The 72089-nt window shown below is 38.7% G+C and overlaps 3 protein-coding genes and 2 non-coding genes across 5 annotated transcripts in view; 1 reads left to right on the top strand and 4 right to left on the bottom strand.

The window, feature by feature from the left end:
- Positions 1-28250: 28250 nt before the first annotated feature.
- Positions 28251-33491, bottom strand: LOC104216818 (mitogen-activated protein kinase kinase kinase 3-like). Its single transcript, XM_009766950.2, has 11 exons — positions 32971-33491; positions 31910-32227; positions 31678-31765; positions 31415-31477; positions 31093-31253; positions 30920-30995; positions 30438-30497; positions 30252-30359; positions 29910-30146; positions 28919-29022; positions 28251-28806 (listed from the first exon to the last, which is right to left on the bottom strand). Exons 1-11 carry the CDS (start codon positions 33330-33332, stop codon positions 28542-28544), a joined length of 1842 nt encoding a protein of 613 aa, XP_009765252.1. The 5' UTR covers positions 33333-33491; the 3' UTR covers positions 28251-28541.
- Positions 33492-46478: 12987 nt separating this feature from the next.
- LOC138869884 (small nucleolar RNA snoR31) lies at positions 46479-46565 on the bottom strand. The gene has a single exon (XR_011400134.1). It is a non-coding gene; the product is annotated as a small nucleolar RNA snoR31 (small nucleolar RNA).
- A 44-nt stretch (positions 46566-46609) lies between these two features.
- Positions 46610-46709, bottom strand: LOC138869929 (small nucleolar RNA R30/Z108). Its single transcript, XR_011400164.1, has one exon. It is a non-coding gene; the product is annotated as a small nucleolar RNA R30/Z108 (small nucleolar RNA).
- Positions 46710-62309: 15600 nt separating this feature from the next.
- Positions 62310-65611, bottom strand: LOC104218332 (uncharacterized). The gene is made up of 4 exons (XM_070147135.1): positions 65277-65611; positions 63813-64747; positions 63430-63576; positions 62310-62866 (listed from the first exon to the last, which is right to left on the bottom strand). Exons 1-4 carry the CDS (start codon positions 65609-65611, stop codon positions 62310-62312), a joined length of 1974 nt encoding a protein of 657 aa, XP_070003236.1.
- Positions 65612-68329: 2718 nt separating this feature from the next.
- The window catches only part of LOC104218330 (transcriptional corepressor SEUSS-like), a 6931-nt gene continuing 3171 nt past the window's right edge, over positions 68330-72089 (top strand). The window contains exons 1-5 of the mRNA XM_009768798.2: positions 68330-68378; positions 70196-70740; positions 70837-70956; positions 71287-71335; positions 72007-72089. The exon at positions 72007-72089 is cut by the window's right edge and continues 132 nt beyond it. Coding sequence (XP_009767100.1) covers positions 70204-70740; positions 70837-70956; positions 71287-71335; positions 72007-72089 — 789 coding nt within the window. The 5' untranslated portion in view covers positions 68330-68378; positions 70196-70203. The remainder of the gene's footprint in view (positions 68379-70195; positions 70741-70836; positions 70957-71286; positions 71336-72006) is intronic.

The raw sequence follows: 72089 nt of genomic DNA, 5'->3' as shown, positions 1-72089 counted from the left end.
GGAACACACTGTGCATCAAATGCATAAAGGTTGTTGGGACATTGGATATCCCAAATGACATGACAAGGAACTCGTAATGACTATATCGAGTTCTGAAAGCAGTCTTCGGGATATCTATCTCCCGAATCTTCAACTGATGGTAACCTGAGCGCAAATCAATCTTAGAAAACACCCGTGCGCCCTGAAGCTGGTCAAACAGATCATCAATACAAGGAAAAAGATAACGGTTCTTCACTGTAACCTTGTTCAACTGGCGATAATCAATACACATACACACAAAACCATCTTTTTTCTTCACGAACAAGACATGAGCACCCCAAAGTGATACACTGGGCCTAATAAAACCTTTATCAAGCAATTCCTGTAACTGATCCTTCAACTCCTTTAACTCAGGAGTACCATACGATACGGAGGCATAGAAATGGTGTGAGTGCCCGGCAACATATCAATGACAAAATCAATATCTCTATCAGGCGGCATGCTTGGAAGATCAGCTGGAAACACATCGGGAAAATCCTGTACTACTGGGACTGAATCAACTGAAGGGGTATCAACACTGACATCTCTCACATAAGCTAAATACGCGTCACACCCTTTCTCAACCATACGCTGAGCTTTAAGAAAATGAATAACTCTACTGGGAGTATGATCTATAGTATAATGGGGCGACAACCAGTCCATGCCCAAGATAATGTCAAAATCTACCATGCTGAGCAATAATAAATCGGCTCTGGTCTCAAAACCACTAAGAGCAACCAAACACGACCGATAAATGCGGTCCACAACGAGGGAATCTCCCACAGGAGTAGAAACATAAACATAGGAACTCAAAGAATCCCGAGATCCACCCAAATGCGGAGCAAAATAAGAAGACACATAAGAGTAAGTGGATCCTGGATCGAATAGAACCGATGCATCTCTGTGACAAACTAGTATAATACCTGTGATGACAGAATCAGAGGCAACGACCTCGGTACGGGCAGGAAGGACATAATATCTGGCCTGGGCTCCCCTTCTAGGGCGACCTCTACCTCCCCGACCTCCACCACTAGCTATCTGAGTAGGTGGGGTAGCAACTGGAGCTGTAACGATAGCTTGAGAACTTTGCGGGGCACGCTGTGGCTGAGAAGTCTACGGAGGTGCACCCCTCCCAATTTTGGGGCAATACCTCACCATATGGCACATGTTACCACACTCAAAACAAGCTCTGGGAGGTTGTGGTGGATGTGACTAGCTAGGGCGTGGTCTGCTGGACTGAGCTCTGAAAACACCCCACGCAGGAGGCGCGCTAGAAACCGGAGGTGCATAATAAGGCTCCTGAGGCCTAGGAGGAGCTGGAGCACTACTGGCTGCTGGAAGAGCTAAATGAACAGGGAGACTCATATAACCCCTGTCACACCTCCTTTTTCACCGCGCCTGCAGGGGGCACAAAGGGAGTTTTTCCAATTAAAGGACAATCGAAACGAGATTTATTATTTAATTCAGAGTCGCCACTTGGGAGATTTATGGTGTCCCAAGTCACCGGTTGAATCCCGAATCGAGGAAAAGATTGACTCTGTATTGCAGTCCGCGAACCAAAAATCCGGATAAGAAATTCTGTTAATCCGGGAGAAGGTGTTAGGAATTCCCGAGTTCCGTGGTTCTAGCACGGTCGCTCAACTGTTATATTCGGCTTATTTGTCTGATTTTAATACATGTTGAACCTATGCACAAATTTTAACTTCAACCGCTTTTTATTTATTATTTTTTTCAAGGAAACTTGCAACGTCACTAAAACAAATCTTGAACCACGTCACATAAATGCACCCGTGGTTTTTGACATATTTTAACTTCATTGAGATTTGGATTTGGGTCACATAAATACGCACCCGAGTTTAGGAAGGTAACCTCATTAAAATACGTGCCTAAAGATACTAGCGCGTTATTATTTTTTGGGGAAGGCCGTGAAATCCGCTAAAGGTCCCATCCTGAGTTCTAAGTATTTTATTGTAACCATTTATTGAGGACCCCACAATTTGTGCATTTTATTTGGCGAGGCCCATCTCGTTTATTTTAGAAAGGTAAACCTAAAGCGATTGTGATTTTCTACTCCGTTTATCTCTAATAACAAAATAAAAATCCTAATTAATGAGCATTATTTAGGATCTATTACTTTGAACCTATGACTTCCAACTAAGTCAAACTCTCAACGGTTTTGGGGCCTCAAGGTCTGCCCAGGAACGAAATAACCAACCTACCTTGACAAGTTGCTACGTGTATGAAGTCCGGGCTGTCTGTGAAGGACATTGAAGCCCAAACCGTCCGCAAGTGGACTGTTAAGCCTTTAATTGCTAAATCAGACCAAGTTTTAACTCGAGTTAAATACACATACACTGAGATGCTACAAATTATTCAACATGCACTCGATGATTATGAAGATTACCTTACTTTCTTATCTATTAGTGAGTTCCTAATTATCACTATAAAGGGAAATCAGACGGGAAGCATGATTGGATTTGAGCAACAGTAATTACTAACTCAAACTAACAATATTAAACCAACACTCAATACTTAAAGGAATCATGAATTTAGAAATGGATTATTGAAGACTATTAGAACTGCTTATCGCCCTAGCGTCTGTTGATTATCAATTCAATGTCCAATTGCAAAACTATTCCTCATACAGATCAAATTGCCTTACATTGATAACAATAGCTAGACCAAAATAAACTACTAACTCCGGATTCAATATACTTCTCTAATTAGTTTAACAATCCTTAAGCTAACAGTCCTATTTTTACCATTCAAAATAGTCCCATTTTTATTACAATAAACACTCAATCACTATACAGAGAACTACCTAACATAACAAAATTATCAAAATAGAACTGCGACAGATATTCAACTTCAGTTTCATTTCACGTTTCCAACAGATGGAGCTACATCGATATAGGCTCGAAATATGTACCTGGAAGTTGAAGTATAAACCAAAAAATGAGGGGGGTCAATCAAACAGCAACAACAATCAGCAGCAATTTTAACAGGTATCAGCAGCCAGAACTCAAATAGCAACAATAAACTAGTCTCAACCCAGCAGATACCCAAACAGACCTGACTATACTACACTACCCTCAAAACTAAACCAGGAAAAAAACTTTCTGAAGCTTTGGCCACACTAAACCAGACTGCCTTTCAAACGAACTCCCAAAAGTGATCTCTGAAACTTGAAGCAGAGAATTTTAAAACTGTTTATGATTCTCAGGGGGCTCGGGTTATCGGCTGAGATTTTGACAGGTTAGTTAAGGTAATGAAACAGTAAAAGCTCTCTCAACTCTCTTCAGATTTTTTTCTCTTCTCAGGTCTGCCCAAAAAGAAAAACCAGCCTCTCCAAAAAAAAGCCCCCCCATTTAACTCTGTCCAAACCCCTATTTATACCCAAACAACCGACCTTGCCAGCCCCCCAAGAGCACTTAGGCAGAATTCCCCACTAATTCTGCCCATGATCTTCTTTAGTACCCCACTAGTGTATGTTTACCTCCCTTTATCCCTTGTCCCTTTTTTTAAAGTCTAAATAGGTATGGGCTCCTATTTCTTAATCCATTTCCTTTAAATCCTCCCCTACCATTATGTTTTGCTCCCCATTAGCACTTAAACAATTCATTAGTTTAATGGTACTTTAGTACCCTACTGTCAGACCATTCAACTCAAACCAATTTCAAACCTTTTAAATCCTAAAATACCCTCCTAGAGTCCCTGAAATTACTGTCCTACCCCATCCCTTTCACTCTGTACCAAACCCTTCAGCTATAACCAGTTCAAACTATCAAATTCCTAACAACTGACTCCTAACTCAAACTGGACAGATTGCAAGACTTCAGATTTGAAAGACCAGTAGACCTCCTGACGACCAACTAGGCAGGTAATCGACAACATGAATTGCAAGCAAAGGGAATCACACACTATAGAACAAGTTTTAATTCACAACAGTTTTGACTAAACCCAACTACTCTCAACATGAGCCTGCAATTAGAGATGAGGCAAAGCAAGTGTCATGAAAAGAAACCTGATTAATAGCACAAGTCTAGATTCAAACAATCATGAACCATTTCCTAAGCATTAGGTCTATTGTACAGGCCAACATCACTGATTAAGGAATCACAATGACAAAGTAATTGGTAGCCTGAACTTAAACCAAACTAAACAGACACAAATTAGACCAGTTCTTGACAAATTCAACTTGCAAACTGGCCCAGATTTGGACCTTAGACTATTGACGATAATTCAAATGGGAAATTCATGCCAATTTATAGAAGAGGAAGGGACAGAGTAAACAAACGGAACTGCAAGAGTGAACAATCAAAACTGGACGTAAAAGACTTATCCGAATCACAACTCGATAAAAAAACTCGAGGCTCTTCCCACTTTCAAGCCGAGACGGACTTTAACCATGTGTTTTCGAAGGAAAACAGCATGGCTAAAGTCAGTCTCTGGCCCAAAATTCATGGAATCTGGCCTGCCTAACTTCGATCTGGAATCCGAGCTACCCCACGATGATTTGAAAAGAGTCGATCAAGGATTCATGGTGAGGGGGTCCAGGAGATCACAAGGTGTGAGTTTGGTGGCATTTGAACGGATTAGGGTTTGGTTCGATTCCTTTGATCTAAGATTCGAGGGGCTCGGGGGTGATTCGAAGAAAAATGAGCATGGATTCGGAGAGGGGATGGTTTGGTGGTTCGCGGGTGTGATTTTCACGGCCATCGGAGCCGGAGCCGGCGCCGGCAGGTTTTTCAGGCGAAGGGAACGAGGGCGGCTAGGGTTTTGGTTGGGTCATTTGGTTTGTCTCTGAAAGAGACGAAGGATGAAAATGAGGCGGGTGAAGGGGTTTGGGGGGTGTTTTGATATATTGAAAATAAGTTGATTAATCTGGGCCGTTGGATGATGGGAACCAACGGTCCAGATTAATTTACTTAAGCCAAACGGGGTCGTTTAGTAGTGACGGGGTCGGGGCGGGTATAGGAACGGGTATGGGGAATGGGTCAACATGGGTTATGGGAGGGGTGACTTGGACCGTTAATTTAACCCTAAAAATTATAAAATTGAATCCTAGACGTATTTTTTGTATTTTTCATTTATATAAACCAATGATTAATTAATTCTAAAAAATGCAAGATTAATTCCTAAATGCACATGCAACACATATTTTTGTATTTTTCTTAATTAAAGTAGAAATAAACATGCACAGACCAAATACAAATAAATCACAAACAACACAAAACCATTTTATTTTGAATTTTTGGGAGTAGTTCTCATAGGGCAAAAATCACGTGCTCACAGCTGCCCCTCTTTGTCCGGAAACACGAAGAGTTTCCGTGCAAAGATAAAGTGAGCGGATACGAGCGATTTTTTCCCGTTCGGCTACTCCGTGTTAAGCATTTTTTGAAAGATTTGACCGAACTTCTGCTTCAAAGGTTTCCTACATATCCCTGGCTAAAGGGGAATCAGGTCAATGTAGTTCGGGAAGTTTCGGTAGCTGGGACTACCGTGAAGCTGTAATTTTGTTGTTACTGTTGTTGCATGCTGTTACTACTGCTTTTCGACCTCCTTATTACACCGTGCTAAAAGAAGACAAGAAGCTAGACTAAACTAGGGATTAAAATTTTTTATCTATCTTCAAACTTGCTCTTGTAGCATTCCTTCTGATTTCTGCAGCGGAATTTATGCTGGGGATATTTTGTTGTAACCCTACGCTTTACTAACTCTTGACTTGAAATTGAGTGTAGTCCTCTGTTCTACAGGCGGACTCCTGACTTCAAACTTGAAATTTATTCCTCTGTTCTACAGGCGGGCTCCTGACTTCGCTTTGAAATGTACTCCTCTATTCCACAAGCGGGCTCCTGACTCCAACTTGACTTTAAAAGATAATACGGCCTCCATTCTCCAGGCGGGCTCCTGACTTCAACATTAATTTAAAGATAATGCAGCCTCCATTCTCCAGGCGGGCTCCTGACTTCAACAACAACTATTTCTCCAGAATATAACACTTTCATTCTCCGGGTGGGCTCCTGACCTCAATAATTTCTTAAAAACATAACACCTCCATTCTCCAGGCGGGCTCCTGACTTCAACAACTTCTTAAAAATATAACACGACTATTCTCCAGGTGGGCTCCTGACTTCAACAACTTCCTAAAAATATAACACCTCCATTCTCCAGGCGGGCTCCTGACTTCAACAACTTCCTAAAAATATAACACCTCTATTCTCCAGGAGGGCTCTTGACTTCGACTACAACTCAAAAAATATAACACCTCCATTTTTCAGGCGGGCTCCTGACTTCGACTACAACTCAAAAATATAACACCTCCATTCTCCAGGCGGGTTCCTGACCTCAACAATTTCTTAAAAACATAACACCTCCATTCTCCAGGCGGGCTCCTGACTTCAGCTACAACTCAAAATGTAATACCTTCATTCTCCAGGCGGGCTCCTGACTTCACTACTTCCCAAAACATAATACCTCCATTCTCCAGGCGGGCTCCTGACTTCAACTACTTCTTAAAAAAAATATAGCACCTCCATTCTCCAGGCGGGCTCCTGCCTTCAATGACTTCTAAGAAATGCGTTTTATTGCTGTTGCTCCTTCCTGCCTCCTAAACCATTTTCCTTCTAACTTGAAATTATCTTCTTGCAGAACTGCTTCCCTCAAAACTGGTGTTTCATTCCTATGAAAACTGCTGGGGATAACACTGGTGTTTTATTCAAAAATATGTTATTTTCCTTCTTCAAAGACTACTTCCCTTAAAGTTGGTGCTTTCCTTCTACTGGAACTACTTCCCTTAAGACTTGTGTTATCTTCCTTCCGAAATTGCTTCCTTTAAAACTTGTTTGGCCTTCTTCCGAAAACTGCTGGGGATACCATTTTTCCCCAAACTTGTGTTATCTTGCTTCTTCCCCAAGTGGGTACTGGACTTCCAGAAAATTTTCAAAATGAAAGAAAATTTTCTGGCCCAGTTTGACAGTCTTTCTTGTATCATGATGTCTTTTCATCATCTATAACATTTCCTGTCCCTGCTTCAAATCAAAGACAAAAATTTTGTTAGTTCAAAATGTGGTGAATGGTCGTGCCACTCCTACTGGGGATGGTTTTCTCTTTCTCCTTTCCCAGCTTTGTGTTCCATTACATTACCAAAGCTTGTTGGGGATGGGATTATTTGTTGGGGATGATATTCCTGCTGGCGATCATATTCCTACTAGGGATGGTTTTCCCCCTCTTCTTTCCCTGCTCTGTGTTGTCCGACCCTCTTGGAACTTGGTCGATAATCTGCCAGGGATGCTCTTGTTTCTTGACGATTCTTTATTCACCAATTGTTGCTTCCCACTTTTCTCCATACTCTCCCCGAAATCCTAGACCAATCCATTATTTGGTCTTGCAACGAACGTCTTTCTCGTTCCATTGCATTATCTTTGGCCCGTCCTATCCATATTGTGTTTTTGCACCATCTTGGCAACTAGTAATAAGCTCTGAAAATCCTTTTCAAAAACAAACTGCTGGGGAGATAAAGTCTTTAAAAATAAAAAATGATGAATTCAAGAAAATAAGAGAAGAATAGTTTTCTGAAAAATGTTGGGGAGAAGAAAAAAAGAACTTATCTGAATGGTACAACCGATCCTAATGATCACGTCGTGCATTTTGGATTAACCAACCCAGTCTATTTATATCAATCAATCTTTCTGATGGCCTTACTTTGTTGGGGATATGCAAGCACCCAATTCTTTTGTCGACTCAACATCTTTGCACTGCTTGATGCCTCGACGGATCCTTTCCGTCAATCTTATCTTGTTTGCCTCTTTCGACCCCTTGTCGCCTCATAGTGCCCTTCGAGGGGTTTTCACTAATAAGACTCTCTCATTTCCCTCAACTCCCGTCGCCTTATGGTGCATGTGAAGGTTTTCACCGATAAAACTCTCTCGTTTTATTCCCGACTTCCATTTGCATGACTTGGCACTTCTCGGATACTGATCGGGAGGTCTTTTTGGACATCAATATGGGTTTTTGTGTATGGCTAAAAGAAAAGGGGTATCAAAAGGTTCAAAATAATTTTGATGGGTAAAACATTACAACTCTTGGAATCAAACTTCCTTCCCAAAATTACAAACACAACTTCTGCCCCAGTTTCTTGCTTGGGGATTTTTATTTTTGTTACACTATGACCGAGCCGTGAGGCGCCTACGTATCCTTTTGAGGAATAAGGTCAAACATAGTTCCCAATTCCTTTGTTTTTCTTGTGACTTTTCTTTTGTCTTTATTATCATTATTTTCTCTTCTCTTTTTCTTTCATTTTCATTACTGATTCCAAAAGAGGGGTATGAAAGAATAAATAAGGCTCAAAAGGGGAAGCAAATGTTGAAGTGTTTGGATGGAAGAACAAATTGTCTCCGTCATTTCATTCTCCGATACCATGCCAAATGCAAACAAACAACAACTACAATTAAAAGAAATCATACATAATATCTCTTAACTGCGTCAGAATTGATAGGCATGTCGACGCATTTCCCTTCGATATTTGTTAAACATAAAGCGCCATTGGACAACACTCTGGTTACAATGAATGGCCCTTGACAATTCGGGGCGAACTTGCCCTTTGCCTCAGCCTGATGTGGGAGGATGCGTTTCAGCACTTGCTGGCCCACTTCAAACTTCCGGGGACGCACTTTTTTGTTGTATACTCTTGCCATTCTCTTTTGATATAACTGACCATGACACACAGCTGCCAATCTCTTTTCATCAATCAAGTTCAACTGCTCCAAACGGGTTTTGACCCACTCGTCATCATCAATCTCAGCCTCAACGACAATCCGAAGGGATGGAATTTCAACTTCTGCCGGTATCACTGCTTCAGTTCCGTATACCAACAAATAAGGAGTTGCACCTACTGAAGTACGAACAGTAGTGCGATAACCCAACAATGCCAATGGTAACTTCTCATGCCATTGTCTGGACCCTTCTACCATCTTCCTTAGTATCTTTTTTATGTTCTTGTTGGCCGCCTCGATCGCTCCATTCACCTTCGGATGATATGGTATGGAATTACGATGTGTAATCTTGAACTGTTGACATACTTCTTTCATCAAACCGCTGTTAAGATTAGCACCATTATCCATGATGATCACTTTTGGGATCTCAAATCTACAGATGATATGGGAATGAACAAAATCTACCACTGCCTTGTTGGTTACCGACTTGAAAGTTTTAGCTTCAACCCACTTAGTGAAATAATCGATGGTCACCAGAATGAACCTATGACCGTTGGTAGCTGCCGACTCAATAGGTCCAATGACATGCATGCCCCAGGCAACAAATGGCCATGGTGCTGACATTATATGCAATTCTGTCGGCGGAGAATGAATCAGATCTCCGTGTATCTGACACTGATGGTATTTCCGCACGAAACTGATACAATCACACTCCATAGTGAGCCAATAGTACCCTGCTCGAAGAATCTTCTTCGCCAATACATATCCGCTCATATGTGGCCCACAAACTCCAGCATGTACCTCTGTCATAACTGTCGTGGCTTGACTAGCATCTATACATCTCAGCACTCCCAAATCTGGTGTTCTTTTGTACAACACTCCTCCACTGAGGAAAAATCCATTTGTCAGTCGCCAAATGGCTCTCTTTTGATCTCCGGTGGCCTGCTCCGGGTATATCCCCATCCTAAGGTATTCCTTGACATCATAGAACCATGGTTTGCCATCCAGTTCTTCCTCTAACATGTTTCAATAAGCATGTTGATCACGAACCTGAATATGCAACGGGTCAACATGAATTTTGTCTGGGTGGTGAAACATTGATGCTAAGGTGGCCAAAGCATCGGCAATCTCATTATGAACTCTTGGGATGTGTCTGAACTCCACTGATCGAAATCGCTTGCTCAGATAGTGCAAACATTGTCGATATGGTATGAGCTTCAAATCCCTTATTTCTCATTCACCCTGAATCTGATGCACCAGGAGGTCCGAGTCTCCCAAGACCAAGAAGTCCTGGACATCCATGTCTGCAGCTAGCCGTAGACCCAAAATGCATGCCTCATACTCAGCCATGTTGTTGGTACAATAGAAACGCAACTGAGCCGTAACAGGATAATGATGCCCTGTTTCAGAAATAAGTACCGCTCCTATTCCAACTCCCTTCGCATTTGCGGCTCCATCGAAAAAAGCTTCCATCCTGGTTCCTTGGTCATTTCCAACTCATCTATATGCATCACTTCTTCATCAGGAAAATACGTCTTCAAGGGCTCGTATTCTTCATCAACAGGATTCTCGGCAAAGTGATCAGCCAATGCTTGGGCCTTCATGGCCGTCCTCATCACATAGACGATGTCGAATTTTGTGAGTAATATCTGCCATTTTGCCAATCTCCCTGTGGGCATAGGCTTCTGGAAAATATACTTCAGTGGATCCAAGCGTGAAATGAGATAAGTAGTATATGATGACAGATAATGCTTCAATTTCTGGGCCACCCAAGTTAGGGCGCAACATGTCTTCTCGAGTTGAGTGTACTTAACCTTATAGCCTGTAAACTTCTTGCTGAGATAATAGATGGCTTGCTCTTTCCTTCCTGTAATGTCGTGTTGCCCCAGTACGCAGCCAAACGAATTCTCCAGGACCGTTAGATAAAGAATTAACGGTCTTCCCGGCTCAGGTGGAACCAACACAGGTGGATTTGATAAATATCCTTTGATTCGGTCAAATGCTTCCTGATATTCTACCGTCCATTGTACCGCAGCATCTTTCTTCAGTAGCCAAAAAATGGGTTCACAAGTTGCTGTGAGTTGAGCAATAAACCTGCTGATATAATTCAACCTTCCCAACAGACTCATTACTTCTGTCTTGTTCTTCGGCGGTGACAAATCTTGGATGGATTTGATCTTTGATGGGTCCAACTCAATGCCTTACCGACTGACGATGAATCCCAACAACTTTCCAGATGGAACACCAAATGCACATTTGGCTGGGTTGAGCTTAATATCGTACCTTCGAAGTCTTTGGAAAAACTTCCTTAGGTCTGCTACGTGGTCTTTCTGATGCTTGGATTTTATGATCACATCGTCCACGTATACCTCAATCTCTTTGTGTATCATGTCATGAAACACAATAGTCATAGCTCTCATGTACGTTGCCCCAGCATTCTTCAAACCAAATGGCATTACCCGGTAGCAATAAGTCCCCCACGGCGTAATGAAAGCCGTCTTTTCCGCATCTTCTTCATCCATCAGAATCTGATGATACCCAGCATAGCAATCCACAAAAGACCCGATCTCACGTCCGGCACAATTATCGATCAAGATATGGATGTTGGGTAATGGAAAGTTATCCTTTGGGCTTGCCCTGTTCAGATTGCGGTAATCGACACACACCCTGATCTTCCCATCTTTCTTCGGCACTGGCACCACATTAGCCAACCAATCAGGATATCGAGTGACCCGAATAACCTTTGCTTGCAGCTGCTTGGTTACTTCCTCTTTAATCTTCACACTCATGTCTGTTTTGAACTTCCTCAATTTCTGCTTGACGGGAGGGCATGCCGGGTTAATGGGCAATTTGTGAACCACTAAATTCGTGCTTAACCCCGGCATGTCATCATACGACCATGCTAAAACGTCTTTGAACTCAATAAGTGCTTTGATTAGTTCTTCTCTGATATTCGGTGCAATGTGGATGCTTATTTTAGTTTCCCTGATATCATCTGCATCCCCTAAATTGATGGATTCTGTGTCATTTATGTTGGGCTTGGATTTCTCTTCAAACTGGCTTAACTCTCTGTTTATCTCTTCGAAGGCTTCATCCTCATCGTATTCCGATTCATCATCATAATCGACCTCTTGTACAATTAGTTCGGAATCAAATTGATTTTTTAGACTAGGTTGAAGATCCATTGTGCATGCCATGTCATTAGAACCAATATAAAGAGAACTGTTCAGAAAGAGAAAAGAAGAAAACAAAATTAAAACAAAATAAGAAGAGAAAAGCTTTCACTTTATTAAAATAAGGGATAACAGAGTTTCACACTTTGCCGAATACAAAACAAAACTGGATTACAACCCTGGAATAATCCAAAAAAAAAAGAAGAAAAATTAGAGCCCACTACCAAGACTCCCTCTGGGTAGGAAGGGGAGTAGCCATCCAATTGTTGATATTTGCCCTAGGCCCCATAAACTGTACATCTAACCTACTGGACCCTTCTCCAGCTTCTATCATGTTGACATCGGCGAACAGCCTTTCAAAGCCCTCATTCAAACCTCCATCTGGCCCAATCAGTGGTCCGAGAACTTTCGGGACCAACAACTTTCTGATACCTGCTCTAACAAATGATCTGGATAGGCGCGGGATTGGCTTGGGAAGGACCCAGACTCTTTTCTTCAACTTGCGGGCCCGTCTCATATCTGCCGCTGTAGGCTTGAACCCCAACCCAAAGGTATCTAGATTTTTGGGCAAAGAAACCAGCTGAACAATACCCTGAAGATTAGCCCCTAAACCTTTGCCTGGCACAAACCCGTTCTTCAACATCTTCGAGGCTACCATGACAGTTGCAGCTACTATTTTAGGAAGTGGGATGCTTTCACCTTCGGGAACTTTGTCCACTAAAAACATATCGAAAACTTGGTAAACCCACGGTCCCTTATCATCATCAGTCTATATGAAGGGTACGATGACATCACTTACGGCGCTTGCATTGTCTTCCCCATGTACTACGATCTCTTGCCTATCCCACTCGAATTTGACCATCTGATGTAATGTAGAAGGCACTGCTTTGGAGGTGTGGATCCAGGGTCGCCCCAACAGAAGATTATATGACACAGCCACGTCTAACACTTGAAACTCCATGATGAACTCGACTGGACCAATTGTTAATTCAAGTATGATGTCACCCACTATGTCTGTACCACCACCATCAAACCCTCGAACATAGATGTTGTTCTTGTGAATACTGTCACCATCGACCTTCAGTTTGTTCAATGTGGTCAAAGGACAGATATTGGCACTGGACCCATTATCAATCATTACTCGAGTGACTACCGAGTCTTCGCAGTTCACGGTCAAATAAAGGGCTCTATTATGTTCTGTACCCTCCACGGGCAACTCATCGTCTGAAAAAGTGACCCTGTTGACCTCAAAAATCTTGTTTGCTATTTTCTCCAGATGGTTCACCGACATCTTATCCGGAACATGGGCTTCGTTCAGAATTTTCATCAATATCCGGCGGTGCTCGTCTGAATGGATCAACAACGATAACAATGAGATCTGTGTCGGGGTCTTCCTCAACTGCTCCACAATGGAGTAATCTTGCGCCTTCATTTTCTTTAAAAATTCTTCCGCCTCTTCCTCGGTAACTAGATTCTTTGTCGCTACTGGATTGGCCCTTCTTAACTCTGTGGGAGAAAAACACCTTCCCGAACGAGTTAACCCCTATGCCTCACATATTTCCTCCACAACTTCCTTTCCCTTATGCATTACCATTACTTGACTGTAGCTCCATGGCATAGCTTTCTCGCTGATTATCGGCAACTGCATTACTGGCCTGATAACAACTGGTCCTATGCATGCCCCCTTCATGGCTACTGGCTTGCTTGATATCCCTTGCACCGTTACTTTGACCGGCTTTGGATTCTTGGCAACATCAGACGAACTCTTCCCCATCACCACCACTGGCTTGCCTTCTACCCTTTCCGACTGCGCTACTACTTTTCCATTAATCGCCTTTTCTTTCTAACTGGCACGGATCATCATTACCGTTTGTGAGGGATTCTTGAGCTTTCCTCCTTCGTGCACTAGTTCGATCATGTGGGCTTCATGGTGTGCCAGCAACGGGTTCTGATTGATGTTAGGTGCCTCTGGCTCCTGGACCTCGATCCTATTTGTGTCAATAAGATCTTGTACGACAGTATTCAACTTCCAACACTTCTCAGTATCATGCCCGGGAGCCCCCGAACAATATTCATAGCTTACCGAGTGGTCCAGATTTTTGGGAAGGGGATTTGGAAATTTGGGCTCCACAGGACTCAATAGGCCTAACTGCCTCAATTTGTGGAACAGAGTAGTATAGGTTTCTCCCATCGGAGTGAATGTTCTCTGCCTCTGCACCCTTTCATTCCTGAAAGTCTAATTCCCAAGGAAACCTGGTCCCGAAGGATTCTTGTAGGCCTTTGGTGGTGGATATGTGTTTTGTGGAGATGGATATGTGTTTTATGGAGGTGGATATATATTTTGTGGAGGTGGATATGTATTCTGGGGAGCCAGCGCACGCCATTGCGGGCGAGCCGGAGGCTGGGTGTAAGTTTGGGCGTGATGGACAGAGAAATGTGGCTCTTGTGGTAGGTAGTAGGGCTGTGGAAGACCGTATGGAATGTGTGGGTAATATGAGTGATGGGGTCTAGGTTGGTAGTGAGGGGGGAACCTCTAGATCTGGACCAAGTACCTGCTTCGACTGTTGCGACATCTTTCCTTTTCTTCTTTCCGAGCGCCCCTCCCGTGCCGCTCTGGATGGCCTGAGTGGTCGCTTTAATTGCCGAATAGCTCAAGATTTTGTTGGATAAGTCCCTCTTCAATCATACCGCCCATTTTTACTACTTCGTTGAAAGATTTGCCAACTGACGCCACCAGGTGACCGAAGTAAGTTGGCTCCAGAGTCTGCAGAAAGTAGTCCACCATTTCCCCCTCTCTCATCGAAGGATCAACTCTTGCCGCCTGCTCTCTCCAGTGGAACCCAAATTCTCGGAAGCTTTCCCCGGGCTTCTTCTCAAGTTTCAGCAATGTGAGATGGTCAGGGACGATCTCAAGGTTGTATTGGAAGTGGCCTGCAAAGGCTTGTGCCAGATCGTCCCAGGTGTACCACCTGCTAGGATCCTGTCTTGTGCACCATTCCAGTGCAGACCCGCTTAGACTTTAACCAAAATGAGCTATCAATAGCTCGTCTTTTTCCCCGGCCCCTCTCATCTTACTGCAAAAACCTCGCAGATGTGCCATTGGATTACCGTGCCCCTTGTATAGATCAAACTTTGGCATCTTGAACCCTGCCGGCAATTGAATGTCGGGAAATGGGCACAGATCTTTGTAGGCCACACTGACTTGGTTGCCTAACCCATGGATATTCCTGAAGGACTGCTCCAGGCTTTTAAACTTTCGAAGCACTTTGTCTTGCTCTGGGCTCTTAGCCGGCTTTTCAGTCTCTACCGGGATCTCGAAGTGAGTATTATAAGTATGAGGCTCGGGTGCTTTGAAGGTTGGTTCATGGGGTAATATTGGTTATCGTGAGCCTGAAACAACGGCTCGCTGGATGATCTTTGCAGCGTGGCTGGTGGGGGTGCCACAAAAATAGGAACATTTGGTGGAGGAGGGTTCTGATTGGGTTGTGAATCTTGGGGATCATAGGCATTTCTTCCCTGATAGCATTGGTGACTGGGGAAGCTTGTCGAAGGGCTGGGGGGAGGGTATTCTGGCATGTGTTCTGGTGGGAGAGTGGGAGTAACGGGAGGGTTAGGCACTTTTTGTACCCTAGCTAAGGCCAGCTGCATTTCTTTCATCTCCTGTCTCATCTTATCCATTTCCTCCTTCAGCATTTGATTCTCCGTCCTTTCATCCTCGACACTTTGGTCTGAACTAGTCATGTTTTTTAGTATGGGCCCTTTGGATCTTGTTTGGTAATGGTAATCTGCCAGAACGTTCTAACAAACTAACTGGTTCGAAATCTCTAGAAGGACAACAAACTTGTTAGCGTTAGAGTTTAACACATATTGCAATTTCACGTTGGGGGATGCAATGTTCCTAGGCAGTTTAACCATTTCTAACATGTCTTTGCTTCGACCGCATGCGTCATTCCGGCTTACTTTGTTTGTGCCTCGTTTAAGTGTTTCTGAAACTTTCTTTATCTCTCTTTTTATTTCTTTCTTTTCCTTTCTTTTATTCACTTTGCCTTTTCTCTTTTTCTTTTTAGTGGTGGTCGAGTCTTATGTGGATTGCCTACGTATCATGTCCCCGCATGAATCAGACCGCGCGTAGTTCTGCCACAAGTGCGGAAAATAAAGACACCATTTTTGGATTTTTCAACCTTTACTAGCAAAACGTTTTATTACAAGGCAAAACATTTTTGAAAGGAAATTGACAGACTTGATACAGACTACAGACTTTATGCCAAAAAGGGAAATACAAACTCCAATGGACAACAGATTCTGAAGACAAGAAAAATACAGACTCAAACTATGAATGTTTCAGAGTTTTGAATTTTTGGTGCCCGCAGGGCGTCGTTCGGCCTCGCCGCGGGCTTTGGTGCAAGGCCCCTTTGCAGACCTTTCAAATCTTCCATGATCTGGTGGACATAACTCATTATTGAAGCAAAGAAGGTGGTACGGGACATATCCTCACAAGCTAGGCACTTTATGGTGATGTAGTGCCCGATATCATTGATTCTTCCCTCGAAAAACTTCAGCATTTCCGATGTACCCGGCTATTTCCTCCAAAATCGGGGTGAGTTAAAAATCGGAGAAGTGGAAGACATTGTGTGTCGGCTCCCAGCAGGTGACCAAAGCTCTTATGATATCCCCCCGAGGCTGGATTTTCAATAAACCCGTAAGACCTTTTAGATATTTCTTGACCTCATCTTGCCCTTCACCACCTAAATCATCCCACCATAGCCGCAACTTGAAAGGGATTTTAGTCATTATTGAAAAGGGTTCATTTTGCATCGTGCTCATCCTGCACATTTATTAAGGTGATTAAGCGAAAAATAAAATTTATTTGACTCAACCAATTGGCTATTTTTAATTTTTCACAGATTAAAAGAAAGACCCGGTTCTGAACATGGCCTTTCAGCACTTCGGGAACGAAGATTTTGAGGCTGGGTGAGTCAACCGGTCAAAAATCCAAAAAATGACTACAAGTGGCCGTTTATGCAAAGTCAGCCTTCCGGCGTCCCTTTTGGGAACATTCGGCTATTTTGACAAAAACGGCGTCACCCGACTTATTTATGACGAAAATTAAAATTTTGACATTTTTGTAAAGGGGAGGTTGGACCCGATGAGGGTTGCCTACGTATCCCGCACCCTGTGAGAATCAAACCGGCGTAGTTCGGGTAGATAAAACAAACTTCTTTTGAAAACAAGCCTCTTTTTAATGGCAAATAAAACCATTTTTCATAAACAAGACCCCTTTTTTCATTTTCTCAAAAATTCGACAGAGTTTCGACGCTATTTGGACATTGATTTTTTTCAAAACAGGCGATTAACTACCTCTATCTCTCTTTCCTCAAAGTATTCAAAAGCCGGTCAGCATGCAAGTTCGAAGCAAACAAATGCACCGGTAGCAAGTTGGATGCATCAGGATGGTCTTTTGTCGTTTTGGTACACCTGTCCTAGACAGACCCAACCCTTGTGTTGAGCCTCCAAAGTCAAATGCACATGATGCAAACAAACGTTCCTACTAGGGATCCGACATGAAGCTGAGTTATTCTAGGTTCGTAACCTGGGTATTTGTTCTAGACTGTGTACCCGAGCGGACAACTCGAGTCGAGGAGGGGGCTACGTACCGGGGACCCGCGAGATCGTCCGGCTTTGTAACTTGTCCGGCCTCTTTCTTATTTCAGGGTATGACACTAACAGAATAGGGAGTCTCAACCAGTAAGCACATCCCCGGAGGTGAGAAGAGAAGGGTTTCGTAGCAGTTTATATACAGTTCAGATAATATCAAAGCGATAAAAGCAACATTTTGCACATTTAGGCCAAAACATGTAATAAGATCAAATAATAAATGAATCCAAATAATAACAATTATTCCAGGCTCGAATTCTTGAACCCTGAACCAGAGATTCTGGGTTCACTCCCCAGCAGAGTCGCCAGAGCTGTCACACCTCCTTTTTCACCGCGCCCGCAAGGGGCGAAGAGGAGTTTTTCCAATTAAAGGACAATCGAAACGGGATTTATTATTTAATTCAGAGTCGCCACTTGGGAGATTTATGGTGTCCCAAATCACCGGTTGAATCCCAAATCGAGGAAAACATTGACTCTGTATTGCAGTCCGCGAACCATAAATCCGGATAAGGAATTCTGTTAATCCGGGAGAAGGTGTTAGGCATTCCCGAGTTCCGTGGTTCTAGCACGGTCGCTCAACTGTTATATTCGGTTTATTTATCTGATTTTAATACATGTTGAACCTATGCACAAATTTTAACTTCAACCGCTTTTTATTTATTATTTTTTTTCAAGGAAAATTGCAACTTCACTAAAACAAATCGTGAACCACGTCACATAAATGCACCCATAGTTTTTGACATATTTTAACTTCGTTGAGATTTGGATTTGGGTTACATAAATGCGCACCCGAGTTTAGGAAGGTAACCTCATTAAAATATGCGCCTAAAGAGACTAGCGCGTTATTATTTTTTGGGGAAGGCCGTGAAATCCGCTAAACGCCCCATCCCGAATTCTAAGTATTTTATTGTAACCATTTATTGAGGACCCCACAATTTGTGCATTTTATTTGGCGAGGCCCGTCTCGTTTATTTTAGAAAGGTAAACCTAAAGCGATTGTGATTTTCTACTCCGTTTATCTCTAATAACAAAATAAAAATCCTAATTAATGAGCATTATTTAGGAGCTATTACTTTGAACCTATGACTTCCAACTAAGTCAAACTCTCAACGGTTTTGGGGCCTCAAGGTCTGCCCAGGAACGAAATAACCAACCTACCTTGACAAGTTGCTACGTGTATGAAGTCCGGGCTGTCTGTGAAGGACATTGAAGCCCAAACCGTCCGCTAGTGGACTGTTAAGCCTTTAATTGCTAAATCAGACCAAGTTTTAACTCGAGTTAAATACACATACACTGAGATGCTACAAATTTTTCAACATGCACTCGATGATTATGAAGATTACCTTACAGGCTTATCTATTAGTGAGTTGCTAATTATCACTATAAAGGGAAATCAGACGGGAAGCATGATTGGATTTGAGCAACAGTAATTACTAACTCAAACTAATAATATTAAACCAACACTCAATACTTAAAGGAATCATGAATTTAGAAAGGATTACTGAAGACTATTAGAACTACTTATCGCCCTAGCGTCTGTTGATTATCAATTCAATGTCCAATTGCAAAACTATTCCTCATACAGATCCAAATTGCCCTACATTGATAACAATAGCTAGACCAAAATAAACTGCTAACTCCGGATTCAATATACTTCTCTAATTAGTTTAACAATCCTTAAGCTAACAGTCCTAGATTTACCATTCAAAATAGTCCCATTTTTATTACAATAAACACTCAATCACTATACAGAGAACTACCTAACGTAACAAAATTATCAAAATAGAATTGCGACAGATATTCAACTTCAGTTTCATTTCACGTTTCCAACAGATGGAGCTACATCGATATAGGCTCGAAATATGTATCTGGAAGTTGAAGTATAAACAAAAAAAGAGGGGGGGGTCAATCAAACAGCAACAGTAACAGGAATCAGCAACAATTTTCAACAGGTATCAGCAGCTAGAACTCAAATAGCAACAACAAACTAGTATCAACCCAGAAATGAACTCAACACACTCAAATTTTACCCCGGAATGAATTGTAGAACAACAACAGCAGCAGATACCCAAACAGACCTGACTGTACCACACTACCCTCAAAACTAAACCAGAAAAAAAACTTTCTGAAGCTTTGACCACACTAAACCAGACTGTCTTTCAAAAGAACTCTCAAAAGTGATCTCTGAAACTTGAAGCAGAGAATTTTAAAACTGTTTATGATTCTCAGAGGGCTCGGGTTATCGGCTGAGATTTTGACAGGTTAGTTAAGGTAATGAAACAGTAAAAGCTCTCTCAACTCTCTTCAGATTTTTTTCTCTCTTCTCAGGTCTGCCCAAAAAAGAAAAACCAGCCTCTCCAAAAAAAAGCCCCCCCATTTAACTCTGTCCAGACCCCTATTTATACCCAAACAACTGACCTTGCCAGCCCCCCAAGAGCACTTAGGCAGAATTTCCCACTAATTCTTCCCATGATCTTCTTTTGTACTCCACTAGTGTATGTTTTCCTCCCATTATCCCTTGTCCTTTTTTTAATTTTAAATAGGTATGGGCTCCTATTTCTTAATCCATTTCCTTTAAATCCTCCCCTACCATGATGTTTTGCTCCCCATTAGCACTTAAACAATTCATTAGTTTAATGGTACTTTAGTACCCTACTGTCAGACCATTCAACTCAAACCAATTTCAAACCTTTTAAATCCTAAAATACCCTCCTAGAGTCCCTGAAATTACTGTCCTACCCCATCCCTTTCACTCTGTACCAAACCCTTCAGCTATAACCAGTTCAAACTATCAAATTCCTAACAACTGACTCCTAACTCAAACTGGACAGATTGCAAGACTTCAGATTTGAAAGACCAGTAGACCTCTTGACGACCAACTAGGCAGGTAATCGACAACATGAATTGCAAGCAAAGGGAATCACACACTATAGAACAAGTTTTAATTCACAACAGTTTTGACTAAACCCAACTACTCTCAACATGAGCCTGCAATTAGAGATGAGGCAAAGCAAGTGTCATGAAAAGAAACCTGATTAATAGCACAAGTCTAGATTCAAACAATCATGAACCATTTCCTAAGCATTAGGTCTATTGTACAGGCCAACATCACTGATTAAGGAATCACAATTACAAAGTAATTGGTAGCCTGAACTTAAACCAAACTAAACAGACACAAATTAGACCAGTTCTTGACAAATTCAACTTGCAAACTGGCCCAGATTTGGACCTTAGACTACTGACCCTAATTCAAATGGGAAATTCATGCCAATTTATAGAAGAGGAAGGGACATAGTAAACAAACGGAACTGCAAGAGTGAACAATCAAAACTGGACGTAAAAGACTTACCCGAATCGCAACTCGATATAAAAACTCGAGGCTCTTCCCACTTTCAAGCCGAGACGGACTTTAACCATGTGTTTTCGAAGGAAAACAGAATGGCTAAATTCAGTCTCTGGCCCAAAATTCATGGAACCTGGCCTGCCTAACTTCGATCTGGAATCCGAGCTACCCCACGATGATTTGAAAAGAGTCGATCAAGGATTCATGGTGAGGGGGTCCAGGAGATCACAGGGTGTGAGTTTGGTGGCATTTGAACGGATTAGGGTTTGGTTCAATTCCTTTGATCTAAGATTCGAGGGGCTCGGGGGTGATTCGAAGAAAAATGAGCGTGGATTCGGAGAGGGGATGGTTTGGTGGTTCGTGGGTGTGATTTTCACGGCCATCGGAGCCGGCACCGCCGAGTTTTCAGGCGAAGGGAACGAGGGCGGCTAGGGTTTTGGTTGGGTCGTTTGGTTTGTCTCTAAAAGAGACAAAAGATGAAAATGAGGCGGGTGAAGGGGTTTGGGGGTGTTTTGATATATTGAAAATAAGTTGATTAATCTGGGCCGTTGGATGATGGGAACCAACGGTCTAGATTAATTTACTTAAGCCAAACGGGGTTGTTTAGTAGTGACGGGGTCGAGGCGGGTATAGGAATGGGTATGGGGAATGGGTCAACATGGGTTATGGGTGGGGTGACCTGGACCGTTGATCATGTGAGATCAACGACCCAGATTGAGCGTGACAAAAATGACGTCGTTTGGACGGTCGTATTGCCAGCCTAATTGGACCGGGTAAAAGGGCATCGATTTGGGCCTGTGAAACTTGGCCTGGTCCGAGTTTCTTCTCATCATTTTTTTCATTTTGTTTCTTTACCTTTTAGACCATTTTTTCCAAAACCTAAAAAATCCTAATTTAAATTCTAAAAACCAAATTAACTTAAATAACATTAGATTAAGTACAAAATCACACAGTTAAACATAAAATACAAAAATGCATATTTTGTATGATTTTCCAATTATTGCCGAATAATTTATGATTTAACCCTAAAAATTATAAAATTGAATCCTAGACGTATTTTTGTATTTTTTATTTTATATAAACCAATGATTAATTAATTCTAAAAAATGCAAGATTAATTCCTAAATGCACATGCAACACATATTTTTGTATTTTTCTTAATTAAAGTAGAAATAAACATGCACAGACAAAATACAAATAAATCACAAACAACACAACCATTTTATTTTGAATTTTTGGGAGTAGTTCTCATAGGGCAAAAATCACGTGCTCACAACCCCTACCATGACGACCTGTAGCTGGGGTACGGGCACCAGAATAATGGCCCGACTCTCGAGACCTCCTGGCCTCCCTCTCCTCTCTCTCCCTAGCATGCATACCCTCAATCCTCCTAGCAATGCTCACCACCTACTGATAAGAAATATCCATCTCCAACTCACGAGCCATGCTAGATCTGATGCTGGGAATAAGGCCCTCAATAAACCGGCGAACCCTCTCGCGGACAGTAGAAACCAAGGCTGGCGCATGCCTAGCCAAACTGGTGTAACGGACAGCATATTCTGAAACAGTCATAGCACCCTGATGCAAATGCTCAAACTCTGCGCGCCATGCGTCCCTGAGGCTATGAGGAACGTACTCAGGAACTGATCTGAAAACTGAGTCCAAGTCAGTGAAGCAGCCTTATCTGGACTGTCTAACTCATAGGTGCGCCAACACTCATAGGCGGCTCCTCGAACCTGCGGTCCCCAAATCCGCAAGTGCAGAAACACCAGAAGCAGCAAATCTGAAGCTTCTTCAAAAATTCCAAACTCTCCGTCAACCATCTGAAATCACCCTGAGGCCCCCGGGACCTCAACCAAAAGCACAAACATCACCTAATACCTTATTCAAACTTGTACCAATCTTCAAAACACTTCAAACAACATCAAATCAACCAAAACACATCGGATTCAAGCCTAAGTTTCAAAAATCTTTTAAATCACATTTTTGATCAAAAACCCAACCAAACCACGTCCGAATGATCTGAAATTTTGCACGCACATCCCAAATGACACAACGGAACTACTGCAGCTCTCGGAATTTCATTCCGACCCTCGTATCAAAATCTCGCTATCGAACCAAAAAGTTCAAAAATTCAACCTTCGGCATTTCAAGCCTAAATTAGCTACGGACCTCCAAAACACAATCCAAACACGCTCCTCACCCCGAAATCACCCAACGAAGCTAAGGAACCATCGAATTTCCATTCCAAGGTTGTCTTCACACTATTCTGACTATGGTCAACTTTCCAATCCTTAAGCTCTCGTTTAGGGACTAAGTGTCCCAAAACTCTCTGAAACTCAAAACCGAACATCCCGGCAAATCAAAATAGCAGAAATAAACTTGGAGAAGCAGTTAATAGGGGATCAGGGTGTTAATTCTTAAGACGACCGGCCGGGTCGTCACAGGGTCGTTCTCACATCAGGAGTCCTCATGTCCTGGGCATCTCGGAATTGCCCTTCAGAGAATACCAGGCCCTGCGAAGAGTCATATATGTTGATTACCACAAGTGATTCACTTGGGATATTATCCTGTCTTTGAAGAGCCTCGGAGTTAGGCTCTTCGAGCTCATCTACCAAGCGTCTCCCGGGACAAGGTGCACTTATTCTACCCGATGGCTCGGGGACTTTGCTCGAGCTCCCCTCTGAAATTTCTTCGGTTCGAGATCGAACTGCCTCTGTCACTGTCGGTTCAGCGACCTTCGGAACGTCAGTGCTTCCTCTTTCCCAAGCTACTAGTCATCTTCTTCCTCTTTATCCTGATCCCGAAGGTGTTGGGCCATTTCTGGAGACAGCACCACAGTATCGGCCTTAGGCTTTCGAGCCTTGATTTTCTTTGGCTTCGAGGAATTTGCAGGTGACCCCCTCTTTCTTTTCGTTTCCTTGTAAGGCTTTGGGGTCTCTTATTCACCGGGCGGGGGCGTCCACATAGCAACAGCGTCTCCGAGGCATGCATAAAAATAAAGTAGTATTTCGCTAGGAAGCGTAAGTGTGCAAACAAGAAGACTCACCATGGTTTTTAGCCTCCCATCGACCTTTGGCCAGGTCACGCCAATTGCATTCCACGTATGAAGAAGTAGAAGCCAGTTTTCGAACCGAACCTTCGAGTTTTGGGACTGCACCGGGAAGCCAAGCAACAACTACACCATCAAAAAAGGATTAGGTCGAGAAAGAATAGGGACAACGGAATATAGTGTCACTATCGATGATCCTGTACTTATGTTTCATGTTCCATTCCTCGAGGAATGGCATCCTCTCAGCAGGAATCAAGTCGGAGGTCCTAATTTGGACAAACCGACTCATCTATCCTCAGTCCTTGTCCTCATCGATGCTGGAGAAGAAAGATTTCGTGGATCGGCATTGCAGCTTTATCAAGCCGCCTCGATAAAGACGGGGGGCTGTATAGTCTGATTAGATGGTCGAGGGTAAAAGGCATCCCCTCGACCTGGCCCAAGAAATATCTGATCAGATTGACGATGCGCCAGAATGAAGGATAGATCTGGCCAAGCGTCACCTAGTATTGTTGGCAAAAATCAAGAATAACTGGATCTATGGGATCCAGAGATGGATCTGCAGGACCCAGCGTGAATGGGTAGGTATACACGCTTAAGTACCCTACCTTATGAGTGGTGATATCCTCTTCAGGGGAAGGGATCACCACATCTTTATTATCTCAGTTGCAGTCCTTTTTTACCTGCTCGAGCTTACTTTCGGTTATCAAGTAGATGTATCGGGACATGGGCTCACATCGACCTGGTGTCGACGCACGTTTATCAATCTTGAAATCAGATGTTATTTTGCATGGGGGGAATACACTCCTCGATACGAGGTGGCACCACCGTTTTACTTCTGGCCGGCTGTAATGACGAAGAGGCTTTTTCTTTTTGGGAACAATTTTAGATGTTTTAGCCATTATGGTTTAGATATTCAAGAGAAGAGAAAAGGTTGATGATGAGGTAAGAACAAATTGAGAGAAGGGTGAACTCAAGGAAGTTGAAGGAGATAATGAGATTTTGAGAACGAATTGAAAAGTAAAGTTTGCAAAATTGTGAAGTTGGCATAGTTATAGAGGTCACTTAAGCGTATTGGGGAAGCCAAATAGCTGACCGTCAGCCGCCTCCAATTAATGACCTAGGGAACTGTGCAGACGCGACTTTTTAATCACTTCGGATGCTGACATCAAGATCGAGATATCGAAGGGCTGTTAATCAAATCGTTTCTTATCATTTTATTCTAAGAAACGCAGGTATTATCTATATACGGTCGAAATCAGGTATGCCCGATTTTCCGGGCTCGAGGTGTCGCTTTAATACCGAGTTCGGGTAAGGTCGAGTTCGAGCTCGACGGATCAGACTCGAGCTCGAAGATAGAATATAATGCCCGAGGATCGAAGTACGCGAGGAACATCAGAGCCAAGCGCGTCCCGCTCCGAGACTATGCCGTTGTGAGTTTGTTACAGAAGGACAAGATTCTCGACATGTCCCCAAGATCATGGCGTAAATTCCGGAATAGATTTGTACGAATTAGTACAAATCCGTATCAGACGGTTATACAGTTGTCCCAATAAGATTCTTTACTATAAATGGAAATGTACCTTATTTAGGGCTCCCCTTCTATAGAAAGGAGATCCCAATCATTTGTAAAGATCATCTAATCATTGGAAAAGAATATACTATCTTACTTTTTCGCTCATTGTTCATCAGAATTGTCCTTTATCTTTATTATTCTTGCTTTATTGTTCTTGGTTCATCTCAAGGTCACTAAGCTCGAAGTAGGTACCGCTTGAGAAACACTGGTTTGGTTCACTTATTTCTTTCATTTATACTTCATACTTCTTGATTATTAATTGATATTGAACTAAATCACATATCTTTAAAATCACAAATCAAATTTAATTGTTATTCGTATTTTCGAGGTAAACAGTTCGCCCAAAGTCAAAGCAAAGTTTACAATTGAAAATAAAAGTTTGTCCTGCCTAATTTAAACTAATGAACCAAACATCTATCAATAAAAGTATATTCATTAAATAATTATTTATTATTAATCTCAGAACAACTTGTTTAATAACCAAACAAACACCTAAGAATATAATTTACAAAGGAAAATAATCACACATCCAATCAAAAACCTAATCCATAAACTAACATTAATAAGGTTTTATATCAACCAGATCTTCAATTTTTTAGGCACAAATTAAAGAATTGTACAGCTAGCCGTGATTGGAAAAAGGTACAAAGAGGTAGTATAGTAGCCAATTCGAGGGAAAGGGGTCTATTCGTTAGAATAACCCCCCCCCCCCCAGAAAAAAAAGGCCAGGGTGTTTGGGGTGGAGGGTGGGGGGGACTACATATTAAGATAATATATCTCGAATTAAATTGTTATGCAACCAAATGGAGACAGCTATACTAGTATATTAATCAACTAGTAGGCCAATTGGGCAAAGGGTACTATTATTATATGAAAAAAATAGCAATAATTAGTAAGACAGAAAGGCAAAGGTGGCCCATGTTCTTCTTATCATTGATAATCTCTTTTCTTTTATGATGTTTTCATTTGCTTCTTATTATGACGGCTATATTTTTGTGACGAAAATGAACGAAATATGAGATGAGTATATTATTTTTTAAATCTATTGATAAATAGCATAATCTGCTTTGATTGATCATAGTCTCGACAAGGTAGTAGTCACCGATGGGCGTGTGAATGCTCTCGATCCTCTTAAACTTGGAACAAAAATTGATTTCTTACATTTTAATATTTTTTTGTATTATAATTAATCAATAATTTTTATCCACACACACATGCATGTATATAATTCATCAATTTACGGATAAAACTAAAATCTCAATCTATTAAAAAGACAAATAATAATTGCTGTGTGACCAGGAGATGCTGAAGACTTTAGGTATTGCATTTTATTATCTTAAAAGAGACTGATTTTAGTGTATATGAAGATCTTGGTTTGAGTCTACCTCTTATTTTATTAAATAAAAAAGATGTTTGTATAACTTACGTTTAAGTTTAAAATGGTTAAATTTGTGGGACTCTTATTGAATTCTGTATTCCGAGTACATCCATGGTTCATCTAGAAATAATTTTGAAATTTAGGAATGAAATTGAAAAGAAAAAGTCATTTGAAGATGGAACTAGAGAGAGAGAGCGGGTGTTTTGTATTTTACTGGGAAGAACTAGTTTTTGAAACAAATCTTTCCTGAAAAGGGAGGAGAAACTTGACCTGCTCTTTTGTCCCCTTCACATTGCTGCTGCTTTCATTTTATTTTTAGCATAAGTAATGAGGAGATTAAAAGAAGCTGTTATGGTCCATCGCAAAGTATGATACTCGTCTTACATCGATATTGCAATGTACTAATGTAAAGTTTATATAGCATTGGACTCTCTCACCTCAATAGCTAGCTTTTAGGGTATAGTTCTCCCTAAATTGTATCAGAAGCTCAATCGAACAATTGGCAAAACAAAAACAAAAAACAAAAATTTGTTGCAATGTCATGATTCGAGTTATGAATTCTTAACCACTAAAGTTTAGTGTAGCATTTGTGAACCTGTTGTTGCTTCTGGTTAGAACCAGAACAATGATGTTTGAGGCACTTTCTCTACAGTTTGCTCCCATTTAGAAACAAGAAAATCAAAGGAAAAAGCTATACAATATGGAGATCCAATTTCTCCTACACTGGGTGCAAAAAAATCTTGATTTCGTGACTATTGCTGGGAAAAAAAGGGGAATTTTTCCACTGGTAGATACCTCTAGATTTGAAAGAAAGAAGAAAAGGTTGCAGCCCAAATACATGCCTGTCCCTAACCAACCAAATACCAGCAAAAAAAAACCCTAACATTTTACTTTTTCTGAGCAAGCAAATTTTCTTCTAAAAAACAACTCCTTTTTGTGCATGACTCCAAACAAGATTAACAATTCTTCATTGTTACTCACTTTCTTCACATGCCAAAATAGTATGATAGACCGGGAGATGAAGGTCCGTCGGAGAAAATGCAACACCATGGAAGAGTTTGCTCCGCCGCGTAAAAGTCTTTTCCCCATTATTTCCCCTGGTCAACATTTTTCTCTTCCTTCAGTTCCCTAAGATCCGGCAGGTCGGATATCTTATTTGGTATGTTGAGTTGAGTTTTAATGAAGAAGTGAGGATTCATATAGCCGACCCCGGCTTGTTTAGGACTGAGATGTAGTTATTGTTCGGTTCCCTAAAGTCCAACACACAATGCAAGAAATGCCTGGTATCCATCTCTTCACAAATATTCATAGCTAAGTCTACTAAAAGAGAAACTGGTCTCATGGTGATCTTTTAGAAGAGATAATTTAGATTCAATAAAGTGGTCATCTTGCATTTACATTGAGACATGAAGAACATTTTACAGATTGTATATTCAAGAAAATGCAATACCTCCATCCTGCAACCGCTCCCTAGTCGCCCCAAATAGCTCTTGCTGATGCACCCATCAAATAGAAAAGGATCGCTTAGAACTACCATTCTCCCGAGTTCCCAATATAAGATTGGGCACATAGTTTCTGCAATTCTTCCATTGGTGCAATGCGGAAAAAATCTTTCACCTCATAGATCACTTGGTACTAAAGAATTGGTCTTGTTTTTGGTGATCTAGACGGTGTTTGAGCTTTAAATTGAGGGATTTCAAGCCATGGTTCCAGTGTGCTTCTTGTGGTGGGCCTGGTTTGAAACATTGAGTAATCATTCGCATCGTATCCACTCTGTCCCCCGATTCCATAAGCTGGGTGGGGCGGAGAAAGATAACAGCTCCTACGCGCAGGTTCGTACTGTCTTAATGGGCTAGAAGTTGGGGATACCGGTAAAGATGTTATGGTTTTTACAATTTCCCTGTAGATATCAAGAAAAGAACAGTGGTATATACGTGTCTTCCGGCAAGAGCAGAAATAGACTAAAAGTAGATAAATAAATTAAGGTATTTTTTGCAAACTGCTGTTATTACCTTGGGCAGCTCAATGGTCTAGAGATGGTGATCACTGGATGGCTGGCATAGTTTCCTTTAGAGGGAGAAATATTCCTTCCACCGGATTGCAGATCCAACACTGGCTGTAGGAAAGCAAATTGAATAGAGAACTTTAGTGGGCTAGATACCATACTACCTAAATGCAAATGAAAAGCATATAGGATCAGTTTCAAAAATTCTATTTCCCAAGACAGTCCGAGTCATTCTTGGTGTTATAACATAGATAGATGAACTACCACAAGTATTGCTGCTAAAGAATATCCGGATATCTTTTGATGTCCAAAACTATCTACAGTTCAATTCCCGATATTTTTATAGTAGTTTTTAATAACTTCTATTGATTTGGATTTGATTATATCTCTCCAAGATTGGGAGGGGTACTGTCGTTTGATCAGTTAATTTGCACGTCTTTGTGTTTCTCCATGTCGTTCAAGTCAAGTAAACAAAACCACGTGCTGTTTTGTATAGCATTTTTGAGAGCTGTTTCTTTATTGGGAGTGTGATTCAATTATCTTAGCAAAGTCTCTTACAAAATGTTGCTCAGTGAACTGCTACTTGGTGAACTGCGGCTATAACTTGTGAGAATATTTGGTTGCCGCTATTAGGGGTCAGCAAGTGGTTAAATAAGCTGCAAACTGGTACGGAAAATGTCCTACCAGCATTGGGTAGGGTATAAAATCACCAATCAGATTCTGTGGTTCTTAATAAGAATTGTAGGTTTCAAAAGATAGACAAGTGGAAGAAAGTGCCACATCTCTCTTACAAAGCATAACTTACACCGCACTTCTTCTCTATCTCTTGTTCTCTTTAAGTTCCTTCCTCAAAGTTTACATAAATTTCTCACTCAGTGTTCTTCTAGTTGGTTCAGAGCGTAATTGTAATTTGCCAAAGAGAATTCATTATAGTTTTGTCAAAGAAGGAAAAAAGAGTTAACTGCCTTTAGACAAATGAAAAATATCAAAATCTTTACCGGTGTCCGGCTTCCATCAAAGGAACGAGGATATGCTTCCTTGGTTACACCAACATGAGCAACTTTTGCTGTACTTTGGTTTTTCACAAAAGGGTGCTTTAGTAGTTGAGAAGCCGTAGGTCGTGCAGACGGCTCCCGCTGCAAGCATAACTTTATGAATTTTTTTGCATCATTCGAAAGGTGATCTGGAATTTCAGGGAAGTCTTTGCTGTTTCCAATTTTAAATATGGCAGCGACCTGTTCCATAGAAGGCAGCAAAGACACTTAGATTTGAGTTCTCTGAAACTGGCCTCAAAAGTGATAAACATGGTAATCCATTTATCAAATATTCCATTATCTTACCCCTTCATACTGGCTCCAAGGTGGCTTTGAACTTGCCATTTCAAGAATTGTACATCCCAAACTCCAAATATCCACCGGAAGGCCATAGCCACTTGTATTCATCACCACCTGATATGAGAAATATCAGATAAGTCTTTGCTTAAAATATTGGACAAAGGGTAAGCAGAAAAAGGTAGGTAGGCATACCTCAGGAGCCATCCAATAAGGACTCCCTTTGAAAGAGAGCACCGAGGAACACGAAGTTATCTGCTCCAAGGTAATATAACTATTAATGCATGGACAAATTGCTTGAAAAGAAACTTTCCTAAAGAATTCATATAGTTTTCATTTAGTAGCATCAATTTTTTTAAGACAAAACTAAAAAAATAAATACAAAAAACAAAAATAGAAACAAAAAAAATTATCTTTTGCTAGGCTACCACATCTGCTGTTTCTATAAGAAGGGCTAAATTCGTTTGAATAACTAAAACAGAATTCACGACAAAAAGTAAAATGACTAAAACTTTTTCCATGTCATTGGCAAGTATAGCCTACAAAACAGTCAATCAGATTCCCCTTCTTGTTGTGTGCAAATAAAATCAGAGGCAAAGTTTTGGAATCAGTTTTATGATACCTTTCAATTAAAAGTGGTTAAAAAATAGCTTTTGCGATTACGCACTGCTACTTACATGTTTTGCCATGCCAAAATCAGCAAGCTTTATTTCACCATTAGGATCTACTAGTATATTTGCTCCTTTTATGTCCCTGAAAAGAACAATTGCCATTTAAATCTAGCAATGTCCGCAGAAATAAATAGCTGACTCACCACTACTTGAATCAATAAAGACACACACACACACACCTGTGAACCGTATTCCTAGCGTGTAAAAAGGAAAGGCCAGAAAGGATCTGTCTTGTGTAGTTTTGTATAACTGGCTCTCTGAAAGCGCCATATTCCTGCAACAATTTATGTATAGAACCACCGGAAACGTATTCCAAGTAAACTGATAGAGTTTCTTCATCCTGAGGAATAATTAAAAAGATGACAGTTAAAAACTAAATGGGGAAATCATACTTCTGTTCCACCGCGCAACTAGGTTAGAGAAGAACAAATTAATATGATCAGCATATTTCCCTAGGTTGTGTAAATAACAGAACAACAATAACATAATTATACGTCATACCAGTTCACTTCCATAGTATCGAACAATATTTGGATGTGTCAAGTTACTGAGTAAAATGATTTCCTGTACATAAGATAAGTTCAGTCAGGTATCAAATGCAAAATGGAAAAGGGAGATATTAAATGACAAAAGATTAAAGTTTATCATGGACTTTGAAAGGAGAGGATATTCAAATTATGAACAGATATATACTGAAACAGTAAATAAAAGAGACCTAGTCACTTATCAAAAGTAAATTAATGATAAAATAAAATAAAAGAGACCTGGTTCAATTGCTTAAGACACTCTTTCGATGTCTGATCGTCTGAAACCACCCTGACTTCTTTTATTGCGCACATTTGTCCATTCTCCCTGTTCATACCGAAAAGAACCAGTTAGTGCACTACTAGTCACGCGACCTTAGATAACACCAATTCAAAATGAGCATAAGATGACCTATACGAAATCCATATGATTAAAAAAAATTTAAAAAAGAAAAACTGGAAGGCTGACAACCTGTTGAAACCAAGATAGACATGCCCAAATGTGCCTCTTCCCAGGAGTCTGCCTTTCTTCCATTTTGACATATTAACTGTTGAGCCTTCAGCGACACCACAGGGTCTTGGGTTTGGCAAAGCAGAAGGGCTGGGTGGGGAACCAGGTGGAAGTGGCAGCTGATGACATTCACTCCTCACATCATTATCCAATTTGCCCGTTGGAGAGTCCAGATTAATACTCGAAAACCGAGGATGTAAAGGTGACGACGTGGTAGTTGTCCCTCTAGAACGAACTGGGCTTCGCGACAGTGGGCTCAACCTATTATCTCCATTTCCTCTGGCAACAAACACAAGTGTTCCCACAGTTAGACTAGTACAACGGACCAATGGAATTGAAAAGAACTACTTGTAACTTCTTCATGCATCTCATCCATTCCTTAATTAAAAAAAAAGGTAACACTATGTACCGTGCAATTATACCACGTATAAAGATTTTGCTCTGACTTTCCTAATTAAGCCTCCTGAAAAATCAGTAAGTGAACTAGAGCACACGGAACCATACTAACAAGCACATATTCAAAGAAATAATATAAATCCTTCAGCTTTAGCATTTGAGGTAAACTAAAATGTGAGAGAAAGAAAAAACAAAAAGAGGGTAGATAATTGGCAGACTCGTTAATCAGATGTTTGATTCAATATGCAAAATCCACCAAAGAGCCACCTGGAGAACCAAACATACAAAAATATAAACGAATTGAAATATGTACTAAAGCTCCTTTAATTGATTACAAAAAAAAAAATTACAATCTTTAACACACCAAAGCACCTTTTTTCCAGGTACAATAGCTGCAACAATATAATCTCTCTAGCTAATAAATACACATTCAATTTGCTGAACACAAACCAAATCCAATCAACAAAGGATCCAATTTTGATAACTACCCAACAATCAAAAAAGTCAATCTAAAGTCAACCCAACAAACTGTAACCATAACAAGGACTCGTCATCTCAAAACAAACAAAAACACCAAAACTACAAAGGAAATAACTTTTGATCAAGAAATCAAAGTAAATACAAACCTGAATAAAGTATCAAATTGGGCTTGATCAGTAGTATTAACAGGCCCATCAGATGATCCAGATGAGCTAGTGCTTGAAACTGAAACTGACCCACATCCCAAAACAACCCCTTGATCATTTCCCACTGAAGGTCTAGGTAAAGGATGAGCTTTATCTAAAGATGAACCTGAATCAAACCCAGAAAATCCAGAACCAGAAAACCCACAACCAGAACCACCAAAGTTTAAATCTTTACTATTTCTAGGTGAATTTCTACATAGTACCTCATCAAAACTCCTTGGTTTAACATACTTATCTCTTTCTTTTTCTTTAGATTGTGTTTCTTTGTTTTTGGTGGATTTTTTTCCCCACCAAGCAGGCATTTTTTTTTTGTTCTGAGCTAATCAACAGAGTCAAGGAAGAGTGAAATCTTGTAGTGTATTTCTTGGTATGCTGCTATAGTAAAGAGAAATAGAGAGATAGAGAATTAATTTGGATTTTCAAGATTTTTTTTTATGTGAAAGGGGGGATGTATTGTTGTTGTAGCTGACGAAGAAAACTTTTAGAAGGAAATAGGAAGGTAGATAGATAGAGAATAGAGGAAGTGGAGAGGGCCTGCCAAGTTGGTTGTAGTAACGTGTTTTTCGTTTTTGCACCCTAATGTTTGTTGTATTTGCCATTTTTGTACTAATTCACTTTGTTCTTTAGTGAGTATGATTTTGTTTGTGGCTTCTTTTCTTTGCTTGCCTACCAAGTCTATAGATGTTATGTTAGAACTACGTAGTATTTTGCTCGAGGAAATGCTTCTTAGTCTAGTATAGTAATGATGAGATAAAACTAGAGTTTTGTAATTTTTGCGTCCATTACGTAATTTTTGCATTCCCAGACCTCACCACGTGAGATAATATTGAATATGTTATTGTTGCTTATATAACAAGGATTTTTTAATTCTGACATATAATATAATTTTTAACTTTTAACGTAATTTTCATATGATATAAAAGATAGTAATATTTAATATACAATAGCAAATTAGGAACATTTTGGTCTTTTGTCTTTAATATGACCTATTTGTTAAGTGAGGAAGTTATTCCTTAAAGTATTTCTTAGTTGAAAATTTTGCAGTTGTATTCTGAATTATGGTAGGTTATTTCTCAAAATTCAGAAAATTAACTTGATCATGTATTCTATCAAAATCATACTAATCACGACTGATTTTCTTTTTTGTATTACAAGTACTTTTGAGATACTGCAAATTAATTGTAGCTATATGAAATCGTATACGGAATCAAAGAATGATCAATCATGTTTGGAACATGTAAGCAACACAAACACATGTGTATTCACGTGGTAATTTGGCCACGCCAAATTATAGTGTGATTAAATCTAACGAATAAATTGTTTACCAATAAAGTAGATACTACTATCATGTAATCTGACTTTAATTATTTAGCAAAATAAAGATAAAAGTACAAAATACTAAAATCGCGATTCAAGTGCATGGTCAACTACTATTATGACATTTGTGATAATCATATCAATTCTTCATTGCCGCTACTAATTACAATCATGAATGTTACTTATTCATTTTATCCATATATATTTTAAATTTACATGATCAATCAAAGAGAGATAAATTCATTTTTACGACTGAACTATTACTTTATACCTCTGAAATGATCACATGATATAAGGAAATGGGGACTATGAACCACCGAGGGGTTTGATATAATGGTTAATATTGCTCTATCCTTGATTATTGATTTCGAGTTTAAGACATGTAAACAAAAAAAAGTATTTTTCTTTTCTTGGTAAACTTACCTGACATGAATTCAAATTAGTTGGATCAAAGTGCTTCAATATTAAACTATTGAGATGCAAAGTGAAAGATGATGCTAAATTAGGGAGCAAAATAGAAAGAGAAGAGGGTAGGCACGTGTGGTCCCAAGTCCAATAGAAAAGCAAAGCTGCTACAGTGAGACACAGCTCAGGAATTTGGGGACGGCAGTCAGTGGTTGGATTAAACCGAGTGGATGACGTGGAATCTTTTTTTCTTTTTTAAATTTTAATTTATTTTGTGTTTTAATGACGGCTTTCTGGAAATACACTTGACTCATCACTGATGACTCAATGTCAATGTCACAAATGTGGGTGCGTGTGATAGGAGAGAAATATATTTCTTTCAAAGTGAAACAAAAAGTGTTTATTGCATCATTTTCATTTTTTAGTTATGAATAAAGTCGATATTATATATATGTGTGTGTACTAATAACGTACTCCATGAGATGTAAGAAAAATTATGAGAATAATGATTTGATATTTTTAGTATAGAAGATCAAAACAAATGAAGGAAGTGATGCGAAATAAGAATCTGGATATTCAAAAAAGAAAATAAGATAGTGAGGAAAATTATATATTTTATTTTGAATTGAGGTATTTCTGACAATTTGAAATAGCCCGACAATAGAAAATATTTCTTTTTGGAAAATATGTTTTGTGAGTAAATGATTTATGTCAAACCAAACACACTAAAAACAGAAGAGAAATTGTTAAAAATAATTAACAATGAAGGGAGTAATCTCCTTTATAACAATAACAACAACAAATCCAGTATAATCTCACATAGTGAGGATTCGAGGTAGAGTATACGCAAATCTTACCCCTATTTTGTGAAGGTAGATAGCATATTTTTGATAGAACCCGGCTCAATGGAAAAAAAGAAAAAAGAAAAAAAAAAACAGAAATAACAATTGGTAACAACAACAACTATCGGTTTATAACCACTTAGAATTAATACCTATTTTAGATTGAAAATAATTGATTTTCTATTTCAAACGTCTTATTCTTCTTTAAACGAGGAAGTAATGATGACTAGATTAGAAACTCGTATATTTAGCAGGAAAAACTTTCAAATAGTCGCTTTTCGGCCTAGAAAAATAGTCATTATCTTATAATTTAAAACTTTACAACAATAGTATTTTTCAAAAATTATAAAAAGTGGCTAAATGAGCCATATCTCTATATATATTTAGCCCCATCCGTACAATGCGTGTATTATTGGTAATTAATCACTTTTTACTCCTATTACTAGTTGTCACGATCCAAAATTCAATTAGTCGTGATAACACCTAACTCTAACCCGCTAGGCAAGCCAATTAACAATTATTCAATTTTAATGAACTTAATGAGACAATTAAATGAAAGAAACATCTGAATCTTATACATTCCCCAAGAACTGGTAGCCAAATCATGAGCTTCTCATATTAGAGTTTACAAAGCTGGTATGAAATAAATATATCATCTGTTCGAAATGTACATAAACAGATTGTTATGAATCTAAGGCTACCATGAATAAGAGGCAGCTACGACCAGAATGCAGGTACGTCTTCAAATCCAACTCCCGTCGATCTCAGCAACGTCAACAGCTAATATCTACACGCAAGGTGCAGAAGTGTAGTATGAGTACAACCGACCTCATGTACTTAATAACTAACAAACCTAACCTTAAGTTGAAAGTAGTGACGAGCTAGAACAAAGGTCAGGCCCAACACCAATATCCAACAACACTTCATAACAACGTAAAGCAAGTAATGAAAGAAGTAATTTCAAGATGAACAGCTTATTCATAGTTTCCCGAAAAATAATTCCGCTTTTCAAGTATATCAGTGAAAATCCAAATCCTTTACCGAAATCGTCAAAAATATGAGAAAGTTTGAAAACAGTAATTTTTCCCAAAAATCCTTTCAACAATAAATAAGATATTCCATGTTTCTTTCCAGGTAGGCAGTGTAACATATATCACTATGCACATCTGTCAATATGTGTGAGAGGTCATGAATGACGTGATACTGTACAACATGAGGAATAAATACATCTCTATGCATGTACGTCATATGTGTGAAAAGTCATGAATGACGTGATACCGTATGTTATGAGGAATAAATGCATCTCTATGCATATATGTCATATATGCATGTCAATGCCATGTACCTCAGTGATGAACTCATGTACTCACACTCTCAGATTACTCAATCTCACTGTCTTACACTTTTCATTCATCATGCTCAACCACTCAGTACTGTATATGGCCAATCCGGCTCAGGGAAGATTCATCCCGGAATATATACATTAACTGACCATCAGTTACTCAGAACTGAGTAGGGCCAATTCCAGCCCGTGGGGAAGATCCATCCCCAGGTATATAAATGTTTCGGACAAGATCCATATCCAAGGAAGATTCCCTCAATATAATCAACCGTGCTCACTAGGGGTGTGTACAGACTCCGGAGGGGCTCCTTCAACCCAAGCGCTATATCAAGTCAATCACGACACAAATCAATATAACCTGCAGTGGCGTGCATCCCGATCCCATAATATAATTAATAGAACATGCTGCGGCATGCAACCCGATCCCATAATATCACTCACACTCAGCCCCTCGGCCTCACTCAGTCAACAATCTCTCAAGTCTCTCGGGATCACAATGCCATGGAACTAGCCCAAAATGATGATATGATGTGTCAATAAATGGTAACAGAGACTGAGATATTATATGTATATGAATGCATATGACTAAGTATGTAATCCAATGAAAGAAGATAACTCAACAACAGAAATGACCTCGATGAGTCCCAATAGGATAAACATGTAGCCTATATATGATTTCTAACATGGATCAGAGCTCAATAGCTCAAGTACGCAGCAATATCATGATTACAGGTAAGATCAGGTAACTACACAGTACCACAGAAATAACGGAGTTACAATCCACATGGTGCACGCCCACACGCCCGTCACCTAGTATGTGCATCACCTTAACATCGACCACATAACACGAAATTGGGGTTTCATACCCTCAACATCAAGTTTAGAAGTGTTACCTCGAATAAGCCAATTCTAATACCGAGCAAGCCAAGTGATGCTCCAAAAATGCCATCCCGCGAGTTCCGACCTCCGAATGACTCAAAACTAACCAAAAACAACTCAAATACATCAAATAAAGCCCACATAAATAATTCCAAATGATAAATGTTGAATCCTTAGAAAAAATCCAAAACCGGCCAAAAGTCACACCCGGGCCTGCGCCTCGAAACCCGATAAAATTTATAAAATCTGGCAACCCATTCAACTACGAGTCCAACCATACTAGTTTCACTCAAATCCGATCCTAAATCGTTGTTCAAAACTCAAAAATTCACTTTATGAAACTTTAGGCTAAAACCCCCCAATTTCTCTTTAAAATTCATCAATCAATTGCCAAAAAATGAAGATAGATTCATGAAATAAGATCAAAACCAAGTGTAGAATATTTACCCTAATCTTTGTGATAAAAATTGCTTCAAAAATCTCCTCAATCCGAGTCCCACATCTCAAAATATGATAAAAGAACCAAAAACCTCGATTTAACCGCTTCTGCCCAGCACTTTATGCATTTGCGGACAAATCATCGCATTTTGCGACCACCGCTTCTGCGGCAAACAACTCACACCTGCGAGAAGTCATTGAAGGCCCGGCCTATCGCCCCTGCGGAAATATCTCCCCGCTTCTGCTCACAATCTGCTTCTGCAGCTAAGAATAACGCTTCTGCAGACGCGCAGTTGTGCCCGCCATTCCGCTTTTGTGATCCACCTCACCAGCTCTTATCTCGCCTTTGCGACTCCTTCGTCACTTCTGCGACCATCGCATTTGCGCGAAACCAGCCGCATGTGCGAGAACACCAAAATCAGCAGCTCCTCAGCAATCCAACCTAGAATGAAAATGATCTGAGCCTTATCTGAAACCCACCCGGGCCTCTCGAGACCACGTCCAAATGTACCAACAAGTCCAATAACATAACATGGACCTACTCGAGGCCTCAAATCATGCATAACAATACCGAAACAACAAATCGTACCTCAAATCGAACTTAACGAACTTGAACTTTTCAACTTTCATAACTCGTGCTGAAACATAGCAAATCAATCTGGAATGAACCCAAAGTTTGCACACGAGTCCCAAATGACATAACGAAACTATAACAATTCCCGGAATCACAATCCGGACCCGATATCTATAAAGTCAACTCTCGGTCAAACTTGTGAACTTTCCAAACCTTCAAATTTTTAATTTTCGCAAGTTTGTGCCGAAACCTTCTAGAAATATCCAAATGCAAATCCGGGCATATGCCCAAGTTCAAAATCATCATCCGGACCTATTGGAACCGTCAAAACTTCGTTCCGGGGTCAAATTCATAAAAAAAGTCAAACTTAGTCAACTATTTTTACTTAAAGCTTCAATAATGAAATTCATTCTTCCAAATCAATTTCGAATAACCTGAAAACCAAAATCGACGATTCACATAAGTCATAATACATCATACGGAGCTACTCATGCTCGCAAACTAACGATCAAAGTGCAAATGCTCAAAACGACCAATCGGATCGTTACATCCTCCCTTGTTTAAACATACGTTTGTCCTCGAACATGCCAAGAGTTGTTCCCAAAGCCACCAAACCGCCGCATAACCTTACCATGCACATACCCGGAGGTGATCCCATGTCACCCCAATCTATATAAGCCTGACAACACAACCTAATTGAAGATCCTTAATTCAATCTTAGCCCACAAACTTAGAACCTAATTTCCAACATCCAGAATTTTCTATAAGACCTGAATCTCGCATCTACACACTGTATAAGTCTGAATAAGCTGCATCAAGCCATAACCATAACCCAAGACACAATCATCGATTATACCACATAGCTCAAATACCCATAGCAAGATTTTCGATCACAGTAGCTGCTCAAAATCACCCAATACCAGTAATAAACCTCATGTCAAACAAAACCTCGTTTTAAATCCTTTATATACTGCAGATGACGAAATAAGCACACACAAACTCACAACCATTCATCATATCAACAAGTCATGGAGCTCCCTCTCATTCGACAAGAATTATAGCCTATTTCTAAGCCGATTAGCGACATTATCCTTTCCAATCTACCGCAATCAAATCTGATAGCACCCATTCTAGGTTCGACGACCTCATCTTATCAAATATAAGCTACTCTACTGACATGCCACACCAATACTACCCAGAGCCACAAACCGTGCAATCCGTGCACCAATACGTAACAATTCAAACGTACTCAAACATAGAAAATGACTCCAATAAGAGAGCTGTCCCGCAAGCTCAACAAGTACCACCACAACGCAGTGCTAAGAACCCATCACACACCGTAGAATCAAGACATACGAATTTAACACAAATGATCATATCCCAACATAACTTCGCTGCAATGTGTGACCCCATACAAACACTGGTCCTCATGAAATATCTCAAGCCACAATGCTCAAAATCAACAGTCGCGCGCAATTTGATGTATAGTACCAATATTGCATGACCATAACCACTGAGAAGCAAATAACTCAATACCGTAGTCCAGAATGAACAGAATCAATGTGCAATCAATCATTCCATACCCTAATACACATCTCGCTCAAATTCCGCCATAAGGCCCAAATAGAACCGCACCATGTGTGTGTATAACCAACGAATCACAATCCCGCGTAGCAGAGAAGGGTGACTCATAGAGCATCTCAGAACACGAATAAGTTCAACTCTAATCGAATGGCACATCCCTCAACAACAACAGTACAGAGTCAACCAATACGACCTGGTGTAGAACACACATCCTCGTTAGGCCTACCAATAGACCCCAAATCAACTTTGGTCACCCACAAATAAATACATAACCCTCCGAAAGTCCACAACGACTGAACCATAAAGCATACTATCATCTGGCTAGCTTTGGCCACATCTTCACAGCCCACAACCACGAAATAATCTACTTCTGAGAACTCCTAGTCTCCAATTTCATAGAACACACGAATCACCATATCCGATCCCAATTTTGTTGCCCGAACGTCTAACACATCTCTCACACACGATCATCCCATGAGGAAATACTTCTATAGTTCTCCCTTGCCACATAGCAAAATCCGAATATTAGTAGTCGATCAACTAGGCGGGTACTGCAACACCAATGAAGCATCTGCAAGTCAAAATACAACGCGCCTTATGAAATGTGCAGCTTCTCTGGCAATAACAAGTAGTGATATTATTCACATAGTCATCTGAAACTGTCCATGCTGCCTAAGAATTTTATGACTTCCCCTTCAAAACTGAACTGTGACCTTGCTCATGCAAATCTGAATCCCACCCAACACATCGCATATATCATGCCATCATATGAAAAATACGAGAACCTCATAATCCACTCCAAGTCACAAGCAACTACATACTCAATTAGCCAAGAACCTTCCATTTGATCTCATCTTGGAGAAAATCACTATACGCCATATGTTCCTCACGTCAGTAGGAAATATACTCCTCGAACCGTGGTAGTAACCATCGAGAAATCTTCGAACATGGATTGCAATACTCTCAACTTTTAAAGAAGCATACATAAAAATTATCTTATGTTTTGGAATAAATGTCAATTAATACCAAGTGATTTCTTTCCTCAATTTGGATTTAGAATTTTATTTGATAATTTTTCATCTTATAATACCACTAAAGATCAGAATAATTAAAAAGTAGTAAAATTAGAACTTCTCACACACCATCCCAACCCTGAACCCCCATCCCATTCCTAAATAAAAATATTATTCATAGTACTTTCTTTTAATGTTGCAGATAAAGTATTCTGCCTAATAATTTCAACAAAATGAATATTTTCTTTTTATGATTTGAAAAAGTATTTTCTTTCCTTTCAATAAAATAAGTATTTTCTTTTCATGACATAGAAAAAGTATTTTCTTTTTCACAAAAAAAGTACTTTCTTTTCATGTTATAGAAAAAGTAATTTTTTTTTGTTTCAACAAAAAGAATACTCTTTTTTAAGATATAGAAAAAGTTTTTTTTCCCCACAAAATGAGTAATTTCTTTTCCTGTTGTTGAAAAAGTATTTTCTTTTATTTCAATAAAAAGAATATTTTCTTTCTCATGTTGTAGAAAAAGTATTTTCTTTCATTTCAATAAAATGAGTTCTCTATTTTATTTTATTTTATTTTATTTTATTATGATACCTAAAAATAGTTCAGTATCTTTCCTTTATTTTATTGATATAAATTTTATTTATTATTTTCTCTATTGTGATAATGTGTTTCTTCTTTATTTTCAGATTTTTTTCATGTTTGATGATTATTTTTGTCAACAACAGTTAGTTTTGAAAGGTTGAAAAAGAGTTTTGGAAAATATTTTCCCGTCTCTTGATAGGGAAAATATTTTCCTCCAACTGAAGAAAAATGAATTCCTAAAGAAAATATTTTTTAAATATTTAAACCAACAAATATGAGAAAATTAGAAAATATTTTCCAGTACATGGGTCAAGGTAGAACTCTAAGATTGAGCATTTTCATGGGTCAAAGTTGGACATCATCATAGGTCTATTTGGGCTGATGATTTTTTATGGATTAACTTGGGCTAGCCCAAAACTGTCTATTTTAAAAAGGGATTTTTTCTTTCCTATACAGTATTTGAAACTTATTTTATCAAAATTATTCTAATTTTGTATATTACCCCCCCCCCCTAAAACAAGGATTACTTAGAAATTATATACATTCCACCTTAAAAGGCTCCAAATCTATTATTAGTACCTTCAATCAAGGGATTTAGTTATACACTCTTTTCTTTTTTTCGCTCCTCTCTCCCCTCTTCTCTCCAGAATATTGGGACCAAAGATACTCCCAACAGTCAACATTTTCCACAAAACAAATCAAGTAATTGCAGTAATTTCTTCCACCTTAGGACACTATTCATCTATTAAAAAAATATAGTCAGCGATCTAAGTCTTGAGATTCGGAAGTGGTACACTATTTTGGTGATAGCTAGGGCTGCTTATCGGGCGGATTGGGCGGTTATTTACTCTTAACGGTTTGGATTATCGGTTATCGACTTTTAAATGTATTAATCCGCTAGCCACCCGATAAGATATCGGGCGAATTGGTATCGGTTTAGCTCTTATCAGGCGATTTATCGGCCTAGCATACATATTTAAAAAGGCAGAACACTTCAGGGTATTGCTAGTTTCACTTCTCCCATCAGTCAATTTGACAGACCAAACTCTATTAATGTTTAACCATGAGTTAACTATAGCTGATAAAAAGGAAATTAGCAATATAATGAGATCATTTGAACAATGGAAAAAGACATTCACAAACCAAGAGTTCCTAAATTCTGGAATGTAGTTCTCCATAAATGAATCAGAAGTTGAAGATCGTGAAGCAACTGCACAGCCACTGCACAAAAGAATTGCAAGTAAGATAGTGATGACATTTTTAAGGGAGACAACATGGTTGCACCAACCTGAACTGCTGGCAGCAACAATCTGCCATTCAATGTTTAGCTATACAACTGTATGATTATCCCACATATTCCAGTGAAGTATTAGGGGCATTTAGAATTGCCTCAGGGTACAAGAGAAGTTTACTTTACAGTTTACACAAGAAGTAGCAAACAACACGCAAGATTACATGTCTCTCTGCTCTCCTAAAGTTACTGCAACTTGTAGAATGAAAAAACTGTTGCTCAACAAGACCAAATTGCTCCTTAAGCCTTTGAACTTTCACATGAATCCAATGCCAGTTGTGTGCCAAGTAAACCCGAAATGAAACCAGTTGTGTGCATTTCTCAACTGTTGTGTGCCAAGCCTTTGAACTTTCACATGAATCCAACTATTTTCTGCAACTGTTCCTGCGCTACATTGTCCAGTTCCATCTCTACTTCTTCTCCTATTTCAATTACATGAAAAACACAAGAGAAATCATCAAATACTTGAAGCCTTGATGGGTTACAATAGTAAATACACACTTATATACAACAAATACTTGAAGCCTTGATGGGTTAAATTCGAATCTTACCAAATATATTAACACTACACGTCAATTACGGAAGGGTCTTTTCCATTGCTGGCTAAATCTGAAGAAAAAAATTAAAATAATGAGTCGTGCGATAAATATAAGCATATCAACAACACTTATATACATCAAATATAGTAACAATATTATTACCTTGTTCAAGCTGCTCGATTTTATCAAGATCTTCCTCAACACTAATGGGTTATTTTAATATTTCATTTCGAAGCCAATCTTGAAGACACACTAGAGCTTGCACCAATTTAGGAGTTAATGAACTCCTAAATGAGTCAAGAAGACGTCCTCCCGTACTAAACACACATTCGGATGCAACACTTGAAACCGGAACAGCTAATACTTCACGAGCCATCTTCGCAAGAATAGGAAATCTAGCTGAGTTCAATTTCCACCAAAGAAGAACATCAAATTCTTTAGTGTCATCCTCAGTTTTTTCACCTAAATATTTATCTAACTCTGTTCTGGTATCAACACCTCCACTCCCACTTTTATATTTTTTTATATCTTGCATGAGTGATTCTAAAAGTTCTATATTTTGGGTGCTTGCTTGACTGCTAGAAAGACCGAAAGTTGAAGTGTCCAATGAAGAACAATCTGAAGATGAAGCAAGCACAACACCTTTTGAGCTGGACTTTACATACTCACTAAATAATGAAGCCATGTACTTCGTCACTTCTGCTTGTATAGTTGCCCCCGGATCTATACCAAACATCTTTACAAGTGCATAGCCAACTGATTCGATCTTGTAACATAGATCCAAAATACATGAGATAAAAATTATCTTGTTCATTTTCCCTGGGTCACCCCCCAATACTTATCAAACTTTTCTTTCATATTCTTTGCCATTTCACTTAAAACGGTATCTTCATTTGCTATCAATTGCTTCAAATAAACAGCAACTGCGCAAATTTCAAGAAAATGAATATTTGATGTAACATAACGTGATCCAGATATCTTCAAAGTAAGAAGATAGAATATTTCAAGAAACTTTATAATTCTTTTTACATTCTCCCAATCACTACTCAAAAGTTCACATGTAGGAATTCCAACTATCAATATAAGAATGCTCAAGATAATGTCTCAAGCCAATTTCACTAGAAGCATAATGTGAAAATGCACTTTCAAATTCAACAGCCCTGCGCAACATCAAGTAGGTGGTATTCCATCTAGTTGGAACATCTAAGCATACAACTTTTTTAGAATTGAGTTGTCCAGCATCAAAACATTCTTGAAACCTCTTCAACCTCGCAGGAGACTGCCTAATATATCTCACTGCCTGCCTAACACATTCAATAGACTTTGAAGATTCTTTTAAACTATCTTGGACCACAAAATTCATGATGTGAGCAATACATCTCACGTGAGGGTGAGTACCATTCATCAAATTAGTTCCCATTTTTGTTAATTGCTTAGACAATTCTTTTACTGTCACATCATTTGAGCTTGCATTATCAATTGTGACAATGAAGATCTTATTTATCCCCCACTTACGTAAGCACCTACCAATACCATTTGCCATATCTTCGCCTTTATGACTAACAATAGGACAAAAATTAATTATTCTCTTATGCATATTCCATTCACTAATGGGCAGTGATACACATGTAATTGATTCTTTGTATAGAAGTCCAGGTATCAGTGGTAATACATACTCTTTGTTTTGTTTCTATAAAAAAAACTCTTCAACTTTTGCTTTTCTTCATTAAAAATATCAAAACAATCCCTAGGATACTTAAGCATATGAGAAAGAACATAATGCCTATTACCATATGATATAACGCCTTGCTACATTCTTCTTGATTAAATTTCCAAGTAAAAACAACTACATCACCCTGATTACTCCCCGGAGCAGATTGAAAGCCTAAATTTGATTGTTTTTTATCAACAATAGCAGGGAATTTAGGACACTTAAGCATATGAGAAAGAAGTGTCGACGTACCGTCTTTGGTCTTAAATACATACTCAATAAAGCAATAGTCATATTTTGCTTTTGTACTCCCTTCAAAAGTAATAATTTCTGTAAAATGATCCCATGCAACAGACCTTTTTCTCCTTTTTTGGTTATATTTGACTCCGTTGTTTGCGCTTGACTTATTGCATTTGAATTAAAAGCCTCACTTTCACCCATCATCACCTTATCACTTTATATATTTTCAGCCATGTATGAGCTATTGCAACAAGAAAAGAAAAGGAATGAGAATAAAGACATCATGCTATAATGGACCGCAAAGCATTCCATGTTGTCAGAAAGATCCCCTCTTCTTTCATTTCGTGAAACAATCAATGGCATATTCTTATTTCAACAGCTTTTGGAACAGAAACCCCATGAAATCATCGAACAAATGTGTCAAATTGAATCTAAAATCAGCTAATCAATACTCAGATACCCAAAATTTAGTAAACCAACAAATCGTTTAGCAACAAATTAGTAACGAATACCAAGCACCTAAGGCAAATCAAATTCGGGAACAAGTTAAAACACTGAAGTATTGCGAGTGTAAGAAAAAAGGATATGGAGATATTGAACAAGTTAAACAAATGTAGATCTACTTAAAACAGTTAGAATATGTGGCACATATAAAATAAAACAGAGAAACTACAATTAGTATGCAGTATGTGATTCAGCTGCAATATGAGTATCATCACTTGAATAAACATCAGTCCAAGTGTTGGAACAAAAATTATTGCTTCATCACCATCATCAACCAAAAAAAATAATTTTTTAAAATTTAATAAATATGAAAAATCATTCAGGAATGGAAATATTAAGTTAATGGTTCGATTCTGCCAGCAACTTCCTCACAGATATCAGAAGAGGGAGCTTGGTTATCCTCATTATGATCGCAAATTTAGAAAATCAATAAAAAATAACAATAAGGTTGGTTGAAAATATTTAGCTAATCAAATTCGATCGATCATTGAAACTTACCATCTGCTGACTGCTGCTCTGGCTATGGCGAGAGGGAGAGGCGAGATGGCGAGAGGGAGACCGGTGGCTGGTGAAAGTCGACGAGGACTGGTGGCTGCTGGTTTAGGCGTTAGGGTTTCTGTGATTCTGTCTTTTTGATTATTTAGGAATTAGGTTTAGGTGAGTTAATCTTAAAGATAGACAGAGTACTAGAAAGTCAAGAGTTTTTGTCTTTTTAATATTTAATATATATATATATATATATATATATATATATATATATATATATATATATATATACTAGATGGGATTGGCCCGTGCAAGCACAGGCCCAACTATTTGCATTATACTGGGATAATATTCAGCTGAACATGAATTATACATCTTAACAAAATAAAACAGCGGTAGTTGCTCTCACAAGTCTTCTTCTGCAACTAAGAGCAGAAGCGAAGACCAACACCTATATAACTCAATCCACCACAGAATTACATCAAGGTGGTTTACTTTCTTGATGGCGCAAAGATCAGCACCATAGCCATCAACAACAGCTTGAATAATAATCAAATCATAATCAGAAGCCTTTGAAGAAGCTCCAACATACATAAAAAAGGAAGTAAAAAGCTGCACAACCTGTCTAACAGTCTAAGATAACATAAACACTATGAAAAAATTTGGTGAACTTTACTATTTTTTTGTCTATAACATCATATACAAAAGGAAAAATCTACATGTTTTTGACATTCATACCTCTTAGTTTTCTAGCAAAATTCTAGATAGCACTATAGCAAGTTAGAACTTATTTGAGAACATTTTTATAATAAGGAGGTTGTTTACTATCCTTAGCATTGCTAAGAAATTCGAGGAATTTGAAAAAAGTACATGTTAAACAGTAGAACAAAAGTGAAGTTCCTGATAAATACATCATAACTATTTTTTATCAACAGAAATACTTAGATTTCCGTCTGCCATGAATTGTATTTTACATAGAAAATTTTGGAGATACGGGGTTAAGCAAGAATAGACTTGACAAAGAGAGTTTTTAGCAAGCACCAAATTTTTTAATCACATCAACATCAACAAGCAAATGAACTTTATCGAGAAGAGAAACACATGAAGACCTGGAAAGTAATCAGAGATTAAATGACTCAATTAACTGTGTAATGTAAATGCACTTGCACCTTGAGGTCCAAAATCTATATCAAGTATTCTAACAATGTATACCATAGAGTAGTATGAACCAAGTAAACCTATAATAGAATTTCTTAAGGTCATGAAATAATACTTTTTTGTAGCCTAAACCCATATTAGCTACCATTAAATTACTTTCTAATGGGGTATCCTGGAAAGAGTTGTCAGTTTTGAATAGTTTTTGTAGATAAGCAGTATGACTAACTATACAGTGACAAATTTAAGGGAGGTTGCACGACTTGGCTTTTTAGGCGGTAGCTGATGATGTTGCAGTTGCTTTTGAAAGGTCTTGAAGTATTTTTGTAACTTCAACTATATCATTAAGATAGTATTAAGGCATACTTGGTTTTTGATCAACATTGGATGCAAACATTTGTCGTGTCTTTGTTGGATATGTCATCGCTTATGCATAGAAAAAAAAGTGGTGGCCACTCTATGCTCTTCATCGACTCCATTAAACTCCGAACAACTATGCTTTCGCTTAATCCTACAATAAATGAATGAGGTTAGTATCCATTTTAGTTCATCGAGTTTGAAATATTATTCAACCATCATCCTTTTTCTCATACATGTGGTTTCACCTCAACCATGTGTTGACTCTTTTCACAATCACAAGCTCATTATTCAGTACACTCTCCAAATGATCAAGAAGCTCTTTTGCTTGCCAAACACCAAAGTCAGGATCGGGTTCCAGAAGAAGATAATAATATAATCTGTGTTAATGAAACCAAAGTAGCAACAATGTCAAACCTTTTAAAATAACCATGTTATAACCAGTGGCTTAAAGAATCCTTACCCCTGCCACTCACTATAAAATCCCTACCCACATCTACCAAATTATATGAAAATTATCTATTGTAGAAGCTTTAGGACCCCATGGTACTGTACCAGTTCCAATTTTTCCCCTTACTTTTGTGTTCTTTAAATACTATACATTTATCTTTAAGTATTGTAAACCCACTTGGATTTGTTTTACATTTTTCAATGCTACAAAACATAGGGTGCTTTTGAATTATTTTTTTGGAATCGAAATTAAACAAAATGACATCAAATTTCAAACTAATGGTAGAACGTTATATTGTGTATAATACCAATTCAAAACTGAGATGACTTCTTTACCAAGAGATTTATTCACCTTATCTGCAGGCATCTTAGTACCATCGCAGCCAAGCAAGATAGACCTAATATTAGTCTTGTTATAAGCAACCCGAAAGCTTCCTGAAATTAGGACAAAAGGCAACAAGTATTTCTTAAATCTATCCTTTTCTAGGATTAATTCGTTTCAAGATTCCTAAGTAAGTTCAAGTGGATTATCTTAATCCCTTCCTAGCATAATGCTAAATATTTTGCAAATTGACAGGATCTTCCAAGTTGTTCTTCCTCTTAGAAGTCTCATTCTTTGGTTAATTTGCCCTTTCATTTGAAGCAGATCATTTATATATCTAAATGCCTGTTGCTTTACTAATAAAGCAGTCCATCCAAGGGAAAACAGGTAAATTATAATCCATAATGATATGAACCATTTGGAGAAGGTAGTTCAATAAGAAGATCTGAGGACAGTTAAGGCACATGTGGAACACCAACACCAACAAAATATAATTCTTTTATAGCATGATTAGCGAAAGTCATCTCTTCGCCTGGCCCTATCAGATTTGTTATTATGTTAACATGTGTCAATGTGCAATAACCAATAAAAGTGTTCATCACAGTAATCTAATTTTCCCTCAGTCTTCGAAATGAGTGCATTATAAAGCTTCATTATTTAAAACTTACATACAGAGGCTTGCCCTACCAGTGCATTACCACTAAAGTTGAAAAAATTATAACAAAATTAGAGATTGAAACACACTGTTTTAATGCAAACACCAGAAAATCTTCAACACACAGAGTCCTAAGAACGTAATTAACTTCCCCTCCTGCCATAAAGAATAATAATAACAATTTCCACATACCAATTTTCATAATAAAATTTCTGTAAAAATCCTTAAATCCACACCAATATTCACAAAAAAATTTCCGTAAAAATCCAAAAATTCAAAGCAAGCACCCCCCCTTTTCTTCAGTTCCAACGAAGCAACAAAAACCCATTTATTCAGAGGTTCGGCAACTATGCAAATTCAAAATAGGGGAAAGTCAAACAGATTTTTTCTCTAAAATGAAAATTCTTACCAGATGAAGAATGGAGATGAAATAGTACAGATCAGTGAAGTAAATTGAAACGAATGCAACAAAGTTAAGGCAGCGAAGAAGTCCAAACCCCAATATATCTTGCGAAGAAGATAGTAGAGCATCCACAAATGGAAGTTGATTTAATTTAAGCTATGAATGCAAAAGTACAGCAATATCCATGGAGGAACGGGGTTGCAACTTGTATTGCAGATATTAAGGTGAGAAATTGTTTCAATACCCAAGAGAGGTAGTTTCAAGTACCTTGGATCGGTTATTCAGGGGATCGGGGAGATTGACGAGGATGTCACACACCGTATAGGGGTGGGGTGGATGAAGTGGAGGTTATCGTCGGGAGTCTTGTGTGACAAGAAAGTGCCACCATTACTAAAAGGTAAGTTTTATAGAGCAGTGGTTAGGCCTGCCATGTTGTATGGAACTGAATGTTGGCCGGTAAAGAACTCACACATCCAGAAGATGAAAGTAGCAGAGATGAGGATGTTGAGGTGGATGTGCGGGCATACAAGGATGGATAAGATTAGGAATGAAGATATTCGAGAGAAGGTGGGTGTGGCCCCCATGGAGGACAAGATGCGGGAAGTAAGACTCAGATGGTTCGGGCACATTCAGAAGAGGAGCACTGATGCACCGGTGAGGAGGTGTGAGCGACTGGCTGTAGTGGGCATGCGGAGAGGTAGAGGAAGACCTAAGAAGTATTGGGGAGAGGTGATCAGACAGGACATGGCGCGACTTAGGATTACTGAGGACATGACCCTTGATAGGGAATTATGGAGGTCGAGCATTAAGGTTGTAGGTTAGGGGAGAGTGTGAATATTTCTACAGCACAATAGAGTGAGACTATCCAGTTAGGAGTTAGACTAGGAATGTCATTGGTCGTCTATTGATGCAGGGCTTTACCTTCTAGTTGTACTATACCAGCCATCTATTTCGTATTTCGTATTCTGTATTTCATATTTCATATCTCTTATATATTGTTGTTATTTTTAATACGCATTTTTATGGTACTAATATATCATCTCCTATTGCTTTTTGAGCCGAGGGTCTCCTGGAAACAGCCTCTCTACCCTTCGGGGTAGGGGTAAGGTCTGCGTACATATTACCCTCCCCAGACCCCACTTGTGGGATTATACTGGGTCGTTGTTGTTGTTGTTGTTGTAAGGTGAGAATACTGAAGAGAGAGAATCACATGAGATAAAGTTCTGTAGCGGTGTTGTCAGGTTGGATTAGTATAAAATGACTATGTAAACCTCGCTAGTTTAAGGAACGTGCGTTATAAGATATAAGGACATAATAGAGAATTCAACACAAAGTTAGATTGAAATGACTAAAATACCCCTTGGTCGGCAAGCAGAGATGTCAACGGAGAGCTGCTTCTGCGCTCTTCTATATAAGTAGAATATATATATATATATATATATATATTCTTAACGAGTTAACGGATTGAATAATCCGCCCCAAACCAATAAGCCGTTAATAAAAAAATTTCAATCTGTTCCCCGTCCGTTAACCCGTTACCAGTAAGCCATTAAGCTTCGGTTCGATTTTCGATTTCGGATCAGTTTTGAACACCCCTAGTGATAGCAAGATATGCAACCAACTAAAATTGATGATAGTCCAATACTCATGGTTCTATTTATAGGACTTCATATTAATGATACTTGCAATATGCCCATGCTACATATGTGGAGATGGATGAAACTATGGAGCCAAAAATGGCTAAATATTGTAAGAGAATTTATAAGCCAACTTTACGAAGAATATTTTATTCAACTAAAACACAAGTACCATTTCTTAAACAACGTACTACGAAGCTGATCGTCATGCACTGCACTTGAAAACCAATTGCTAAATAACCCTATTCCACACTTACTAGGAGTATTTTTTACAATATCATTTCTGTTGTTTATAACTTCTTTTTCTTTTATGCCATCATAAGAATTATTGTGAACAAGACTACACTTTATACACTAGCAGGAATTCCAAAAGAGGAGGTACAATGACAGTCAATGGTAGTTCAATATGAGTGACATGTTGGATTACTTTAAGCTTAACATGTTACAGAACACTTACACTACTAAATCACAACAATCATGTTTTCCAAGGAATCAACAATTATTCATCAGCACAATCTAAAAGAGAACAATATATGGTACATCAACATACAAATTTAAAATAAATTTCGTACAAGTTTAATGTAAATTTGAATATCTACAACAACATACATAGTAAAAATAAATTTCATACAACTAATTATATATTATACAACTTATTTACAACTTTCATACATTATTTTTACCCAGTTAAATACAATTACAATATCATACAACTTAATTATATTTTTTATACAAATTTTACACAATATATTTTTTGTATATAGTTTGTATCTGATTTGTATATATTTTGTCTGTGGTGTGTGTTTCTTCCTCTGTAAAATTCCAATAAAAAACTACTCTCTTTAATAAAATTTTGATACATGTCAATAACTTTATGTAAAAATATAGTATTGCTAGCTTAAATACAAATTTCATACAACGATTCATATATTATACAACTATTTTTTAACTTTCATACAATATTAAAATAAAAAATATATATAACTATAAAAGAATACAATTTACATACATTATAATACAACTTTACTATAATTTTGTAAGTATATTGTATGTCATGTGTTCTTCTTCTTCTTCTTCTTCTAAAACATCTTCAAACTTGAGATATAAACTCCAAACAATATTCCCAATTATTTGCAACAACACCCAATCTAAACAAATAATGGTATTTAAAAATCCAAATTTGATTTTAAAGCTTCAAAGTTTTTTAATGGTTGTCAATGGTGGAGAGTCAAACACCTTCAAAATTTATTGATTGACAATTTCAATTTGAACATTAACTGTGCAATATGAAAGAAAATTGCTAAGCTAAAATGATTGAAATCCATTGATGAATTCCATTAAAACTCTATACAACAAGAAAGCATAAAAAACAGAGAATATCAAATGAAGAAAAATTGGGGAAAAAATAGAGAAGTAGAGTAGAGAGATGAAAAGAGAGAGAGAGAAGGAGAGAGAGAGGGAGACGGAGAGAGAGAGAAGGAGAGAGAAAGGGGGAGACGAAGAGAGAGAGAGTGGGTAAGATAAAGGGATAAGGAAATAATTGATATTTCTTATTCAATTCCTAATATCAAGGAATACTCATTTAAAACTTATTTGTATAAAATTGATAAATTATATATGACCATGTAATTAAATTAAAACTCGAGTAAGAAGAGTAAAAAGGTTTCAAATAGTGTATTCGTAAAAATCCCTTTTAAAAATTGTTCTAGCCCAACCCCACTAAAATTTGGGTGAGCTGATGGGTCAAATGAGTTTGGGTTACCCCTAGACTCGTTTATAAGAACGATTTTCTCGATTAATAATTGCACAGTTATACATGGTTAATGCTACTGATCTGAAACATTAACCACGATATTGAGAATATAGCAGCATTTATCTTTTTTATTTTATAAGGGAAATAAGAGCTACCAATAGTAGCATTTGAATAAATACAACATCTATCAAGTCAAAATCAGTTTCATTATCCAAAGAAGAAAAATCAAAATTATGAGGAGGCAAGTGTAATATCTTAAAATAATAGAAAATTGTCACGACCCCAAATACCGGTCGTGATGGCGCCTATCACATTACTAGGCAAGCCGGACCAACTTTCAAACCACAACCCATTTTCACTTTTGATGAATCATTTGCTAACACAGTTTAATTACCAATTATCATAATAAGTGTGTAAAACAACAAGTTAGATATGCGAAAGTCAATAAGAAATAAAAACTACACAGCCCACATTGATCTGGTGTTATAAGTCTAGAGCCTATAATATAAGTCTGAGCAACCTACTACATAGATAGTCTAGGAATGCGGAAAAGTAATAAGATAGAAGGGAGAAATCAGGGTTGCGGACGCCATGCAACTACCTCGAAATCCCCGGCAAATGCTGAACGACTGAAAAGTTCTCACTCGGCCTCTGGGGCACCTGGATCTGCACGCGAGGTGCAGGGAGTAATGTGAGTACTCCGACCCAATGAGTAATAAAGGTAAATAATGACTGAAAGTAAGAAAATACGTATACACAAGGTATTCTATAATGAAGCAATTAAATGGGTAATTTGTAAGCAGTAAACCAATGAAAAACAAAATAAAGTACTTCTACAACAAACAAATAGGTAATTGACAGACAATTAAGATAAAGTAAACACATAGAAGTTCGCCCCTCGGGCACAGTATCAACAATTTTTGCCCCTCGGGCTTAATCTCACATCACAATGAGTACGTGTGCTCACTTGGGGTGTATAGACTCCAGAGGGGCCCCTTACGGTCCAAGCGCAATATCAAGTCATCTCGTGTCATCAAATCTAGGCCCTCGGCCTCATATCAATCAAGTCACCTCGTGGCGAATATATGTATCTCAGGCCCTCGACCTCATACCAGTATCAATGTTTCTCACAATATAGGCCATCAGCCTTACTCAGTCCAAAAATCAGCACAAGCCCCTCGGCAGTAGTAAAACAGTGTTTTCAGCCCAAACATCATTTAAAATATCATTTAAGTCTTGAAAACTGAGAAAGAATGGCTGAATAGTAAAAACAGTGGGAAAATATCATGACTGAGTTCAAGTAACAAGTCAAAACAGTGAGGAAATATCAATAAATAGCCCTGAAGGGTTCAAATAGTTGGCACTAGGCCCAAATATGACATTTAGCCCAAAGAATGATGACAACACACTATTTACAATCAAATACGCGGTAAAATCATCAATCGCGACGGACCAAGTCACAATCCCCAATAGTATACGACCTCACGCTCATCATCAAGCGCGTGTCTCACCTCAATATAGCACTACGATGTGCAATTACGGGGTTTCAAACCCTCCGAACATCATTTACAATCATTACTCACCTCGAACCGGCTAACTCTCTAGCTCGCGACGCCTTTGCCCCTCGAATCGGCCTCCACGTGCTCGAATCTATCCAAAATCGGAACGAATGCGTCATAATATGCTAAGGGAACAAAGGCCAAGCGAAAAAAATCAAAAAACACCAAAAATCCTGAAATTAGCAAAATCCGAGCCCACTTCTCGAAACTCAGAAATTTTCACATCATTAGATTCTTCGTCTCCCCACGAGTTCATACATATCAAAAACACAAGAATCGGAGTTCAAATGACCCCTCAAATCCTCAATTTAAGCCCTCTTGAACTCAAGCCCTAAATCTCCATTTTTAGTCCTTTAATTCCTTAAATTTCAGTCCCAATCCATGAAATATTACCATAGCAGTGTGTTTTAAGTCCAAAATCCTTACCTCAACGAAGTCTCTTTGATTTCCCTCTTCAAAATCGCCCAAAGCTCCCAATTCCGAGTTCAAAAATGGTTAAACCCTTCAAAAATTGCGAAGGATGAAATATATACCCTCTGCCAAGGTTTTTCCGCATCTGCGGTCCAAAACTCTCTGCTGCAGTACCGCATATGCAGTCAAAACAACCGCTTCTGTGGTCCCTCACTTAATAGCCAGAATCGCATCTGCGATAGAAATTCTGCATCTGCGGCTTCGCAGATGCGGCCACCTTGACCGCTTCTGCGAAACTGCTCGCCAAACTAACTTTCGCATCTGCGGCCTTCTCCTTCGCACGTGCGGCACCACACCTGCATTCCCCAAACCGCAGGTGCGAAAACACCAGAAGCAGCAATATCAGCTGCTGCAACCAAGTTCCAAATTCTCCGATAACCACCCGAAATGTTCCCGAAGCCCCCGGGACCTCAACCAAAGCACAAACATAACTCGATACCTTATTCAAACTTGTTCCAATCATCAAAATGCCTCAAACAACATCAAATCTACCAAATCACATTGAATTCAAGCCTAAGTTTTAAAAATCTTCCGAAATACGCTTTTGATCAAAAACCCAACCAAACCACGTTCGAATGACCTGAAATTTTGCACACACATCCCAAATGACCTAGCGAAGCTACTGCAACTCTCGGAATTCCATTCTGACTCCTATATCAAAATCTCACCTATCAACCGGAAATCGCCAAAATATCAACTTCGCCAATTCAAGCCTAAATCTACTACGGACCTCCAAAATCCATTTTGATCAGCTCCTAAGTCATAAATCATCTCCCGAAGCTAACCGAACCATCGGAACTCACATCCGAGCCCTCTAACACATAAGTCAACATGCAGTTGACTTTTCCAACTTAAACCTTCTCATAAGAGACTAAGTGTCTCATTTCTTACCAAATCCTCTCCAAACTCAAACTGATCAATCCGATCACATAAAAAACTCGGATGACGAAGCATAAAGAAGTAGGAATGGGGGAAACAAAGCGGTAACTCATGAGATGACTGGCCGGTTCGTCATATCTTCCCCAACTTAAACAAACGTTCGTCCTCGAACGAGTCAAGAAACATACCTGAAGCCTCAAATAGGTGAGGATATCTGCTCCGCATCTCCCGCTCGGTCTTCCAGGTAGCCTCCTCCATGGGCCAACCTCTCCATTGCACTTTCACTGAAGCTATATCCTTTGACCTCAGCTTCCAAACCTGACGACCCAAAATAGCTACTGCCTCCACATCAAAGGTCAAATCATCATCCAACTGAACCGTGATGGAGTCCAAAACATGAGACAGATCCCCAATATACTTCCGGAGCATAGAAACATGAAATACCAGATGCACACTCGACAAGCTGGGTGGTAAAGCAAGCTCATAAGCCACCTCCCCAATCCTCCGAAGCACCTCAAAAGGCCCAATGAACCGAGGACTCAATTTCTCTTTCTTCCCAAATCTCATAACACCCTTCATGGGTGAAACCTTCAATAGAACCTTCTCGCCAACCATGTAGGACACATTTCGAACTTTCCTATCAGCATAACTCTTTTGCCTCGACTACGTCGTACGAAGCCTCTCCTGAATCACCTTCACCTTCTCCAAATCTTCCTGTACCAAATCAGTCCCAATTAGCCTAGCCTCACCGGGCTCGAACCAACCAACTGGAGATCTACACCGCCTCCCATACAAAGCCTCATATGGAGCCATCTAAATACTCGACTAGTAACTATTATTGTAGGCAAACTCTGCAAGCGGTAGAAACTCATCCCATGATCCTCTAAAATCAATGACATAAGTATGCAACATGTCCTCCAATATCTAAATAGTACACTTGGACTGCCCGTCCGTCTGAGGATGAAAAGTTGTGCTCAACTCCACCTGAGTACCCAACTCTCTCTACACGACTCTCTAAAACTGCAAAGTAAACTGAGTACCTCTATCTGAAATGATGGAAATCGGAACACCATGCAAGCGAACAATCTCCCGGATATAAATTTCTGCCAACCGCTCTAAAGAATAGGTAGTACACACAGGAATGAAGTGCGCGGACTTGGTCAGCCGATCCACAATCACCCAAATAGCGTCGAACTTTTTCATAGTCCGTGGGAGTCCAACAACAAAGTCCATAGTGATCCTCTCCCACTTCCACTCAGGAATAACCATCTGTTGAAACAAGCTACCCGGTCTCTAATGCTCATATTTCACCTGCTGACAATTGAGACACCGAACTACAAATCCCACAATATCTTTCTTCATTCTTCTCCACCAATATTGCTACCTCAAATCCTGATACATCTTCGTGGCACCCGGATGGATGGAATACCGCGAGCTATGGGCCTCCTCCAGAATTAACTCCCGAAGCCCATCCACATTAGGCACGCAAATCTGGCCCTGCATCCTCAACACCCCATCATTATCGATGGTCACATCTCTGGCATCATCATACTGAACTCTGTCCCTAAGGACAAACAAATGCGGATCATCATACTAGCGCTTCCTGATGCGATCATTTAAGGAAGATCGAGAAACCATACAGGCCAACACCCGGCTGGGCTCCGAGATATCCAACCTCACAAACCGATTGGCCAAGGCCTGAACATCAACTGCAAGAGGTCTCTCCCTAACTGGAATATATGCCAAACTCACCATACTCACTGCCTTTCGGCTGAAAGCATCGGCCACCACATTGGCCATTCCCGGATGGTACAATATAGCGATATCATAATCCTTAAGCAACTCCGACCATCTTCGCTACCTCGAATTAAGATCCTTTTGCTTGAACAAATGTTGAAGGCTGCGATGATCGGTGAACACCTCACAAGATATGCCATACAAGTAATGCCTCCAAATCTTCAATGCATGAACTATGGCAGCCAACTCCAAATCATGAACGGGGTAGTTCTTCTCATGGGGCTTCAACTAACGAGAAGCATAAGAAATAACTCTACCCTCCTGCATCAATACACAACCGATCCCAACTCTCGAAGCATCACAATACACGGTATATGAACCTGAAGCTAATGGCAAAACCAATACTGGAGCTGTGGTCAAAGCTGTCTTGAGCTTCTAAAAGCTCTCCCCACACTCGTCTGACCATACAAATGAAGCACCCTTCTGAGTCAACTCACTCAGCCTTTGGGGCACCTATATCTGCACGCGAGGTGCAAGGAGTAATGTGAGTACTCCGACCCAGTGAGTAATAAAGGTAAATAATGACTGAAAGTAAGAAAACACGTATACACAAGGTATTCTATAATAAAGCAATTAAATGGGTAATTTGTGAGTAGCAAACCAATGAAAAACAAAATAAAGTACTTCTACAACAAACAAACAGGTAATTGACAGACAATTAAGATAAAGTAAACACATAGAAGTTCGCCCCTCGGGCACAGTATCGATAATTTCTGCCCCTCGAGCTCAATCTCACATCACAATGAGTACCTGTGCTCACTTGGGGTGTATAGACTCCGGAGGGGCCCCTTACGGTCCAAGCGCAATATCAAGCCATCTCGTGTCATCAAATATAGGCCCTCGACCTCATATCAATCAAGCCACCTCGTGGCGAATATATGTATCTTAGGCCCTCGGCCTCATATCAGTATCAATGTTCCTCACAATATAGGCCATCAGCCTTACTCGGTCCAAAAATCAACACAAGCCCCTCGGCAGTAGTAAAACAGTATTTTCAGCCCAAACATCATTTAAAATATCATTTAAGTCTTGAAAACTGAGAAAGAATGGCTGAATAGTAAAAAAAGTGGGAAAATATCATGACTGAGTTCAAGTAACAAGTCAAAATAGTGAGGAAATATCAATAAATAGCCCTAAAGGGTTCAAATAGTTGACACTAGGCCCAAATATGACATTCAGCCCAAAGAATGATGACAACACACAGTTTTAGAATCAAATATGCGGTAAAATCATCAATCGCAACGGACCAAGTCACAATTCCCAATAGTATACGACCTCACGCTCATCATCAAGCGCGTGTCTCACCTCAATATAGCACTACGATGTGCAATTACGGGGTTTCAAACCCTCCGAACATCATTTACAATCATTACTCACCTCGAACCGGCTAACTCTCTAGCTAGTGATGCCTTTGTCCCTCGAATCGGCCTCCACGCACGTCGAATCTATCCAAAATCGGAACGAATACATCATAATATGTTAAGGGAACAAAGCCCAAGCGAAAACAATCGAAAAACACCAAAAATCCCGAAATTAGCAAAACCCGAGCCCCGGGCCCACTTATCCAAACTCATAAATTTTCACATCATTAGATTCCTCGTCTCCCCACGAGTTCATACATATCAAAAACACAAGAATCGGAGTTCAAATGACCCCTAAAATCCTCAATTTAAGCCCTCTTGAACTCAAGCCCTAAACCTCCATTTTTAGTCCTTTAATTCCTTAAATTTCAGTCCCAATCCATGAAATATTACCATAGAAGTGTGTTTTAAGTCCAAAATCCTTACCTCAATGAAGTCTCCTTGATTTCCCTCTTCAAAATCGCCCAAAGCTCCCAATTCCGAGTTCAAAAATGGTTACGCTTTTGATCAAAAACCCAACCAAACCACGTCCGAATGATCTGAAATTTTGCACACACATCCCAAATGACCTAACGAAGCTACTGCAACTCTCAGAATTCCATTCCGACCCCTATATCAAAATCTCGCCTATCAACCGAAAATCGCCAAAATATCAACTTCACCAATTCAAGCCTAAATCTACTATGGACCTCCAAAATCCATTTCGATCATGCTTTTAAGTCATAAATCACCTCCCGAAGATAACCGAACCATCGGAACTCACATCCGATCCCTTTAACATATAAGTCAACATCCGGTTGACTTTTCTAACTTAAACCTTCTCAAAAGAGACTAAGTGTCTCATTTATTACCAAATCCTCTCCGAACTCAAACTGATCAATCCGATCACATAAAAACTTGGATGGCGAAGTATAAAGAAGCAGGAATGGGGGAAACAGAGTGGTAACTCATAAGACGACTGGCCGGTTCGTCACAAAAATTAATGTTACAAAGACAAATCTAGAGGAAGGTTACAAGCTGGAATCGACATGGATTTGAGAAAAAAAAACTAACTAGGGCTTGAAGTTTCATAGAGAAAGAGAAAGAACTAGCAGAGCTTTATTTCTCATCTCTGTAAAATAAAAATGTTTCTTCGGTACAAAATAGAATGTGGTCCGCACTTTTTATATGACCCGATTCAGTCCACTGAAGTTATAAATAAAAACGTGAGTTAAACACACATACACTAACTACACTAACTAGCCCACATCAGTATAGATATTAAACTCAACACCCACATTCAAGTTGGAGGGTGGTAACACACCTAACTTGATGATATGGAGATGATGGACTGCTCCCAGGTATAGTTTTGGTGAGAATATCAACCATTTGGGGAGAGTTGGAAGTGTGTAGTAGAGAAATCAAGCCATCACCCAGCTTGGTGCTCACAAAATGACAATCCAACTCTATATGCTTGGTCCGTTCATGGAAAACAGGATTCTTAGCAATGTATATGGCAGCCTGGTTATCATAGTAAACAAGAATAGAAGAAAGATTAGTAAGCTCAAAATCAGATAAAAGTCTAGAGAGCCAGGTAACCTCAGCCACAGCTTTGCTCAAGGACCTATACTCAGCCTCAACGGAGGATAGAGATACACCATATTGTTTCTTGGATTTCCAGCTGACCAAACTGTCACCCAGAATAATGCAAAAACCAGTCACTGACCGTCTACTATCAGGACAAGAACCCCAATCACTGTCACAATAAACTTGAAGAGAGAGATCAGAGGAGTTATTGAAGAACAACCCAAAATCAGAAGTCCCTTTCAAGTACCTCAAGAGGTGCAAGGTATCTTTCATATGAGGAACACAAGGATGCTGCATGAATTGGCTCAGATGTTGTACAGAAAATGACAAACATGTCTTGGTATATGTTAAGAAATTTAACTTGCCAATCAAACTCCTATACAACTCAAGACCGGGTAAAGGATCACCCATATTGGCCTTCAATTTTTCATGTAACTCAAGAGGGCAAACCACATGAGAAGATACATCAGAACAAAATTCTTTCAGGAGATCATGAATAAACTTGCACTGATGGAGTAAGACACCAGATGGGGTGTACAAAACCTCAATACCAAGAAAATAATTCAACAAGCCTAAGTCTTTGATTTTGAACTGATCATGCAAGTAGTTTTTCAAGGCAGAAATTTCATCTAAATCAGTCCCACTAAGAACTATGTCATCCACATAAACAATCAAGATAACAAGAGAATCCCAGACCCTCTAGTAAATAAAGAATAATCATTTAAGGAGTGAACATAATCCCTAGACTGTAAAGCGTGAGAAAGTTTGGCATACCACTGTCTGGAAGCTTGCCTTAGCCCATAGAGAGATTTTTTTGCAACTTACACACGAGGGTACCATATAAGGAAGTGGAAGGAACAAACAAACCAGGAGGAAGTTTCATATACACTTCCTCATCCAAATCACCATACAAGAATGAATTGTTTACATCTAGTTGAAAAAGAGGCCATTTCCTGTTGACTGCTACATCAATAAGAGTCTTAACAGTAGACATTTTTACCATAGGAGAGAAAGTTTCATGAAAATCAACCCCCTCAACCTGAGTATCGCCCTTAACTACCAACCTAGCTTTGTACCTCTCAATGGTGCCATCGGCTTTATATTTAACCTTGTACACCAATTTACAACCTATGGATTTCTTACCCTGGGCAATTCAACAATTTCTCAAGTTTGATTTGCTTCCAAAGCCTCAAACTCTTTCCTCATGACATCCTGCCACTCAGGGATAAGAGCTGCCTGAGAGTAAGTGAAAGGCTCAGGAACAAGCTGTTGACTAAAAGGAGAATTAGAGAAAACAGAACTGGAGTCTAAGGATGAAGAGTGACATACATAACTTTGAAGGTAAGAAGTCTGCTTATGCACCCTAGTAGATCTTCTGAGTGTAGGAGGAGAAGGGGAAGATGGAGGTAGAGGAGGAGAAGAGGAAGGAGCAGAAACATATGAAGAAGGAGAAACTGAAAAGATAGAAGAGGATGAAGGGGGAGAGATAAGAGCAGAAGAAGTAGAAACAGGAGTAAGCAAGGGAGAACCATTACAAATAGGAGATAAAGAAGGAACATAGGATGAGGTAAGAGGAAAGTCATTAGAACAGGCAGAAAAAGGAAAAGGACAAATGCTGGGAGCACAAGAAGAGGATTGAAGAAATGGAAAAATGTGCTCATGAAAAACAATATCTCTAAATACAAGGCAAGAGTTAGTTTCCAAGTTATACAGTTTGTAGCCTTTGTTAGCAAAAACGTACCCCAAGAATACATAAGACAAAGCTCTAGGCTGAAACTTGTCTTTGTGTGTTTTAGGAACAATATAGTAGAAAATATAGCCAAATGCCCTAATGTAAGAATAGCTGTGAGGTTTACCATATAAGGTTCATAAGAGCTTTTGTGATTTAGTAAGGGAGAAGGGAACTTGTTGATCAAGAGGTTGTTTGGATTGGCTTATTTTAAGTTCTTATTAACTTTTAAGCACTTATTTAGTTTGTGTGGTGTTTGGCAATGATAAAAAAGGCTTAAAAGTACTTACTTTTAGGCATAAAAAGTGCAAAAATAAGCCAAAAACCAAAAGTTGGGTATTACCAACTTATGTCTTTTATCTTTTAGCTTAAAAGATACTTTTTATAAGCCAATCCAAACACCCTCCAAATAAGTGGCAGTCAAGACACAATCTCCCCAAAATTTAATAGGTAGGTGGGATTGGGCCCCAGCAGTTTCAAGCAAATGCCTATGTTTTCTTTCCACCACTCCATTTTATTGTGGAGTGTGTGGACAAGAAGTTTGATGCACAATGCCTTTAGCAGAGAAAAATTGAGATCCAGATAAACTAGACCCTAACTCCAATGCATTATCACTCCTGACAGTTTGCACCTTAGAATGAAAATGGGTTTCTACCATGGCAATAAAAGCTTTTAAAAGGTCAAAAGCATTGCTCTTGGCACCTAGTAAGTGAGTCCAAGTAGCCTAGTATAGTCATCAATAATGGTCAAGAAATATTTTGATCCATCATAAGTGGAGGCATGGTAAGGGCCTCAGGTATCAATGTGGATTAATTGAAATGGTGTAATAGTTTGTATTGAACTATCAGGGAATGGTAATCTGTTTTGTTTAGCCAGTGGACAAATAGGGCAAGTAAAAGATTGTTTGGAAAACAATTTGGAATTACAATTAGAAATACATTTCATCTTAGAAAAAGTCAAGTGACCAAGTCTATAATGCCAAAAAACATCCTCTTTATTGACTTTATTCAGTAGTGCATGATCAGTATGTACATGTGCATCAGAAAACATATTTGCATCAACACTAGAAATATTAGAACATTCAACAGGAGAAACATTACAAGGGATGGAACAAGGAATGATACTGAAAGTAGAAGAATTACAAGAGAAGGATGTTGCAGGAAGCTGAAAGAGCTTGTAAAGTCCATTTTCTGGTCTACCAAGTACCACTGGCTTCTTCAGTGAAGGGCCCTGAAAAGTGCAGCCAACATTGGTAAACTCAACAATATGACCAGGTCTAGCAACTAATTTGTAAACAGAAATTAGATTATAATGGAATGAAGGAATATATAGGACATTGTGGAGTATTAAATTAGGCGACAAGGTCAAAAAACCAATATTAGTGACCTTAACTTTATACCCATTGGGAAGTGAGACAAGATAAGGAATAGGAAGAGTTTGAGTATTCAAAAGAAGAGATTTGTTAGAAGTCATATGATCAGAAGCTCCAGAGTCTATAATCCATAATATGTTCTCTATTTTAGTAAGCAAACAAGTTCTGAACAGACCACTTTCAGGCAGTAACTCACCAGCAAAGTTGGCTGAAGCCAAGAGATTTAGAGTGGAGCTTGAACTAGACAGGTGTGACTGTTGCAACATGATCATTAACTCGCAATACTGCTCTATAGTCAAACCAGGCATTGCAAACAATTGTTCAGACTGAGATTGGGGCTGGACATCAGAGCCCCCAGAAGCACCAAGAAAACCAGATTTTTCCACTTCAATATTGGCAGCCATTTTCCTTGGACCAGTAGTTTTGGAGAATTTGAAGTTTGGAGGAAAACCATGAAATTTGTAGCACTTTTCAATAGTATGGCCTTGCTTTTTACAGTACCTGCAGATAAGAGAAGTTTTAGGAGAATCGAAACTGACTTTTGAATGAAAATTCTGCTTGGAGACACGAACATCGAATGAGGCAAAACTTGAGGAAAAGTGAGAGGCAGAAGAAAGTTATTTCTGCTTTTCATCACTCAGCAATATACTGTATACAATGTTCATAGAAGGAAGAGGCTTTAACATAATGATATTGCCCCTAACTTAAAGGTAGGTCTCATTGAGTCCCATCAAGAATTGATACACCTTTTGCCCCTCTTCAGCCTTTTTATTTCCTCTACAAGTACAAACACTCAGATGATTGATAGAGATAGAGGCTATTTCATCCCATAGCTGTTTGATTTTATTAAAATAGGAGGTATAATCTAAGGACCCTTGGGAAATATGTGCTAGGTCTTTCTTTAATTCAAAAATCCTAGCACCATCAGCTTTCCCATATATCTCTCTCTTCTAGTTCATTCCAGATATCTTTAGCAAGTTGTGAGTATTCAACACTACGAAAGATTTCCTTAGTGAGAGAATTGGTTAACCAGGATACCACCAAGTCATTACAACGTTGCCACTGTCTAGCAAGAGAAGAACCAACAGGAGGTCTCTCAGTAGTGCTATTTATAAAATCTAGCTTATTGCGCATAAATAAGGCAACTAGTATATTTCTTCTCAAACTACCATAACAAGTACCATCGAAAGAAACGGAGACTAAAGAAGCCCCTAAGATATCTGAGGGATGAACATAGAGCAGGTGGCAAGGATGAGTAAAATCACCAGGATGAAAAGCAGTGTGGCGAGCAGAGGAGTTAACTGGAACGGACGCGGACTCAAAAACACTTTTGTTTGCAACAGGAGTAACAATACCAATCATCATTTTTTTTACTCAAACAATATCAACTAGCTAGACATGCAACTAAGATCATATAATATGACAATGAAAAAAATGAATAGAGATGAAAACGATGTTACCAACTCTTTCGCAACCGGAAAGACATGGCCTTGAATGAGAAAAAAACGAAGGAAATAGCAAGCGGAAACCAAAACCCTAGAATACGATGAGAGTTCAGCTGATAAGTTCGTACTGTCCCAATCGCTTGTAGGAATCAGAAGGATAAGACCAGATAACAACGGACAAATGAAAAATTTGAAGAATCAAACGCCAAAATCCTAGGAATCAGAAAATGCCTCTGATGAGAAAACTCAAACAAAACTTCGGCGAGAAATTATAGGGGTAACATCGGATGATAGTCAAGGACGAACTCTACCATAATCCAAGCTCTAACCATGTTACAAGCTGGAATCGACATGGCTTTGAGAAAAAAACTAACTAGGGCTTGAAGTTTCATAGAGAAAGAGATCGAAAGAACGAGCAGAGCTTTATTTCTCATCTCTGTAAAATAAAAAATGTTTCTTCTGTACAAAATAGAATGTGGTCCACACTTTTTATATGAACTGATTCAGTCCAATGAAGTTATAAGTAAAAATGTGGGCCGAGCCCAAATACACTAACTACACAAACTAGCCCACATCAGTACAAATATTAAAATGAACAAAAGAATCTCTGAAAATATTTGACTACAAATATAATATCTATATAACTTCGAGTGAAAGTTATTAAATACTCCGAATCAGAGGCGGACCTACATGGTGGCTTGAGGGGTCACGTGACCCCGTTAGCCTCGACATAAATTCTGTATATACATATTATATATATTTGTACATATATATGGGACCCCTTAAATATTTTAAGTGTGCCCCTTAAAATAAAGAAGTGGATGGGAAAAGTGGTTGCTTTGGGCCCTTTAATTCCCAACAATAATGAGGACGTTGGTTCGAAACCCTTTACTTTTATCTCTTTTTTTTTTAAATTCAATTATAATTTAGTACTAATATATAATAGTCAACTTTATTAATATTTTAGTTATTTGAATACAATATAATTTATATTTAATAACAAATTGCTTTTTTTTGTTGCTTTTATCTTCTTCTTTTTTATTTCATTTATAGTTTAGTACTAATGCATAATAGTCAACTTAATTAATTTTATTCTTTCTCTTCCCATAGTACTCATTTTGCGAAGAAATCTCTCTCTCATATATATATATATATATATATATATATATATATATATATGTATATTTCTTTTTTTTTTATCGCTGGTTATTAGCATACAGTGGTGCCCCCGTCTTTCTCAAATCCTAGGTCCGCCTCTGCTCCGAATGAGAAGTTTATATAATCTTGTATTGTTCTTTGCTATTGTATTTGACTATATATTAGTTAGGTTTATCTGGCAGAGAAGTTAATAAAAATAGTTGACTATACGTATAATTTTATGTTTGACTACTGTATATTTCACGTCCGAAGTTAAAATCAAATACGAGATAATTTGTTAACATCAATAGTGACCATAAAGTACAATAGAGCGTATTTATAAAAATATTCAATAGTAGAAGACTAAGCGTGTGTTTGATATAACAAAAAATGTTTTCCGTGGAAAATGTTTTCCCTTCTCTTGATAAGGAAAACATTTTCCTCCAATTGGAGGAAAATGAGTTTATAAGGAAATGTTTTCCAAAACATTTAAGCCAACCAAACATGGAAAAATTGGAAAATATTTTCTGGAAAATGTTTTCCCTTATACCAAACACACCCTAAATTTGAACATTTTCTCATATTGATAATTTAGTTAAAGTCATTAAATACATCTATATCTACAGTTGTGAATTATGATAATAAATCCACCACAGTTTATAAATGCTAACAGAAGCCAGTAAAACAAACTTTTCACTAATTTGGCATTACTCTCTAAAAGTCAAAATTATGAGTGTGAAACGTAACGCTCAAATGGATGCTTCACTTAGTCCACGTTGCAAAATACTACGTACAAACAGAGAACAACACACAGCAAACTTCTTTATAAAGCATTTCACCGCTCATTTTTCTTTATTCCTAGTAATGATCGAAGGAAGAAGAAGTTGTTACATGCAAAGCCATTAGAGAGTTTTATTTAATTTCTTGGTAAAGTTCTCTTTCTGTTTATTTTGAAATGTTCTTCAGATTTTTTTAATTATGCTTTGTTTAAGTTTAATGCATGATTTTGCTGTTTCTTGAAATTTTTGCAGCAGTTGAGGTGGTGAATTCTGTGTTTATATACATTCATTTTCCTATAATTTTTTTTTGAATAAATCTGGTTGAAATTCTTTTATGTGTTATTTAATAGCTCGTCTAAAAGAGGAAGGTCGCGATCAGAGGCAGAGCCAGAATTTAAAGCTTGTGGATTCAGGATTCTAGTTCATTTATGTTATTGAGTTCTAAATTAACAATTTATACATATTCAATGAATATTTTAATACAAATACAGGTTTTGGACCAAAGTTACTAAGTTCGGCCGAACCACAAGTGTTATGGTAGCTCCGCCCCTGGTCGCGATAAGGCTGGCAACCAGAGTAAAACTAGCCAATTTATATTGATAGCCGACCCCAACTTAAGTTTGGGATTGAGGTGTAGTAGTAATTAGTTGTTAATAGCTCGTTCGGGAAAAAAAGAAAAAAAATCAGTTTCTGTTTTGATTTAGTCAGATGAATGATTTTGGTGTTACTTGAATTCTGCAGCATTTGAAGGTGGTGACTCTGCATTTATAGGTACATTTTTTTCTTTTTCAGATTTTCTAATTAATCTTTGTGATGAAATCTGGAGCTTTTTTGGAACTTAGCACTTGTTTTTATTTTTATTTTTTGTTAATGGTATAGAGAATTGAAAATGAGAGTTTATTCCATGTTATCCTTATTAAATCTATATTAGTCGCTAATTAGCGGACTGTGACATCTTGTTTGGAGGGGGGAGGTCTGGGATTTTGAATGCGAAGTTCTAACCCTGACATTAAACTCAATCGTAATGATGTTTATCACCGATGCTCTCAGTTCGAGAACTTTTTGGTAGGAAGGCGCGAGTCTGAATTAGTCGGCCCAGTGGGCTTCAGATACCCTAAAGCAAAAAAGGAAAATAAAAGTTGTGGAGTTTTGTCCTTTTATTCCTTTCTTTTGTCTTTTGGTTTTTATTTTTATGTTATTTTAACAATCTAGTGATAGTTAGTGAACTACAGCACCGGGAAAAATGACTCACCTAGCATTTATGGAATTAAAATCCATGTTTGAAGATTAACGGGGCTACATCTAGTTCGATTCAATGTAAGTTTGATTTTTTGTTTGCTAAAATGTTGGGAGTTAATTATGATTATGATGAATCCTTGTTTGGCAAAATACATGCCTATATTTAATAAAGGCAAGTAGTTGTCACTTGAACAAATTTAATCTAGAACTAATTCTAGATTTTGGGTCATTATGGATCGACATTCATCCTTAAAAAATAGACTTTGAACTTTTGGCAAAGTAGGATTACCGGACTGGATTAAGTTTGTTCGCTCTAGATCCAAGTATAGATTTCCCAAATTTGGCATTTAAGCTAAGTGTAAGGTGTTTATATCAACATTGACTTCTAATTTCATGGCGTTGATGCCTAAACTTCATTTGATAGTGGTAAATAATCTTATAAAATTTAATGGAATTAATGAAATTTTGCTAACTCGCTAACTTTTTGATGATACCATCTAAATTCTATAGTTTGATATTCATACATTTCAGACCACCAACTTCTTTGTGTTGTACTTTAGATGCTTTCCATATTTGACTGATCATTGCTAGATAAATGACTTTGTTACTTAAACTTGAGTCTTGATTATCTTTATTAATGTTATTTCAGATGAGTAGATCATTAGTTCATTGAAAAAGGTTTTGGTGTTAATGCTAGTGCATTGCTTAATTCATTAGACTTGCATGAAAAATAATTTTTATGACAATTCGCATTCATTTGAAGAAGATCGAGGGGAGAGTTTAACTAAGATACATTCTCTCAAAAAGGAGAGTGGAAAAATCTGCTAGGTCTAGATTTGTGAATAAGTCACTGAAGCGTTAAAAATTTTAGGTGGAAGAGTAGAATAAATTGTTTCATGTTTATGAAGCAAGAGTTTAGCTGAGTACTAAAAACAATGAGTATGCATGTTAAATTCGGGTTTGGGCTAAGCCAGCTTAAAGATACTTATAACATGACATGATATTCTCTGCCTTAGGCCAAGCTCGTAGGGTTTTTCCCAAAAGGCCTCACGCCACCTTATAAGTAGCTTCTTTTTCTTATTAACGTCTAGAGTGGGACTTTTTTCCGACACCTAGAGTAAGCTTTATTTGCTTTAGGACACTATCTTATGCAAAAAATGTACATCATTTCATCAACTAGAAGTTCTCATAGCAATCCAACAAATTACACTCTACTCACCTGAACATTAAAATAGAGGTGAAAAGTTGCTTGTCGATTAATAATCATACCATTTGTGGTTAAATTATTATTCTGAAATGATTGACTAAATGTTGTTTGTCTGATTCATGAAGTTTGTGGTAATTGGAAGGAATCAAAATGAGCTCTGATAACATCAAACTTGCTCCTTCCACCCCGTTGTTAGACGAGCAGAAACTGGTAGTTCGGCAGCAGCATGAGCCAAAGTCACGGCGCAGATCGCAGAAATTCCAACAGATTCAGGACAGCTCAGTGAGTGCAAAACCATTTCATGAGGAGAATCCAAAATTATTGGAGGACTTGGATAAGGCGACGAGCAAGTCTCGTCCGAGTGTGCTTCAGTCACCAGTGCAACAAAAAACTAAGGTCATAATAAAACGTGAATGTTCAGTTCCACCGATGATTCCAGAACATTCTTTGAGGAAGGACAAACAGCCTCTCATCCAAGACTCGTTTCCGCCTACTTTTCCTCAAATGAACTTAGCATCTCAGCCTCCAAATGCATTGATGTGGCTTTTACAGCAGCAAATGCAACTAGTGAGGACAGCTCATGAGAAATGTTCAGAAATTGCGGCTGATGGAAGATCAGTATATAAGCCAGGAATATGGGTTCAACGTTTGAAACAATACATGTACCTTCAGAAGCAAAGACCAAGAGTAAGATATTCCAAGTAAAAGAAACATGAGTTCTTTTTATATAGGATGTTGTTTTGCTAATTCATATATAGAATCTTATGGTACCTGAAAATGCAGGACAATGATATCGAGTTTTGGAGGAATTTAGTTGCAGAATTCTTTGCTCCCAATGCCAAGATAAAAACATGCTTTTCATTGAATAAAAATAGGCAACGAATAAGTTGTCTTTTCCCTCAGGTTTGTTGGCTAATCTTCTAGTCAATTTTTTGGGGCCTGGATTCCGCCTACGCCTAGTGGCAAACACTGTGATTCAATCATTATCAAGTTTTCTTCCATAGGAGTATTTTGTCCTTGTGAGAAATTGTTGTCCCTTTTTTTAACCATCCCGTATTTGGAATATCCAAAAATGACTAGAGTTTTTACACTGAAATATGTGATCTCAAGATTTGACATCATTTTCTATATGGTTTATAAAGTATTTAAGTATCCTATCTGAAATAAATCTAGCATGAATATAGTCTTTGGAATGCTGGTTTTCCTTTCAGATTCTAATTAGATTAACTGCAGGAGACATGGTACTGTGAGATCTGCAAAGTGAGGCCTACTGCTGGTTTTGGTATGTACTCTTTATTAAATTGGTGATGGTTGGATAATTTTGAGTCCTATAAGTTATTAGCTAACATAGGCTCCTTTTGGTTTCTTACTATGGTAGATCTGTATTTACTTTTATAATAAATATTTAAGGAGGTGGCAGAAGGGGAGCCTTAGAGCAATGGTAAAGTTGTCTCCGTGTGACCAATAGGCCACGGGTTCGAGCCGTGAAAGCAACTGCTATCTCTTGCATTAGAGTAGGCTATCTACATCACATCCCTTGCGATACAGCCCTTCCCCGGATCCTGCGTGAATGTGGGATGCCTTGTGCACTATGCTGCCTTATTTAAGGTGGCAGCACTAGTTATGGAATTTTTGACTTGGGGGTTTATATCATAGTATTAAATAGTGAGACTGTCAAAAAGTCGATGGAAAAAGCTATATATGCAAGGTAGGGATGGACGTAGCCTTTCGGTGGGGGTTCAGCCGAACCCAGTAGGTTTGGTCCAAACCCTGTATGTGCCTTAAGAAATCTATTGAATTATATACAAATTATTAATTTAGAACTCAGTAGTTTAAAAGGACTAGAATTCCGAACCCATAAGTTTCAAATCCTGGCTCCGCCAGTTGAAGATGATTACATTGAGAATTTGCTGCTCACTGTCTGAAATTCTGATTTGTCTTTGTGGATTTTAGAGCTCAGCGCAGAAGTTCTACCTAGGGTATGCAAAATTAAGTATGATACCGGTATGCTGGAGGAGCTTCTTTATGCGGATATA

Source organism: Nicotiana sylvestris, chromosome 5, assembly GCF_000393655.2.
Source record: "Nicotiana sylvestris chromosome 5, ASM39365v2, whole genome shotgun sequence".
Lineage (NCBI taxonomy): Eukaryota > Viridiplantae > Streptophyta > Magnoliopsida > Solanales > Solanaceae > Nicotiana > Nicotiana sylvestris.
This window is presented reverse-complemented; position numbering and strand designations above follow the sequence as displayed.

Excerpts from the sequence above, each read along its gene's own strand:
- LOC104216818 (XM_009766950.2), bottom strand. The coding sequence starts at position 33,332 with ATGCCTGCTTGGTGGGGAAAAAAATCCACCAAAAACAAAGAAACACAA. Across the intron at positions 32,228-32,970 it reads CAATTTGATACTTTATTCAG|AGGAAATGGAGATAATAGGT; the intron begins GTTTGTATTTAC and ends GTTTGTTGCCAG. Across the intron at positions 30,147-30,251 it reads CTTGGAGCCAGTATGAAGGG|GTCGCTGCCATATTTAAAAT; the intron begins GTAAGATAATGG and ends TCTATGGAACAG.
- LOC104218332 (XM_070147135.1), bottom strand. The coding sequence starts at position 65,611 with ATGATGATTGGTATTGTTACTCCTGTTGCAAACAAAAGTGTTTTTGAG. Across the intron at positions 63,577-63,812 it reads GACTTTTTCTAAGATGAAAT|GTGCCAAGAGCAATGCTTTT; the intron begins GTATTTCTAATT and ends CTCACTTACTAG. Across the intron at positions 62,867-63,429 it reads TCAATTTTTCTCTGCTAAAG|GCTACAAACTGTATAACTTG; the intron begins GCATTGTGCATC and ends TTGCTAACAAAG.